This window comes from Somniosus microcephalus, chromosome 16 (assembly GCF_052327205.1).
Source record: "Somniosus microcephalus isolate GS21.2 chromosome 16, FLI_Smic_1.0, whole genome shotgun sequence".
NCBI lineage: Eukaryota > Metazoa > Chordata > Chondrichthyes > Squaliformes > Somniosidae > Somniosus > Somniosus microcephalus.
The window spans coordinates 3,280,773-3,344,627 of NC_141002.1; the positions used below are offsets into that span (position 1 = coordinate 3,280,773).

General features: G+C 48.0%; 1 protein-coding gene across 1 annotated transcript; it reads right to left on the reverse strand.

Annotated features, from left to right (window-relative positions):
* Positions 1-35,087: 35,087 nt before the first annotated feature.
* LOC147105945 (coiled-coil domain-containing protein 77-like) lies at positions 35,088-43,771 on the reverse strand. The gene is made up of 2 exons (XM_086008553.1): positions 43,517-43,771; positions 35,088-35,740 (listed from the first exon to the last, which is right to left on the reverse strand). Exons 1-2 carry the CDS (start codon positions 43,754-43,756, stop codon positions 35,594-35,596), a joined length of 387 nt encoding a protein of 128 aa, XP_085864679.1. The 5' UTR covers positions 43,757-43,771; the 3' UTR covers positions 35,088-35,593.
* Between the last annotated feature and the right edge of the window lie 20,084 nt (positions 43,772-63,855).

Here is a 63,855-nt window from a genome sequence, read left to right on the forward strand (position 1 = left end):
CATCACAAAATATACACTCCCCATCCCAAAATACTCAAAACCCATCCCAAAATATTCACTCCAATCCCAAATTACTCACTCGCCATCCCAAAATATTCACTCCCCATCCCAAAATAGTCACTCCCCATTCCAAAATATTCACTCCCCAATCCCCAAATACAAACTCTCCATCCCAAAATATTCACTCCCAATCCCAAAATATTCACTCTCCATCCCAAAATATTCACTCCCCATCCCAAAATCTTCACTGCTCCATCCCAAAATACTCACTCCCCATCCCAAAATACTCACTTCCATCCCAAAATACTCACTCCCCATCCCAAAATATTTACTCCCCATCCCAAGATTCTCACTCCCCATCCCCAAAATCTCACTCCCCATCCCAAAATACTCCCCATCCCAAAAAACTCACTCCCCATCCCAAAATATTCACTCCCCATCCCAAAATACTCAGTCCCCATCCCAAAATATTCACTCCCCATCCCAAAATATTCACTCCCTCAATCCCAAAATACTCACTCCCCTATCCCAAAATACTCACTCCCCATCCCAAAATATTCAACCACATCCCAAAATAATGACACCCCATCCCAAAATATTCACACCTTATCCCAAAATACACTCCCCATCCCAAAATACTAACTCCCCATCCCAAAATATTTAACCGCATCCCAAAATAATGACACCCCATCCCAAAATACTCACAACCTATCCCTAAATACACACTGCCCCATCCCAAAATACTCACTCCCCATCACCAAATACTCACTCCCCCATCCCAAAATTCTCACTCCCCCATCCCAAAATATTCACTCCCAATCCAAATATACTCTCCCCATCCCATAATATTCACTCCCCATCCCAAGATTCCCACTCCACATCCCAAAATGCTCACTCCCCATCCCAAAATCTTCACTGCTCCATCCCAAAATACTCACTCCCCATCCCAAAATATTCACTATCCACCCCAAAATACGAATTCTATCCCAAAATACTCACTCCCATCCCAAAATACTCATTCCCCACCCAAAATACTCACTCTCCATCCCAAAATACTCCCTCCCCATCCTAAAATACTCACTCCACCTTTCCCAAAATATACACTCCCCATCCCAAAATACTCACACCACATCTTGTGGTAAACCACTGTTTGTATTCCACTGTGTACATGCCTGTACATGTCTCGGCTGACTCCTCCCACGAGTCCAGGTATAAAGGTGACTGCTCCACAGTCCCTCTGTATTCTGGACCGGTCGACCACTCGAGGCACACCTTCATTCTCTTGTTAATAAAAGCCTGTTAGTTACTCGCTTAATCTCAGTCTTTTGAGTTATTGATAGCGCATCAATTTTATTAACAATATTTTATAATGGAGAAGATCCTCACACCAGCAGACCATCGGGAGGCGGACGCATCCACTAAGTTTACTCACTGGCTGAGGTGCTTTGAAAAATTCCTGATCGCCTCCGCTGCAACGGTCAAATCAGACGAGGACAAACTGGATGTCCTGACCTCCAAAGTGAACCACCGACTGATACCCGCAGCGACACACCGACCCCTATGCTGGCCTCCGTTACGCTGGACCAAGCGAGGCCGCACCAGCTGGCCCGGTCCACAATGGACATTAAGGTAAATGGTCATGAAACAATCTGCCTTTTTGACTCTGGGAGCACGGAGAGCTTCATCCACCCCGACACGGTGCGGCGTTGCTCTCTCCCAGTCTTGCCTGCGCACCTGCGCTCCGAGTCCCAGTCGGCGGACATTGGCGGCTACTGCGTGGTGAAACTCATAGTAGACGGGACTGTGTACGATAATTTTAAACTTCTGGTCCTGCCCCACCTCTGCGCTGCCGTTCTACTGGGGTTAGATTTTCAGTGCCACCTTAAAAGTGTTACGATGGCGTACGGTGGACCCCTCCCCCCACTCACAGTCCGCAGCCAGCAGCTTCCAAATTGCCCGCCGCGCACCAGGTGCAACCTCTCCATACTCAGAGTCACCTCCCCCCCCACTGTTTGCTAACCTCACCCCCGACTGTAAGCCCATCGCCACAAAGAGCAGGCGATACAGTGCCGGGGACAGGGTTTTCATTAAAACCGAAGTGGAGCGGCTCCTGAAGGAAGGGATTATTGAGGGCAGCACCAGCCCCTGGCGAGCCCAGGTTGTGGTCGTTAAGACCGGCGAGAAGCAGCGCCTGGTCATCGACTACGGCCAGACAATAAATCGCTACACCCTGCTGGACGCTTACCCACTCCCCCGCATAGCTGATATGGTCAACCAGATCGCGCAGTACCGCGTCTTCTCGACCATTGACCTGAAATCAGCGTACCACCAGCTCCCTATCCGCCCCGAGGACCGCCAGTATACTGCCTTTGAGGCAAACGGCCGCCTCTATCACTTCCTTAGGGTTCCCTTTGGCGTCACCAACGGGGTCTCCGTCTTCCAAAGGGAGATGGACCGGATGGTCAATCAAAATGCATTGCAGGCCACTTTCCCATATCTGGACAATGTGACCATCTGCGGCCATGACTTGCAGGACCATGACGCAAACCTCGAAAAATTCCTCTGCACCGCCAAACTCCTCAACCTGACGTATAACAAGGAGAAGTGCATATTCCGCACAACCTGCCTCGCCATCCTTGGCTGTGTTGTGGAACACGGAGTCATCGGTCCTGACCCCGACTGGATGTGTCCCCTTATGGAACTCCCACTGCCCCACTGCCTCAAGGCCCTGAAGAGGTGCCTAGGGTTTTTCTCTTATTACACCCAGTGGGTTCCCTACTATGCGGACAAGGCCCGTCCGCTGATCAAGTCCACCTCTTTTCCTGTGACGGCAGAGGCCCGCTTAGCCTTCCACCGTATCAAGGAAGACATTGCCAAAGCCACCATGCACGCAGTGGACGAATCCATCCCCTTCCAGGTGGAAAGCGACTTTGCCCTGGCCGCTACCCTCAATCAGGCGGGGAGACCCGTGGCCTTCTTTTCATGAACCCTCCAGGGCCCGGAGACCAGACACTCCGCTGTTGAGAAGGAGGCCCAGGCTATTGTGGAGGCTGTGCGTCATTGGAGGCACTACCTGGCCGGAAAACGATTTACCCTGCTCACTGACCAGCGTTCAGTTGCTTTCATGTTTAACAACAAGCAGAGGGGCAAAATCAAAAACGACAAGATCTTGAGGTGGAGAATCGAACTTTCCACCTACAATTACAAGATCTTGTACCGGCCCAGGAAGCTCAATGAACCCTCGGATGCTCTATCGCGTGGCACCTGCGCCAGCGCGCAGATCGATAGACTGCGGGCCCTCCACAATGACCTCTGCCACCCGGGGGTCACCAGGTTCTTCCACTTCATCAAGGCCCGCAACCTGCCTTACTCCATTGAGGAGGTCAGGACCATGACCAGGAACTGCCAAGTCTGCGCTGAGTGAAAACCGCACTTTTATAGACCAGACAGGGCTCACCTGATAAAAGCCACTCGCCCCTTCGAGCGCCTGAGCGTTGATTTTAAAGGGCCTCTCCCTTCCTCCGACCGCAATGTGTACTTCCTCAACATTATTGATGAGTACTCCCATTTCCCGTTCGCCATCCCCTGCCCGGACATGACCAGTGCCACGGTCATTAAATGTCTGAACGACCTCTTCACCCTGTTCGGTTTCCCCAGCTATATCCATAGCGACCGGGGCTCATCGTTTATGAGCGACGAACTCCGTCAGTACCTGCTCGCTAGGGGTATTGCCACAAGCAGGACCACCAGTTACAACCCCCGGGGGAACGGACAGGTGGAAAGAGAGAATGCGACAGTTTGGAAGGCTGCCCTGCTAGCCTTAAAGTCTAGGGCCTAGAAATTGGGTTTTGGCTTAGCCAGGGCTTTAGCGCCGGAAATTAGTGCCGGCGCTAAGTCCCCTGCGCGCGCCAAAAATTCAGTGGCGCCGCGCCCAAACGGCTGCCGGCGCTACTGAAGGGTCTTAGCGCCTGGAAAAGGGCGCTAACTGCCGTTTCGCGCCGCAATTCCGGCGCTGCGGCACCCGATGCGGTGCAGCAGGCTGGGGAAGTGCAGGCCTCCTCCTTCCATTAAGGAGGAGCTGCCTGCACCCGGCCGCGGCCCACGCAAATCTGCTTAAAAATGAGCCCGGCACCGCGGACAAGTGCCGGGCTTCCATCTGTTCCGGGGGGGTGGGGGGGGAGAAGTCCGGGGAGGGAGCTGCGGGCAGGTGGCCGGCGGGAAAGCGGCCGGCCGCCGCGGGGCCTTTAATGCGCCGGCGCTAACTGCAGTAAGGCACCTCTGACAAAACGCTGGTTGCGGCTGCCACGGGCGAGGCGGCCGCAACTCAATTTCGGAGTTCGGGCGGGTTACCACGGCAACCGGGATGCTGCGCACACCGATGACGTCATCGGTGCCGGCGCAGCGCTACCGGAGCAACGCCGATTTAGGGCCCCAGGGAATTTCACTACTGGCCATAACTCCGGCGCAAGGCCCTCTAGCGCCTCAAATGAGGCGCTAAGGCTACTGAATTTTCAGCCGTAGGGGCCTTCCGACCTCCCGCTGGCAGGATGTGCTCCCCGATGCGCTCCACTCTATTCGGTCACTGCTCTGCACTGCCACTAACGCCACCCCTCATGAGAAAATGTTTGTCTTCCCAAGGAAGTCCACATCGGGGACATCGCTACCGCCATGGCTGACGTCCCCAGGGCCGGTCCTACTGAGAAGACACGTGAGGACCCATAAAACAGACCCCCTGGTCGAGAGGGTCGACCTCCTCCACGCCAACCCCCAGTATGCTTACATTGCGTACCCGGACGGGCGGGAGGACACAGTCTCCATACGAGACCTCGCACCCTTGGGGGCCGCAGTAGCCCACTACCCACTACCACCTCCCCCCACGATCCGATATCCAGCCCCAGCAGACGGCAGGCCTGGGCCCCGCGACCCGCTTGACACCTACGAGGACTACACACCAGTGCCCCAGCCTACGCGGGACTCGACGCCGGAAGCTTCACTACCCCTGCCGTCGCCACGTCGATCACAGCGGCAGACAAGACCTCCGGAGAGACTCCAATACACTAACTTTTAATACACTTCACCCCGCCGGACTCAATTTTAAACAAGGGGTGAATGTGGTAAACCACTGTTTGTATTCCACTGTGTACATGCCTGTACATGTCTCGGCTGACTCCTCCCACGAGTCCAGGTATAAAGGTGACTGCTCCACAGTCCCTCTGTATTCTGGACCGGTCGACCACTCGAGGCACACCTTCATTCTCTTGTTAATAAAAGCCTGTTAGTTACTCGCTTAATCTCAGTCTTTTGAGTTATTGATAGCGCATCAATCCCAAAATATTCACTCCCCATCCCAAAAAACTCCCTCCCCATCCCAAAATACTCCCTCCCCATCCCAAAAAACTCACTCCCCATCCCAAAATATTCACTCTCCATCCCAAAATGTTTACTCCCCATCCCAAAATACTCAATCCCCATCGCAAAATATACACTCCCCATCCCAAAATATACACTAGCCCATCCCAAAATACTCACTCCCCATCCCAAAATATTCACAACCTATTCCAAAATAATCACTCTCTATCCCACAATTTTCACTCTACATCCCAAAATATTCACTCACCATCCCAAAATACTCACTCCCCATCCCAAAATATTCACTCTCCATCTCAAAATATTCACTCCCCATCCCGAAATACTGACTCCCCATCCCAAAATATTCACTCCTCCATCCCAAAATCTCCACTGCCCCATCCCAAAAGATTCACTCACCATCCCAAAATACTCAATCCCCATCGCAAAATATACACTGCCCATCCCAAAATACTCACTACCCCATCCCAAAATATTCACTCGCCATCACAAAATATTCACTAAGCATCCCAAAATACTCACTCCCCATCCCAAAATATTCACCCTCCATCCCAAAATATTCACTCCCCATCCTAAAATACTCACTCCCCCTTCCCAAGATACTCACTCCCCATCCCAAATTATTCACTCTCCATCTTAAAATACTCACTCCCCATCCCAAAATACTGACTCCCCATCCCAAATATTCACTCCTCCATCCCAAAATCTCCACTGCCCCATCCCAAAAGATTCACTCACCATCCCAAAATAATCACTCCCCATCCCAAAATCTTCACTGCTCCATCCCCACTCACTCCCCATCCCAAAATACTCACTCGCCATCCCAAAATACTCACTCCCCATCCCAAAATATTCACTACCCACCCCAAAATACTAATTATATCCCAAAATACTCACTCCCATCCCAAAATACTCCCTCCCCATCGCAAAATACTCACTCCACCTTTCCCAAAATATACACTCCCCATCCCAAAATACCCACACCACATCCCAAAATATTCACTCCCCATCCCAAGATTCTCACTCCCCAACACGAAAAACTCACTCCCCATCCCAAAAAACTCACTCCCCATCCCAAAATATTCACTCCCCATCCCAAAATGTTTACTCCCCCATCCCAAAATGCTCAATCCCCATCACAAAATAAACACTCCCCATCCCAAAATACTCACTAGCCCATCCCAAAATACTCACTCCCCATCCCAAAATATTCACAACCTATTCCAAAATAATCACTCTCTATCCCAAAATTTTCACACCCCATTCCAAAATATTCACACCCATCCCAAAATATTCACTACCCCATCCCAATATATTCACTCCCCATCCCAAAATATTCACTCACCATTCCAAAATACTATCCCCATTCTGAAATACTCGCTCCCCATCCCAAAATATACACCCTCCATCCCAAAATATTCACTCCCCCATCCCAGAATCCTCACTCCCCATCCCAAAATACACACTTCACATCCCAAAATGCTCACCTGATCCCAAAATACTCTCTCCCCTTCTGAAAATATTCACTCTCTATCCCGAAATAATCATTCCTATCCCAAAATACTCACTCCCCATCCCAAAATATTCACTCCCCATCCCAAAATATTCACTCCCCCATCCCAATATACTCATTCCCCATCCCAAGATTCTCACTCCCCATCCCAAATTCTCAGTCACCAGCCCAAAATATTTACTCCCCCATCCCAAAATACTCACTCCCCTGTCCCAAAATACTCACTCCCCATCCCAAAATATTCAACCACATCCCAAAATAATGACTCCACATCCCAAAATGCTCACACCCCATGCCAAAATATTCACTCCCCAATCCCCAAATACAAACTCTCCATCCCAAAATATTCACTCCCAATCCCAAAATATTCACTCTCCATCCCAAAATACTCACTCCCCATCCCAAAATCTTCACTGCTCCATCCCAAAATACTCACTCCCCATCCCAAAATACTCACTCCCCATCCCAAAATACTCACTCCCCATCCCAAAATACTCACTCCCCACCCCAAAATACTAATTCTATCCCACAATATTCACTCCCATCCCAAAATACTCACTCCCCACCCAAAATACTCACTCTCCATCCCAAAATACTCCCTCCCCATCTCAAAATACTCACTCCACCTTTCCCAAAATATACACTCCCCATCCCAAAATACTCACACCACATCCCAAAATATTCACTCCCCATCCCAAGATTCTCACTCCCCATCCCAAAAAACTCACTCCCCATCCCAAAAAACTCACTCCCCATCCCAAAATATTCACTCCCCTATCCCAAAATACTCACTCCCCCATCCCAAAATATTCAACCACATCCCAAAATAATGACACCCCATCCAAAAATATTCACACCCTAGCCCAAAATATTCACGCCCCATCCCAAAATACTCACTCCCCCATCCCAAAGTACTCACTCCCGCATCCCAAAATATTCACTCCCAATCCAAATATACTCTCCCCATCCCAAAATATTCACACCCCATCCCAAGATTCTCACTCCCCACCCCAAAAAACTAATTCTATCCCAAAATACTCACTCCCATCCCAAAATACTCACTCCCCACCCAAAATGCTCACTCTCCATCCCAAAATACTCCCGCCCCATCCCAAAATACTCACACCACATCCCAAGATATTCACTCCCCATCCCAAGATTCCCACTCCCCATCCCAAATAACGAATTCCCCATCCCAAAATACTCCCCATCCCAAAAATCTCACTCCCCATCCCAAAAAATTCACTCTCCATCCCAAAATGTTTACTCCCCCATCCCAAAATACTCAATCCCCATCCCAAAATACTCACTCCTCCATCCCAAAATCTCCACTGCCCCATCCCAAAAGATTCACTCCCCATCCCAAAATACTCAATCCCCATCGCAAAATATACACTGCCCACCCCAAAATACTCACTACCCCATCCCAAAATACTCACTCCCCATCCCAAAATATTCACTAACTATCCCAAAATACTCTCTCCATCCCAAAATATTCACTCCCCATCCCAAAATACTCACTCACCATCCCAAAATATTCTCTCCATCCCAAAATATTCACTCCCCATCCTAAAATACTCACTCCCCCTTCCCAAGATACTCACTCCCCATCCCAAATTATTCACTCTCCATTTTAAAATACTCACTCCCCATCCCAAAATAATGACTCCCCATCCCAAATATTCATTCCTCCATCCCAAAATCTCCAGTCCCATCCCAAAAGATTCACTCCCCACCCCAAAATCTTCACTCCCCATCACAAAATACACCCCATTCCAAAATATTCACTCCCATCCCAAAATATTCACTACCCCATCCCAATATATTAACTCCCCATCCCAAAATATTCACTCACCATTCCAAAATCCTGTCCCCATTCCGAAATACTCGCTCCCCATCACAAAATATTCACTCTCCATCCCAAAATTTTCACTCCCCCATCCCAGAATCCTCACTCCCTATCCCAAAATACACACTTCACATCCCAAAATACTCAACTGATCCCAAAATACTCACCTGATCCCAAAATACTCACTCCCCTTCCTAAAATATTCACTCTCCATCCCAAAAAACTCACTCCGCATCCCAAAATACTCACTCCCCATCCCAAAATACTCACTTCCCCATCCCAAAATACTCACTCCGCATCGCAAAATATTCACTTCCCATCCCAAAATACTCACTCCCCATCCCAAAATGCTCCCCCACCATCCCAAAATATTCACTCGCCATCCTAAACTAATCACTCCACATCCCAAAATATTCACTCCACATCCCAAAATACTTACATCCCAAAATATTCACTCGCCATCCCAAAATACTCACTACCCAATCCCAAAATATTCATTCCCCATCCCAAAATAGTTACTTCCCCATCCCAAAATACTCACTCCCCATCCCAAAATATACACTCCCCATCCCAAAATTTTCACTGCCTCATCCCAAAATACTCACTGCCCCATCCCAAAATACTCACTCTCCATCCCAAAATATTCACACCCCATCCCAAGATTCTCACTCCCCATCCCAAAATACTCACACCCCATCCCAAAATACTCACACCCCATCCCAAAATACTCACTCCCCATCCCAATATACTCCCTCCCCATAATAGTCACCCGATCCCAAAATACTCACTCCGCACCCGAAAATACTCACTACCCATCCCAAAATATTCACTCCCAAGCCCAAAATACTCACTCCTCATCCAAAATACTCACTCACCATCCCAAAACTGTCTGTGTGGAGTTTGCACATTCTCCCCGTGTTTGCGTGGGTTTTCTGCGGGTGCTCCGGTTTCCTCCCACAGTCCAAAGATGTGCGGGGTTAGGTTGATTGGCTATGATAAATTGACCCTTAGTGTTAGGGGGGATTAAATAGGTGGGGTTACAGGGGATAGGGTGGGATATGTGTTGGGGTTACGGGGATCGGGTGGGATATGTGTCGGTGCAGGCTCGATGGGCCGAAATGGCCTCTATCTGCATTGTGGGGGTTCTGTGATTCTGTGAAAATATACACTGCCCATCCCAAAATATTCACTCCCCATCACAAAATACTCACTCCCCATCCCAAAATACTCACTCACCATCCCAAAATATTCACTCTCCATTCCAAAATATTCACTCCCCATCCCAAAATACTCACTCACCATCCCAAAATATTCACTCCCCATCCTAAAATACTCACTCACCCTTCCCAAGATACTCACTCCCCATCCCAAATTATTCACTCTCCATCTCAAAATACTGACTCCCCATCCCAAAATATTCACTTCTCCATCCCAAAATCTCCACTGCCCCATCCCAAAAGATTCACTCACCATCCCAAAATATTCACACCCCATCCCAAAATATTCACTCCCCATCCCAAAATATTCACTCACCATCCCAAAATACTGTCCCCATTCCGAAATACTCGCTCCCCATCCCAAAATATTCACTCTCCATCCCAAAATATTCACTCCCCCATCCCAGAATACTAACTCCCCATCCCAAAATACTCACTGTCCAGCACAAAATAATTCACTCCCTCATCCCAGAATCCTTACTCCCCATCCCAAAATACACACTTCAGAGACCAGGTAAGGCTTACTTTACTGGTGGTATTGAACTAAGTTAATTTAAATTGATTAAAGGGGTAGGTCATGCCAGGAGAGCCCAGCCCCGTGATGTGCTCCTCTTGCTCTATGTGGGTATTCAGGGACGCTGCCAGTGTCCCTGACCAACACGTGTGCCAGAAATGCATCCAGCTGCAGCTACTAACGGGCCGTCTTGCGGCGCTGGAGCTGCGGGTGGATGGGTTGTGGAGCATTCACGATGCTGAGAGGGTTGCGAATTACTCGTACAGTGAGTTGGTCACACCGCAGCATAGGGCTGCACAGGCAGAAGGGAAATGGGTGACCACCAGGCGGAACAATAGAAGCAGGCAGGTAGTGCAGGAGACCCCTGTGGCCATCCCCCTTTCAACCAGGTATACCGCTTTGGATACTGTTGAGGGGGATGACTTACCAGAGGAAGGCAGCAGCAGCGAACTTCCTGGCACTGGGGGTGCTCCTGCTGCCCAGGAAGGGAGGAAAAAGAGTGGGAGAGCAATAGTGGTAGGGGATTCTATAGTAAGGGGAACAGATAGGCATTTCTGTGGCCGTAGACGTGAATCCAGGATGGTTTGTTGCCTCCCTGGTGCCAGGGTCAAGGATGTCACTGAGCGGCTGCAGGGCATTCTGGAGGGGGAGGGCGAACAGCCAGAGGTCGTGGTCCACATTGGTACCAACGACATAGGTAAAAAGAGGGATGAGGTCCTGCAGCAAGAATTTAGGGAGCTAGGTAGAAGATTAAAGAGCAGGACCTCAAAGGTTGTAATCTCTGGATTAGAGTCATAGAGTCATAGAGTAATACAGCACGGATAGAGGCCCTTCGGCCCATCGTGTCCATGCCGGCCATCAAGCCCTGTCTAATCTAATCCCATATTCCAGCATTTGGCCCGTAGCCTTGTATGCTATGGCATTTCAAATGCTCATCCAAATGCTTCTTAAATGTTGTGAGGGTTTCTGCCTCCACAACCCTTTCAGGCAGTGAGTTCCAGACTCCAACCACCCTCTGGGTGAAAAAGTTCTTTCTCAAATCCCCTCTAAACCTCCCGCCCTTTACCTTGAATCTATGCCCCCTAGTTATTGACCCCTCTACTAAGGGGAAAAGCTCCTCAGCATCCATCCTATCTATGCCCCTCACAATTTTGTACACCTCAATCATGTCCCCCCTCAGCCTCCTCTGCTCCAAGGAAAACAAACCCAATCTGCCCAGTCTCTCTTCATAGCTGAAGCGCTCCAGCCCTGGTAACATCCTGGTGAACCTCCTCTGCACCCTCTCTAACGCGATCACATCTTTCCTGTAGTGTGGCGACCAGAACTGCACACAGTATTCCAGCTGTGGCCTAACCAGTGTTTTATACAGCTCCATCATAACCTCCTTGCTCTTATATTCTATGCCTCGGCTAATGAAGGCAAGTATCCCATATGCCTTTTTTACCACCTTATCCACCTGTTCCGCCGCCTTCAGGGATCTGTGTACCTGCACACCCAGATCCCTCTGACCCTCCGTCTTGCCTAGGGTCTTTCCCTTCATTGTGTATTCCCTTGCCTTGTTAGACCCCCCAAAGTGCATCACCTCGCACTTTTCCGGGTTAAATTCCATTTGCCACTGTTCCGCCCATCTGACCAACCCATCTATATCGTTCTGCAGACTGAGGCTACCCTCCTCGCTATTTACCACCCTACCAATTTTAGTATCATCCGCGAATTTACTGATCATACCCTTTACATTCATATCCAAGTCATTAATGTAGACCACAAACAGCAAGGGACCCAGCACCGATCCCTGTGGTACCCCACTGGCCACAGGTTTCCAGTCACAAAAACAACCTTCGACCATCACCCTCTGCCTTCTGCCACTAAGCCAGTTTTGTATCCAATGTGCCAAGGCACCCTGGATTCCATGGGCTCTTACCTTCTTGACCAGTCTCCTGTGCGGGACTTTATCGAAGGCCTTACTGAAATCCATGTATACCACATCCACTGCGTTACCCTCATCCACACACCTAGTCACCCCCTCAAAAAATTCAATCAAATTAGTCAGACATGATCTTCCCTTGACAAAGCCATGTTGACTATCCCTGATTAATCCTTGCCTCTCCAAGTGGAGACAAATTTTGTCCCTCAGGATTTTTTCCAGTAATTTTCCTACCACTGATGTTAGGCTCACTGGCCTGTAGTTCCCCGGTTTTTCCCTACTACCCTTCTTGAATAATGGTACTACATTAGCGGTTCTCCAGTCCTCTGGCACATCCCCTGTGGCCAGAGAGGTCCTGAATATATGTGTTAGAGCCCCCGCAATCTCCTCCTTTGCCTCACACAGCAGCCTGGGGTACATTTCATCCGGGCCTGGGGATTTATCCATTTTTAGGCCAGCTAAAACCGCCAATACCTCCTCCCTCTCGATGTTAATATGTTCGAGCATATCACAGTCCCCCCGCCCTATTTCTATGTCTACATCGTCCTTCTCCATAGTGAAAACAGATGCAAAAAATTCATTTAGAACCCCTCCTACATCTTCCGGCTCCACACACAGATTGCCACTTTTGTCCCTAATGGGCCCTATTTTTTCCCTAGTTATCCTTTTACCCTTAATATACTTATAAAACATCTTCGGATTTTCCTTTATTTTGCTCGCCAGTGTTATTTCATGGCCCCTCCTTGATCTCCTAATTTCTTTTTTAAGTATCCCCCTGCACTTTTTGTACTCCTCTAGGGCTTCCTCCGTCTTTAGCCTTTTGTATCTACCAAAAGCCCTCCTTTTTTTCCTAATCCATTCCCGTATATCCCCTGACATCCACGGTTCCCTGTGGTTTTTGGAACCACTCTTGACCTTTATGGGAACATGTTGCCCTTGTATGATCTCAATCTCCCTTCTGAAAGCCTCCCATTGCTCCGATGCGGATTTTCCTACAAGTAGCTGATCCCAGTCCATTTTGGCCAGATCCTGCCTTATCCTATTAAAATCGGCCTTCCCCCAATTTAGAACCTTTATTTCCGGCCCATCCCTGTCCTTTTCCATGACCACCTTAAATCTTACCATATTATGGTCACTATCACCAAAGTGCTCACCTACTAGCACTTTTTCCACTTGGCCGGCCACATTCCCTAGAATTAGGTCCAGTACCGCCCCCTCTCTTGTAGGACTTTCTACATGCTGGCTCAAAAAGCTCTCCTGGATGCACTTTAAGAATTCTACACCCTCTGAGCCTTTCACACTTTGACTATCCCAGTTAATATTGGGGAAGTTGAAATCCCCCATTATTATTACCCTATTATTTGCACATTTCTCTGAGATTTGCCTACATATCTGTTCCTCTATCTCCCCCTGACTGTTTGGAGGCCTATAGTACACTCCCAGCAAAGTGCTTGCCCCCTTTTTGTTTTTAAGCTCCACCCATATGGCCTCATTAGAGGACCCTGCTAATATATCATCCCTCCTTAGTGCAGTAATTGACTCCTTAATTAATATTGCGACACCCCCTCCTCTTATACCTCCCCCTCTGTCTCGCCTGAAGATTCTGTACCCCGGAATATTGAGCTGCCAGTCTTGCCCCTCCCTCAACCATGTCTCCGTGATAGCAACAATATCATACTCCCATGTGTTTATCAACACCTTCAGTTCATCCACCTTATTTGCAAGACTCCTTGCATTAAAATAGATGCCATCCAGCCTTGCCCTTATATATTTGCCCTGTCTACCAAGCTGACTTGTTTTTTCCTCCATAATTGGCAGCACATCCCCCCCTATTTCAGCTCCCCTCTGTATCCCATCCCCCTGCCAAGTTAGTTTAAACCTCCCCCGACAGTGCTAGCAAACCTCCCCGCAAGGATATTTGTCCCGCTCTGGTTCAGGTGCAACCCGTCCGACTTGTACAAGTCCCACCTTTCCCAGAAGCAGGCCCAGTGATCCAGGAAAGTAAAACCCTCCCCCCTACACCAACTCTTTAGCCACGCATTCATCTGCTCTATCCTCCCATTCCTATACTTACTAGCACGTGGCACTGGGAGTAATCCAGAGATTACACCCTTTGAGGTCCTGCCCTTTAATCTGTTACCTAGCTCCCTAAATTCTTGATGCAGGACCTCATCCCTCTTTTTACCTATGTCGTTGGTACCAATGTGGACCACGACCACTGGCTGTTCACCCTCCCCCTCCAGAATGCCCTGCAGCCGCTCAGTGACATCCTTGACCCTGGCACCAGGGAGGCAACAAACCATCCTGGAGTCACGTTTGCGGCCACAGAAACGCCTATCTGTTCCCCTTACAATAGAATCCCCTACCACTATTGCTCTCCCACTCTTTTTCCCCCCCTCCTGGGCAGCAGGAGCACCCCCAGTGCCAGGAAGTTGGCTGCTGCTGCCTTCCCCTGGTGAGTCATCCCCCTCAACAGTATCCAAAGCGGTATACCTGTTTGAAAGGGGGATGTCCGCAGGGGTTCCCTGCACTACCTGCCTGCCTTTGTTGCTCCGCCTGATGGTCACTCCCTGTGCTGCCCTACCCTGAGGCGTGCACAACTCGCTAAACGTGGTATCCACGAGCCTCTCAGCATCGCGCATGCTCCACAACCCATCCACCCGCAGCTCGAGCGCCGCAATGCGGTCTACAAGTAGCTGCAGCTGGATGCATTTCCCGCACACATGGTCATCAGGGACACTGGCAGCGTCCCTGATTTCCCACATGGAGCAAGAGGAGCAGAACACGGGTCTGAGCTCTCCTGCCATGACTTACTCCTTTAATTAATTTAAAAATTAATTCAATACCCCAGTTACAGGTATACTCTAGGGCGCTTTATTTACCAACTGTCCCCACTACACCTTAATCCCGAGAAATTTAACACCACAGAATTCAAGCTTGTACTGAAAAGAGAGAAATACTCACCAACCAATTACTCCCGGTGCCACATGCCTGTGAGTATAGGAATAGGAAGATAGAACAGATGAATGCATGGCTAAAGAGTTGGTGCAGGAGGGAGGGCTTTAGTTTCCTGGATCACTGGGTCTGCTTCTGGGAAAGGTGGGACTTGTACAAATCGGACGGTTTACACCTGAACCAGAGGGGGACCAATATCCTTGTGGGGAGGTTTGCTAGCACTGTTGGGGGGGGGGGGGTTAAACTAACTTGGCAGGGGGATGGGATACAGAGTGGAGCTATAGTAGGGGGTGAATTACAGCCAAATACGGAGGAAAAAACAAGTCAGCTGGGAAGGCAGAGCAAATATGTGAAGGCAAAAGGGAATATGGCAAGGCTGGAAGGCATTTATTTTAATGCAAGGAGTATTGCAAATAAGGTGGATGAACTGAAGTTGTTGTTGAACACATGGGAGTACGATATTGTTGCTATCACGGAGACATGGTTGAGGGAGGGTCAGGACTGGCAGCTCAATATTCCGGGGTATAGAATCTTCAGGCGAGGGTGTAAAAGGGGAGGGGGTGTTGCAATATTAATTAAGGAGTCAATTACTGCTGTAAGGAGGGATGATATATGGGTAGAACTTAAAAACAAAAAGGGGGCAAGCACTTTGCTGGGAGTGTACTATAGGCCCCCAAACAGTCAGGGGGAGATAGAGGAACAGATATGTAGGCAAATCTCAGAGAAGTGCGAAAATAATAGGGTAATAATAGTGGGGGATTTCAACTTCCCCACTATTAATTGGGATAGTCAGAGTGTGAAAGGCTTAGAGGGTGCAGAATTCTTAAAGTGCATCCAGGAGAGTTTTTTGAGCCAGCGTGTAGAAAGTCCTACAAGAGAGGGGGCGGTACTGGACCTAATTCTAGGGAATGTAGCCGGGCAAGTGGTGGAAGTGTTTTGGCGACAGTGACCATAATTCGGTGAGATTTAAGGTGGTCATGGAAAAAGACAAAGACAGCCCGGAAATAAGGGTTCTAAATTGGGGGAAGGGCGATTTTAATATGATAAGGCAGGATCTGGCCAAAGTGGACTGGGAGCAGCTACTTATAGGAAAATCCACATCAAAGCAGTGGGAGACTTTCAGAAGGGAAATAGAGAGAGTGCAACGCCAACATGTTCCCGTAAAGGTCAAGGGTGGTACCAACAAGCAAAGGGAACCTTGGATGACAAGGGATATACAAAAATGCATTAGGAAAAAAAGGGGGGCTTTTGGCAGTTACAAAAGACTAAAGACGGAGGAAGCCCTAGAGGAGTATAAAAAGTGCAGGGGCATACTTAAAAAAAGAAATTAGGAGAGCGAGGAGGGGCCATGAAATAACACTGGCGAGCAAAATAAAGGAAAATCCAAAGATGTTTTATAAGTATATTAAGGGCAAGAGGATAACCAGGGAAAGGGTAGGGCCCATTAGGAACCAAAGTGGCAATCTGTGTGTAGAGCCAGATGATGTAGGCGGGGTTTTAAATGAATTTTTTGCATCTGTGTTCACTATGGAGGAAGACGATGTAGACATAGAAATCGGGCAGGGGGACTGTGATATACTTGAACATATTAGCATCGAGAGGGAGGAGGTACTAGCGGTTTTAGCAGGCCAAAAAGTGGATAAATCCCCAGGCCCAGACGAGATGTATCCCAGGCTGCTGTGTGAGGCAAAGGAGGAGATTGCAGGGGCTCTGACACAAATTTTCAGAACCTCTCTGGCCACAGGGGATGTACCAGAGGACTGGAGAACAGCTAACGTAGTACCATTATTCAAGAAGGGTAGCGGGGATAAACCAGGGAATTACAGGCCAGTGAGCCTAACATCTGTGGTAGGGAAATTATTGGAAAAAATTCTGAGGGACAAAATTAGTCTCCACTTGGAGAGGCAAGGATTAATCGGGGATAGTCAGCATGGCTTTGTCAAGGGTAAATCATGTCTGACCAATCTGATTGAATTTTTCAAGGGGGTGACAAGGTGTGTGGATGAGGGAAATGCTGTGGATGTGGTATACATGGACTTCAGTAAGGCTTTTGACAAAGTCCCGCATAGGAGACTGGTCAAGAAGGTAAGAGCCCATGGGATCCAGGGTGCCTTGGCACGTTGGATCCTAAACTGGCTGAGTGGCAGGAGGCAGAGTGTGATGGTCGAAGGTTGCTTTTGTGACTGGAAGCCTGTGTCCTCAGGGATCGGTGCTGGGTCCCTTGCTGTTTGTGATCTACATAAATGATTTGGATGAGAATGTAAAAGGTATGATCAGTAAGTTCGCAGATGACACGAAAATTGGTGGGGTGCTAAATTGCGAGGAGGAAAGCCTCAGGTTACAGGACGATATAAACGGGTTGGTCAGATGGGCGGAAAAGTGGCAAATGGAATTTAACCCTGAAAAGAGCGAGGTGATGCATTTTGGACGGACAAATAAGGCAAGGGAATACACAATGAGTGGTAGGGCCCTAGGAAGCACAGAGGGTCAGAGGGACCTTGGTGTACATGTACATAGATCCCTGAAGGCAGCGGATCAGGTAGATAAGGTGGTTAAAAAGGCATATGGGATACTTGCCTTCATTAGCCGAGGCATAGAATATAAGAGCAGGGAGGTACAAAACGCTGGTAAGGCCACAGCTGGAGTACTGTGTGCAGTTCTGGTCGCCTCACTATTGGAAGGATGTGATTGCGTTGGAGAGGGTGCAGAGAAGATTCACCAGGATGTTACCTGGGATGGAGCGCCTCAGCTATGAAGAAAGACTAAACAGGCTGGGGTTGTTTTCCTTGGAGCAAAGAAGGCTGAGGGGGGACCTGATTGAGGTGTACAAAATGATGAGGGCATAGATAGGGTAGATAAAGAGGAACTTTCCCCTTAGTAGGGGGGTCAATAACAAGGGGGCATAGATTCAAGGTAAGGGGCAGGAGGTTTAGAGGGGATTTGAGGAGGAACCTTTTCACCCAGAGGGTGGTTGGAGTCTGGAACTCACTGCCTGAAAGGGTGGTAGAGGCAGGAACCCTCACAACATTCAAGAAGCATTTGGATGAGCACTTGAAATGCCATTGCATACAAGGCTATGGACCAAATGCTGGAAAATGGGATTAGATTGGACAGGGCTTGAAGGACGGCGCAGACACGATGGGCCGAAGGGCCTCCTTCTGTGCTGTATAACTCTAGGACTCTATGACCACATCCCAAAATACTCACCTGATCCCAATATACTCACCTGATCCCAAAATACTCACTCCGCATCCTAAAATATTCACTCTCCATCCCAAAATAGTCACTCCCCATCCCAAAATACTCACTCTGTCACAAAATATTTAGTCCCCATCCCAAAATATTCACTCACCCATCCCAAAATACTCACTGCCCCATCCCAAAATACTCACACCCCATCGCAAAATATTCACTCCCCCGTCCCGAAATACTCTCCCCATCCCAAAATACTCACTTCCCCATCCCAAAATACTCACATCCCAAAATATTCACTACCCATCCCAAAATACTCACTCCCCATCTCAAAATAATCACTCCCCATCCCAAAATACTCACTCCCCATCCCAAAATATTCACTCCCCATCCCAAGATTCTCACTCCCCATCCAAAATACTCACTCCCCATCCCAAAATACTCACACCCCATCCCAAAATACTCACTCCCCATCCCAATATACTCACTCCCCATAATAGTCACCCGATCCCAAAATACTCACTCCCCATCCCAAAATATTCACACCCCATCCCAAAATTTTCACTCCTCATCCCAAAATATTCACTCCCCCATCCCAAAATACTCATTCCCCATTCCAAGATTCTCACTCCCCATCCCAAGATCTGTCACCAGCCCAAAATATTTACTCCCCATCCCAAAATACTCACTCCCCATCCCAAAATATTGAACCACATCACAAAATAATGACACCCCATTCCAAAATACTCACACCCTATCCCAAAATATTCACTCCCCATCCCAAAATATTCACACCGTATCCCAAAATACACTCCCCATCCCAAAATACTCACAACCTATCCCTAAATACACACTGCCCCATCCCAAAATACTCAATGCCCCATCCCAAAATACTCACTCCCCATCCCAAAATACTCACTCCCCATCCCAAAATACTCACTCCCCATCCCAAAATACTCACTCCCCATCCCAAAATACTCACTCCCCATCCCAAAATATTCACTCCCCATCCCAAGATTCTCACTGCACATCCCAAAATCTTCACTCCCCAATACCCAAATACACTCTCCATCCCAAAATATTCACTCCCAATCCCAAAATATTCACTCTCCATCCCAAAATACTCACTCCCCATCCCATTATTTTCACTGCTCCATCCCAAAATACTCACTCCCCATCCCAAAATACTCACTCCCCATCCCAAAATATTCACTACCCACCCCAAAATACTAATTCTATCCCAAAATACTCACTCCCATCCCAAAATACTCACTCCACACCCAAAATACTCACTCTCCATCCCAAAATACTCCCTCCCCATCCCAAAATACTCTCTCCATCTTTCCCAAAATATACACTCCCCATCACAAAATACTCACACCACATCCCAAAATATTCGCTCCCCATCCCAAGATTCTCACTCCCCATCCCAAAATACTCACACCCCATCCCAAAATATACACTCCCCATCCCAAAATACTCACAGCCCATCCCAAAATACTCACTCACCGTCCCAAAATACTCACTCCCCATCCCAAAATATTCACTTCAATCCCAAATTATTCACACCCCATCTCAAAATATTCACTCACCATCCCAAAATACTTACTCCCCCTCCCAAAATATTCACAACCCATTCCAAAATAATCAATATCCATCCCAAAATATTTACTCCCCCATCCCAATATATTCACTCCCATACCAAAATAGTCACTCCCCATCCCAAAATATTCACTCCCCATCCCAAAATACTCACACCCATTCCCAAAATTTTCACACCCATTCCCAAAATTCTCACTCCCTATCCCAAAATACTCACTCCCCATCCCAGAATACTCATTCCCCATCCCAAAATACTCTCTGCCCATCAGAAAATATTCACTCCCCAATCCAAAATACTCACTTCGCAGCCCAAAATACTCACCCGAACCCAAAATACTCACTCCCCTTCCAAAAATATTCACTCCCCCATCCCAAAATACTCAATCCCCATCCCAAAATACTCACTCCATCACAAAATATTTAAGTCGCCCATCCCAGATACTCAATCCCCTATCCCAAAATACTCACTCCCCATCCCAAAATATTCACTCCCCATCCCAAAATACTCACTCCCAGTCACAAAATATTTATGTTGCCCATCCCAAAAACCTCACTGCCCCATCACAAAAAACTCACTCATCCCAAAATACTCAATCCCCTATCCCAAAATACTCACTCCCCATCCCAAAATACTCACTCCCCATCCCAAAATACTCACTCCCCATCCCAAAATACTCACTCCCCCATCCCAAAATACTCACTCCCCATCCCAAAATACTCTCTCCCCATCCCAAAATACTCACTCCCCATCCCAAAATACTCACTCGCCCATCCAAAAATACTCACTCCCCATCCAAAATACTCCCCCGCCATCACAAAATATTCACTCCACATCCCAAAATACTCCCATCGCAAAATACTCACTCCAGTCACAAAATATTTAGTCCCCATCCCAAAATGTTCACTCCCCATCCCAAAATACTCACTGCCCCATCCCAAAAAACTCACTCCCCATCCCAAGATTTTCACTTCCCATCCCAAAATATTCACTCCCCATCCCAAAATGTTTACTCCTCCATCCCAAAATACTCACTCCCCATCGCAAAATACTCACTACCCCATCCCAAAATACTCACTCCCCATCCCAAAATACTCACTCCCCATCCCAAAATATTCGCAATCCATTCCAAAATAATCACTCTCCATCCCAAAATATTCACTCCCCATCCCAAAATATTCACTCCCCATCCTAAAATACTCACTCCCTCTTCCCAAGATACTCACTCCACATCCCAAATTATTCACTCTCCATGCCAAAATACTCCCTCCCCATCCCAAAATACTGACTCCCCATCCCAAAATATTCACTCCTCCATCCCAAAATCTCCACTGCCCCATCCCAAAATATTCACTCACCATCCCAAAATATTCACACCCCATCCCAAATATTCACTCCCCATCACAAAATACACCCCATTCCAAAATATTCACTCCCATCCCAAAATATTCACTACCCCATCCCAATATATTCACTCCCCATCCCAAAATTCTGTCCCCATTCCGAAATACTTGCTCCCCATCCCAAAATATTCACTCCCCATAGAGTCATAGAGTTATACAGCACAGAAAGAGGCCCTTTGGCCCATCGTGTCTGTGCCGTCCATCAAGCCCTGTCCAATCTAATCCCATTTGCCAGCATTTGGTCCATAGCCTTGTATGCAATGGCATTTCAAGTGCTCATCCAAATGCTTCTTGAATGTTGTGAGGGTTCCTGCCTCTACCACCCTTTCAGGCAGTGAGTTCCAGACTCCAACCACCCTCTGAGTGAAAAAGTTCCTCCTCAAATCCCCTCTAAACCTCCTGCCCCTTACCTTGAATCTATGCCCCCTTGTTATTGACCCCCCTACTAAGGGGAAAAGTTCCTCTTTATCTACCCTATCTATGCCCCTCATCATTTTGTACACCTCAATCAGGTCCCCCCTCAGCCTTCTTTGCTCCAAGGGAAACAACCCCAGCCTGTTTAGTCTTTCTTCATAGCTGAGGCGCTCCATCCCAGGTAACATCCTGGTGAATCTTCTCTGCACCCTCTCCAAAGCAATCACATCCTTCCTATAGTGAGGCGACCAGAACTGCACACAGTACTCCAGCTGTGGCCTTACCAGCGTTGTGTACAGCTCCATCATAACCTCCCTGCTCTTATATTCTATGCCTCGGCTAATGAAGGCAAGTATCCCATATGCCTTTTTAACCACCTTATCTACCTGTTCCGCTGCCTTCAGGGATCTATGTACATGTACACCAAGGTCCCTCTGACCCTCTGTACTTCCTAGGGTCCTACCACTCATTGTGTATTCCCTTGCCTTATTTGTCCGTCCAAAATGCATCACCTCGCACTTTTCAGGGTTAAATTCCATTTGCCACTTCTCCGCCCATCTGACCAACCCGTTTATATCATCCTGTAGACTGAGGCTTTCCTCCTCGCAATTTACCACCCCACCAATTTTCGTGTCATCTGCGAACTTACTGATCATACCTTTTCTCATCCAAATCATTTATGTAGATCACAAACAGCAAGGGACCCAGCACCGATCCCTGAGGTACCCCACTGGACACAAGCTTCCAGTCACAAAAGCAACCTTCGACCATCACACTCTGCCTCCTGCCACTCAGCCAGTTTAGGATCCAACGTGCCAAGGCACCCTGGATCCCATGGGCTCTTACCTTCTCGACCAGTCTCCTATGCGGGACTTTGTCAAAAGCCTTACTGAAGTCCATGCATCCCAGAATACTAACTCCCCATTCCAAAATACACACTTCACATCCCAAAATATTCACCTGATCCCAAAATACTCACTCCCCTTCCTAAAATATTCACTCCCCATCCCAAAATACTCACTGCCCATCCCAAAATACTCACTGCCCCACCCCAAAAAGTTCACTCCCCATCCCAAATTACTCACTCCCCCATCGCAAAATATTCACTCCCCCGTCCCGAAATACTCACTCCCCATCCCAAAATACTCACTTCCCCATCCCAAAATACTCACTCCCCATCGCAAAATATTCACTTCCCATCCCAAAATACTCACTTCCCCATCCCAAAATACTCACTCCCCATCGCAAAATATTCACTTCCCATCCCAAAATACTCACTCCCCATCCCAAACTGCTCCCCCACCATCCCAAAATATTCACTCGCCATCCCAAAATATTCACTCCTCATCCCAAAATAATCACTCCCCATCCCAAAATATTCACCCAATCCCAAAATACTCACTCCCAATCCCAAGTTTTTCACTGCCCATTGCAACATTTTCACTGCCCCATCCCAAAATACTCACTACCCAATCCCAAAATATTCATTCCCCATCCCAAAATATTTACTTCCCCATCCCAAAATACCCACTCGCCGTCCCAAAATATACACTCCCCATCCCAAAATCTTCACTGCCTCATCCCAAAATACTCACTCTCCATCCCAATATATTCACTCCCCATCCCAAAATATTCACTCACCATCTCAAAATACTCGCTCCCCATCCCAAAATATTCACAACCCATTCCAAAATACGCACTCCCCATCCCAAAATATACACTCCCCATCCCAAAATCTTCTCTGCCCCATCCAAAAATACTCACTCCCCATCCCATTATATTCACACCCCATCTCAAAATATTCACTCACCATCCCAAAATACTTACTCCCCCTCCCAAAATATTCACAACCCATTCCAAAATAATCAATATCAATCCCAAAATATTTACTCCCCCATCCCAATATATTCACTCCCATACCAAAATAGTCACTCCCCATCCCAAAATATTCACTCCCCATCCCAAAATACTCACTCCCATTCCCAAAATTTTCACACCCATTCCCAAAATTCTCACTCCCTATCCCAAAATACTCACTCCCCATCCCAGAATACTCATTCCCCATCCCAAAATACTCTCTGCCCATCACAAAATATTCACTCCCCAATCCAAAATAATCACCCGAACCCAAAATACTCACCCGAACCCAAAATACTCACTCCCCTTCCAAAAATATTCACTCCCCCATCCCAAAATACTCAATCCCCATCCCAAAATACTCACTCCCAGTCACAAAATATTTAAGTCGCCCATCCCAGATACTCAATCCCCTATCCCAAAATACTCAGTCCCCATCCCAAAATATTCACTCCCCATCCCAAAATACTCACTCCCAGTCACAAAATATTTAAGTTGCCCATCCCAAAAAACTCACTGCCCCATCACAAAAAACTCACTCATCCCAAAATACTCAATCCCCTATCCCAAAATACTCACTCCCCATCCCAAAATACTCACTCCCCATCCCAAAATACTCACTCCCCATCCCAAAATACTCACTCGCCCATCCAAAAATACTCACTCCCCATCCAAAATACTCCCCCGCTATCACAAAATATTCACTCGCCATCACAAAATACTCACTCCCCATCCCAAAATATTCACTCCACATCCCAAAATACTCCCGTCCCAAAATACTCACTGCCCCATCCCAAAAAACTCACTCCCCATCCCAAGATTTTCACTTTCCATCCCAAAATATTCACTCCCCATCCCAAAATGTTTACTCCTCCATCCCAAAATACTCACTCCCCATCGCAAAATGCTCACCACCCCATCCCAAAATACTCACTCCCCATCCCAAAATATTCACAATCCATTCCAAAATAATCACTCTCCATCCCAAAATATTCACTCCCCATCCCAAAATACTCACTCCCTCTTCCCAAGATACTCACTCCACATCCCAAATTATTCACTCTCCATGCCAAAATACTCCCTCCCCATCCCAAAATACTGACTCCCCATCCCAAAATATTCACTCCTCCATCCCAAAATCTCCACTGCCCCATCCCAAAATATTCACTCACCATCCCAAAATATTCACACCCCATTCCAAATATTCACTCCCCATCACAAAATCTTCACCCCATCACAAAATACACCCCATTCCAAAATATTCACTCCCATCCCAAAATCTTCACTCCCCATCACAATATATTCACCCCCATCCCAAAATATTCACTCACCATCCCAAAATTCTGTGCCCATTCCGAAATACTCGCTCCCCATCCCAAAATATTCACTCCGCATCCCAAAATATTGACTCCCCCATCCCAGAATGCTCACTCCCCATCCCAAAATACTCACTGCCCCATCCCAAAATACACACCCCATCGCAAAATATTCACTTCCAATCCCAAAATACTCACTCCCCATCCCAAACTGCTCCCCCACCATCCCAAAATATTCACTCGCCATCCCAAAAGACTCACTCCCCATCTCAAAATACTCACTCCCCATCCCAAAATACTCACTCCCCATCCCAAAATACTCACTCCCCATCCCAAAATATTCACTCCCCATCCCAAGATACTCACTCCCCATCCCAATATAGTCACTCCCATCCAAAAATATTCAGTCCCCATCCCAAAACTCACCCAATCCCAAAACACTCACTCCCCTCTGAAAATACCCACTCCCCATCCCAAAATACTCATTGCCCATCCTAAGATTCACACTCCCCATCCCAAGATCTCAGACCCAGCCCAAAATATTTATTCCCCATCCCAAAATACTCACTCCCTCTATCCCAAAATACTCAGTCCATCTCAAAATACTCACTCCCCTTCCCAAAATACTCACCCCATCCCAAAATATTCACTCCCCATCCCAAAATATTCACCCACATCCCAAAATAGTCACTCCCCATCCCAAAATATTCACACCCGATCTCAAAATATTCACGCCCCATCCCAAAATATTCACACCATCCCAAAATATTCACTCCCCCATCCCAAAATACTCACTCCCCATCACCAAATATTCACACCCTATCCCAAAATCTTCACTCCCCATCCCAAGATGCTCACTTCCCCATCCCAAAATATTCACTCTCCATCCCAAAATATTCACTACCATTCCGAAAATACTCTCTCCCCCTTTCCAAGATACTCACTCCCCATCCCAAAATATTCACTGTCCATCCCAAAATTTTCACTCCCCATCCCAAAATACTCACTCCCAGTCACAAAATATTTAATCCGCATCCCAAAATGTTCACTCCCCCATCCCAAAATACTAACTGCCCCATCCTAAAAAACTCACTCCCAATCCCAAGATTCTCACTCCCCATCCCAAAATATTCACTCCCCATCCCAAAATCTTCACTGCCCCATCCCAAAATGCTCACACCTCATCCCAAAATATTCACTCCCCATCCCAATATATTTACTCCCACATCCCAATACTCACTCCCCATCCCAAAATCCTCGCTGACCCGTCCCAAAATACTCATTACCCCATCCCAAAATATTCACTCCCCATCCCAAAATAATTCTCCGCCATCCCAAAATATTCACTCGCCATCCCAAAATACTCACTCCCCATCCCAAAATACACACTGCCCCATCCCAAAATACTCACTCCCCATCCCAAAATACTCGCTCCCCATCGCAAAATATTCACTCCCCATCCCAAAATACTCCCATCCCAAAATACTCACACCCAGTCCCAAAATATTTAGTCCCCCATCCCAAAATGTTCACTCCCGCATCCCAAAATACTCTCCCCATTCCAAAATATTCACTCCCTATTCCAAGATTCTCACTCCCCATCCCAAAAAACTCACGCCCCATCCCTAAATACTCACACCCCCATCCCAAAAAACTCACTCCCCATCGCAAAATATTCACTCATCCATCCCAAAATATTCACATCCCATCACAAAATACTCCCCTGCCATCCCAATAATTCACTTGCCATCCCAAAATACTTACTCCCCATCCCAAAATATTCACTCCACAGCCCAAAATATTCACTCTCCATCCCAAAATTCTCACTCCCCATCTCAAAATACTCACTCCCCATCGCAAAATATTCACTTTCCATCCCAAAATACTCACTCCCCATCCCAAACTGCTCCCCCACCATCCCAAAATATTCACTCGCCATCCCAAAATACTCACTCCCCATCCCAATACACTCCCTCCCCATAAGTCACCCGATCCCAAAACTCACTCCCCATCCGAAAATACTCACTACCCATCCCAAAATATTGACTCCCAAGCCCAAAATTCTCCCATCTCTCCCCCCCTCATTTCCCTCCCTCCCCCATCTCGCCCCTCATTTCCCTCCCTCCCCATCTCTCCCCCCTCATTTCCCTCCCTCCCCATCTCTCCCCCCCTTATTTCCCTCCCTCCCCATCTCTCCCCCCCTTATTTCCCTCCCTCCCCATCTCTCCCCCATTTTCCTCCCTCCCCATCTCTCCCCCCATTTCCCTCCCTCCCCATTTCTCCCCCCCTCATTTCCCTCCCTCTCCATTTCTCCCCCCCTCATTTCCCTCCCTCTCCATTTCTCCCATTTCCCTCCCTCCCCATTTCTCCCCCCTCATTTCCCTCCCTCCCCATTTCTCCCCCCGTCATTTCCCTCCCTCCCCATTACTCCCCCTCATTTCCCTCCCTCCCCATTTCTCCCGCCATTTCCCTCCCTCCCCATTTCTCCCATCTTTCCCCCCATTTCCCTCCCTCCCCATTTCTCCCGTCATTTCCCTCCCTCCCCATTTCTCCCCCCTCATTTCCCTCCCTCCCCCATCTCTCCCATTTCACTCCCTCCCCATTTCTCCCCCTCATTTCCCTCCCTCCCCATTTCCCCCCCTCATTTTGCTCCCTCCCCATTTCTCACCCCATTTCCCTCCCTCCCCATTTCTCCCCTTATTTCCCTCCCCCCCTCATTTCCCTCCCCATCTCTCCCCCCATTTCCCTCCCTCCCCTTTTCTCCCCTCATTTCCCTCCCTCCCCATCTCTCCCCTCATTTCTCCCCCTCCCTCCACCCTGATTTCCCTCCCTCCCCATCTCTCCCCCTCATTTCCCTCCCTCCCCATCTCTCCCCCCCTCATTTCCCTCCCTCCCCATCTCTCCCCCCCTCATTTCCCTCCCTCCCCATCTCTTCCCCCCCTCCCTTCCCAAATATGTAATTGTTTCCCTGATTATTGGTGGTCTGGTTCTTCGCCAGTTCTTGAATTGAGGTCACCACAGATCAACACGTTCCCCTGGGCCTGGAATTGGATAATCTCCCTCTCAATGTTGGAGGTGTCCTCTTTAAAGTACGGGGATTCCATTGGGGGGATATAGAGTGTGCAAATGAAAACATCTTGAGTGTTAAGAGATAATCCCCTCTCAATTTTGAGCCACATGTGGTTTTCGCCCTTTTTTATAAATTTGATGCAATTCTTAAGCTCTGTTTTAAACCAAATCAGTATGCCTCCAGAGTCTCTGCCCTGGGTTACTCCTGGCAATTTATTGGAGGGGACCACCAGCTCTGTGTACCCTTGGGGACGGCCAGTGTGTCCTTCTCCTCTATACCAAGTTTCCTGTAAAATGATAATATCCAGGTCTTTAGTTTCATCTATGAACTCTGGGGTCCTACTCTTCACGTCGAGCACCGAAGAGCGTAGACCTTGGATATTCCAGGTCGAAATATATAAGGATTTCATGTTGTGGTAAACCACTGTTGTTGTTGTTGATACACACTGTTGTACCTATGCATGCCTCAACATGTCTCGGCTGGCTCCACCCACACAGGCCCAGGTATAAAGGTGATTGACCTGCAGCCCCCTGCCTTCTTGGAACCCAGTCAACCACGAGAGGCATGCTCTGTTCTTTGCTAATAAAAGCCTTTAGTTACTCTCTTAACTCTGTCTTTTATGAGTAATTGATAGCGCATCAATTTTATTAGCAAAAACAAAATGTCGACATTTGCTGAACAGCAGGCTGCTGCACCAAACGCTGAACAGCAGACTGCTGCACCAAACGCTGAGCAACAGGAGCTGCTGCGAGCCCTCAGACCAACATGCCTGGACCTAGATACCCAAGAGGCGGGTTCGGCTACCAAATTCGCGCATTGGCTGCGTTGCTTCGAGGCCTACCTGCAAGCCTCAACTGTGACCCTGGACGAAAACAAGTTGGAAATCCTGGCCTCAAAGGTGAGCCACCAAGTTTATACAATAATCCAGGACGCGACGACCTATGCGGCGGCTATCGGTCTGCTAAAAGGGCAATACGCACGCCCGGTAAATACGGTCTATGCCCGGCACCTCTTAAGATCCCGCAGACAGCAGCCCGGGGAATCGGTGGAGGCCTTCCTACGGGCACTACGGATACTTGGCCGAGACTGCGACTGCAAAGAAGCATCAGCCGCAGCACACACGGAGGGACTGATCCGAGATGCTTTCGTTGCGGGTCTAAGGTCCGACTACTCCTGGCAGAGACTGTTGGAAAAGGGAGAAATGGACCTGAGAAAGGCAGTGTCCCTCGCGCTCTCGCTCGACGCGGCCCACAGGAATATGGATGCCTTCTCCCCTAACCGCTCTGCAACGTGGACACCACAACCTTGGGTCATGGGACCACCACCTTCAACTGCTGCTGCGATGTCCAAGGCACAGAAATGTTATTTTTGTGGCCAGGCAAAACACCCCAGAGCACGCTGCCCGGCGAGAAACGCTACCTGCTCCGGCTGCGGGAAGAAAGGACAATATGTCAGCGCCTGCAAAGGTAAAACCGCTAACGCCAGCAGCGCCACGTGCGAACCGTGGGGGCAGCCATCTTGGGCTCCCCCAGCCGCGTGGGGATCGGGACCATGGGCGCCGCCATTTTGTCCGCCATCTCGGACGTCTCCAACTTCAACCACGGGGGACCCGGACTCAACCACCGCCTCACCTGACGACCACATCGACTCGCTCGACCATACGCTGGCCTCCGTGACGCTGGACCAATCTCTCCCTCATCAACTGTCCAGGTCCATGATGGACATTAAGGTAAACGGCCGCGCCACTACCTGCCTTTTTGACAGCGGGAGCACGGAAAGCTTTATCCACCCCGACACGGTGCGGAGTTACTCTCTCCTGGTCCTGCCGACGCGACATCGGATCTCTTTGGCTTCCAAAGCCCAGTCAGCGGACGTCGGTGGCTACTGTGTAGTGACCCTTTCAGTAAGGGGCACAGAATACAAAAATTTTAAACTCCTGGTCCTGCCCCATCTTTGCGCTGCCGTTCTACTGGGGTTGGATTTTCAGTGCAACCTTAAGAGTGTCACATTAGCGTACGACGGACCCCTCCCCCCACTCACAGTCTGCAGCCAGCAGCTTTTAAATCGCCCGCCGCGCACCATTTGCAGCCTCTCCACCCTTAAAGTCCCCCCCCCTCCTTGTTCGCTAACCTCACCCGCGACTGTAAGCCCATCGCTACCAAAAGCAGGCGTTACAGTGCCGGGGATAGAAGCTTCATTAAATCCGAGGTAGCAAGACTCCTGAAGGAAGGGATTATTGAAAGTAGCACCAGCCCATGGCGAGCACAAGTGGTGGTAGTGAAGACTGGCGAAAAACAGCGCCTAGTTATTGACTACAGCCAGACAATCAATCGCTACACCCAGCTAGATGCATACCCACTCCCCCGCATATCTGACATGGTCAATCAGATAGCACAATACCGGGTGTTCTCGACGATTGATCTGAAGTCGGCATACCACCAGCTCCCCATCAGGGCTGAGAACCGCCAGTACACAGCTTTTGAAGCTGACGGTCGTCTCTACCACTTCCTCAGAGTTCCCTTCGGCGTCACCAACGGGGTTTCAGTCTTCCAACGGGAGATGGACCGGATGGTCGACCAGAACTGGAAGGCAGTCCTTTTAAACTTGAAATCTAAGGGCCTCCCGACCTCTCGCTGGCAGGAAGTCCTCCCTGCGGTGCCCCATTCCATTCGGTCACTGCTCTGTACAGCCACCAATGCTACCCCTCACGAGAGAATGTTCTCCTTCCCCAGGAAGTCCACATCGGGGACCTCGTTACCGACATGGCTGACTTCTCCAGGACCCGTCCTACTGCGGAAGCACGTGAGGTCCCATAAGACGGACCCCCTGGTCGAGAGGGTGAGCCTCCTCCATGCCAACCCTCAGTATGCTTACGTGGTGTACCCGGACGGGCGGGAGGACACAGTCTCCATACGAGACCTCGCACCTTCGGGTGCTCCCGAAACAGCCCCCTCGCCATCCACCACTACCCACGCCTACCCCCAGTAAGCTTACGTAGCGTACCCGGACGGGCGGGAGGACACAGCCCCCACACGAGATCTCGCACCTTTGGGTGCCCCTGAAACACTACCATTGCCATCCACCACTACCCACAACCCAACCCCGCTAGACGGCATGCCGCAGCCAGACTCAACGTTGGATGCTGCACCATCACCGCCGCCACCACAACGATCAGGACGGCATACAAGGCCACCTGATAGATTTACTTACACAAACCTTTAGTACACTTCACCCCGCCGGACTCAATTTTAAACAAGGGGTGAATGTGGTAAACCACTGTTGTTGTTGTTGTTGTTGTTGATACACACTGCTGTACCTATGCATGCCTCAACATGTCTCGGCTGGCTCCACCCACACAGGCCCAGGTATAAAGGTGATTGACCTGCAGCCCTCTGCCTTCTTGGAACCCAGTCAACCACGAGAGGCATGCTCTGTTCTTTGCTAATAAAAGCCTTAACTCTGTCTTTTATGAGTAATTGATAGCGCATCACGTTAAATTTGATCTTTTACTATGATAGGTTAAAGAATGATATGTGTTTGTTGTGTCTAAATGGGGGGAAAAAAGATCATCTCAATTGTCCATAAATGCTAATACTACTTGGTTACAACTCTTTCTAGCAACTAGTCCTTAATTTTTTTTTCATTTTCTGATCCATAAGGCAGAGGTAGATGCTACTGCATGTCTGCCTAGTGTCTCTTAATGGATTGTCTCTGCCTGAGGTATTGCGTACGCCCTGTGCATCTCTCCCTCTGTCTGGCTGGGGGCGGTCCTGTTCCCCTGTAGGACAGGAGTGGTGCAGGTCTGATATTGTTGTTGTGCATGCGGATCCTCTCTGGTCCCGGTTGGTGTGGTGGTGGTCTCTGTAGTAGTCCTGGTATGTACCCCGCTGATCTCTGGTGGTCGGGGGGGGGTCCTCCTGGCGTCAGGGTATGGACCCGGTTAAAAGCGACGTCCTTCAGGGCTTTAGCAAAGATCGATATTCGTTTCCTGTGGATATGGACGCGGTCGTGAAGACATTCCACATCGAGGGTGGGGTGTTGGGCCAGGTGCACGTTGTGTTTTAATTCACAGTCTCTTGCTATGCTGACATTTATCTCACGAATTGTTTTGTTGTTAAAGTCTGTTCTCGGCAATATTGTGGAAACAGTGATTCTAGTGTTTGGGAATGTATTGCTTGCCTTCTCAATCACTGCTCTGAGCGATGTTGCTACCCCTTTCTGTTGGGCCTTTAGGTCATTTGTGCCAGTGTGTATTATTATGTGTTGAGGGTGCCTAATCGGGTTTTGGTCAGCCATTCCAGGGCTCTGCCTGTTGTTAGGCACCGGATCTTTTTTACTATATGTCTAGGGAAGAGCTTTTTCTCCCATAGAAATTTCCCATTTGAGTCTATGAGTATTACGACGTCAGCCTTGTTGGTGTTCACTGTCTGGTGGCTTGCGCCTGGATTCATAGGTTGGGTGTTGGACTGGGGTGGTCGTGTCTGGTGTGTGCGCTCCTCTTGTGAGCGGCTCGCTTGTGGTTCCACAGTGGTGGGGGAAGACTGAGCTTCAGTATGCTGGTCGGTCTGTGTGGCACCCCCTGTATTGTGTGTCTGCTGCTGTTGTTCAGTGTGGGAGTACAACTGTTCAATTGGGCTCTGTATTGTCTTATCTCTAGCCTCTGGCTGCTGGTGTAATGGTGCTATCTCTCCCCTATAGCTCTCTAAGTTTTGCTGCAGCTCTTTCACCTGATTCCCAAGTAGATTCAGCGCTCTCCTGTATCCCTCCCTCTCTTGCTTTTGTTCATGTTTCAGTTTAAAGACCTCCTCTCTAAGTTTAACCAGCTCTGTCTCCAACTGGTTAAATTTATCCTTTAATTGTATCTGGTTGTGTGATCCCTCCCTCCCCATCTCTCCCCCCACCCCCCCATTTCCCTCCCTCTCCATCTCTCTCCCCCTCATTTCCCTCCCTCCCCATCTCTCCCCCCCTCATTTCCCTTCCTCCCTATTTCTCCCCCCCCTCCCTCCCCATTTCCCTCCCTCCCCATTTCTCGCCCCCTCATTTCCCTCCCTCCCCATTTCTCACCCCCTTATTTCCCTCCCCCCATTTCCCTCTCCCCCCCATTTCCCTCTCCCCCCCCTCATTTCCCTCTCCCCCCCATCTCTTCCCCCTCATTTTCCTCCCTCCCCATTTCTCCACCACCCCTCACTTCCCTCCCTCCCCATCTCTCCCCCCATTTCCCTCCCTCCCCATTTCATAAGAACATAAGTAGGAGTAGGCCAATCGGCCCCTCGAGCCTGCTCCTCCATTCAATAAGATCATGGCTGATCTGATCCTAACCGCCAATCTACTATCACAGAACCATCTCCTGAATCTAACAGAATTAGACACACGAAATAGGAGCAGGATCAGGCTACACGGCCTCTGGGCCCGCTCCGCTACCCACAGGGCCATGTCCGATCCGAACCTAGACTCATGCCCAAATTCCTACCCGCTCCCCATAACCCTTTACTTCTAGGAAACTGTCTATTTCTGTTTTAAATTTATGTAATGATGCAGCTTCTACAGCTTTTTGGGGCAGCATATTCCATGGACCTACCACCCTCTGAGTGAAGTAGTTCCTCCTCATCTCAGTTTTGAAAGAGCAGCCCCTTATTCTAAGACTATGCCCCCTAGTTCTAGTTTCACCCATCATCGGGAACATCCTCCCCGCATCCACCCGATCCAACCCCTTCACAATCTTATATGTTTCAATAAGATCGCCTCTCATTCTTCTGAACTCCAATGAGTAGAGTCCCAATCTACTCAACCTCTCCTCATATGTCCATCCCCGGGATTAACCGAGTGAAGCTTCTTTGTACTGACTCGAGAGCAAGTATGTCTTTTCTTAAGTATGGACACCAAAGCTGTATGCAGTATTCCAGGTGCAGTCTCACCAATACCTTGTACAACTGAAGCAATACCTCCCTATTTTTATATTCTATCCCCCTAGCAATGAAAGCCAACATTCCATTGGCCTTCTTAATCACTTGCTGCACCTGCATACCAACCTTTTGAGTTTCGTGCACCAGGACCCCCAGATCCCTTTGTACTTCAGTACTTTCCAGTTTCTTGCCATTAAGATAATAACTTGCTCTACGATTTTTCCTGCCAAAGTGCATAGCCTCACACTTTCCAGTATTGTATTCCATCTGCCAAATCTCTGCCCACTTACTTAGCCTGTCTATGTCCCCTTGCAGGTTTTTTATGTCCTCCTCACTCACTACTTTCCCTCCCATCTTAGTATCAACTGCAAACTTTGATATGTTACACTCGGTCCCCTCCTCCAAATCATTAATATATCTCCCCCCCCTCATTTCCCTCCCTGCTCATTTCTCCCCCCCATTTCCCTCCCTCCCCCTTTCTCCCCCCTCATTTCCCTCCTCCCCATTTCTCCCCCCTCATTTCCCTCCTCCCCATTTCTCTCCCCCTCATTTCCCTCCCTCCCCATTTCTCCCCCCCTCATTTCCCTCCCTCCCCATTTCCCTCCCTCCCCATTTCTCCCCCCCTCATTTCCCTCCCTCCCCGTTTCTCCCCCCTTCCTCCCCCGGGTCACAACAGGAACCCTCTCTCCCTCCCGGGTCACAACAGGAACCCTCTCTCCGCCCCGGGTCACAACAGGAACCCTCTCTCCCTCCCGGGTCACAACAGGAACCCTCTCTCCGCCCCGGGTCACAACAGGAACCCTCTCTCCCGCCCCCCAGGTCACAATAGGAACCCTCTTTAATCACACATCACTGAAGGCAGCTGCAGTGACCATACCACAGCTTGTGTGGAGGCCAGCTGACTCAATACTATCCTGGCGTTTCTGGCCGGTTTGGCTCAGTAATGTCATGGGGGAAAGCTTTACCTAAGGCATCATTAAGGGAATCAAGAAATTCTCAAATTATACAGAAAGAATTTAAATTGTCAGCACACCAAACACCAGTTAGTGGTACAAAACCATTTCAACCGTGCAACATGTCCAGGGAAAACCAAAATATCCTCATGGAATCTGTCTGCATGGAGCATCCTGGAAAATTCCTCCCTTCCCCCAATACTACCACTGGATTTTTAAAAAAGAGGAAGCAAAAAGAACCAATTCCTGGGTAAATGAAATTGAAGAATTTTGACTGAACATTCGATGAATTGCGAGCCATTCTTGCCTTCAGTCTGAAGAAACGCCAGGGGGCAAAAAGCACTGCATGAAGACAGGTTTCATTGATTTGGTCTGTCTCTCTTTGTAAAGTTGGCACAAACCCATCACATTACTTGGTTTTAAATAGTGCCTGTCCGATGAGCGGAATGCAATGTCCAAATATTGTCACTTTGCTGGTGCATTTGTGCCACTGACACAGCCACACCCGAAACTGAAACAGTGCAGTGACTACTCCACGAGACAATGTCAGCCAAATCGCAATTGATTTTCTAAGCCATAAATCTTCGCCTTTAGATTCTTGAGCTCTCCTTGGATCTTCCTTGACTGGCTGTTTGTTTGACGCACCTCATGAAGGATAGCGAGATCCTGGTCAGGCCCGATTCCAAGTGTTACCTGCAGAGAGAAGGGAAAAACCTACAACTGAAGGTATGGCATTGAAACGGTAAGCCGAGGAGGGAGTGGATCAAGCTGCTGAATAAGGAATGCACACTGAAATGGAGGGGAGGAGTCAGGCCATCCGAACTGCAGAAGGCTGGAAATAGGTAGTAAGAAAACAGCCAGCATATGTATACCTCTACTGAGTTTCGTGATTGGCACAGACAAACCCAACTAGCAGGACCCACATCACCGCTGAGATACCAGCAAGTTCAATTCATTATTGGACTGCAGGAAAGGGTTAATCAGACGGTCAAGTCTACGAACGTTATGCTGCTATTGGTTTCTCTTTATACTGTAACAATTTTAATCTTCAGCCTTTGCCTGTAAGCAGGGCAGTCTCAGGATGAAGCAGTGACAGGCTTATTTAAAGACTTCCATTGAATCATTTGAGAACCCTGTGGAAAAACAGGTAGTTCAGAAAAGTTAAGCATCTGTATAGATCATCTTTTAATGGGTTTTCTGTAGAACCAGGAAAATGACACTGAATCAAAGACAGACTTATAATTGCTATTCCACCAAGTGAAAGCTTTATTTATTTGTAAAACTATCAATAAAAGGGAGCTGTCTTTGGGAAACATTTGCCTTCTTAACCGCCTGCGGCACCTGCATGCTTACCTTCAGCGACTAGCGCACAAGGACACCCAGGTCGCGTTGCACTTCCCCTTTTCCCAATCTATTGCCGTTCAGATAATCTGTCTTCCTGTTTTTGCCACCGAAGTGGATAACCTCGCATTTATCCACATTATACTGCATTTGCCATGCATCTGCCCAATCACCCAACCTGTCCAAATCATACTGGAGTTTCTCTGCATCCTCCTCACACCCACGCCCACCCAGCTTTGTGTCGTCTGCAAACTTGGAGATATTACATCTAGTTCCCTAGTCTAGATCATTTATATATATTGTAAATAGCTGGGGTCCTAGGACCGATCCTTGCGGTACCCCAGTAGTCACTGCCTGCCACTCGGAAAAAGAGCCGCTAATTCCAACTCTTTGCTTTCTGTCTGCCAACCAGTTCTCTATCCAAGACAGTACCTTACCCCCAATCCCATGTGCTTTAATTTTACATGCTAATCTCTTATGCGGGACCTTATCGAAAGCCTTCTGAAAGTCCAAATACACCACATCCACTGGTTCTCCCTGATCTATTCTACCAGTTACATTCTCAAAAAATTCTAGTTGATTAGTGTGGTGATTATTCCTTGATTAGTAAAAGTTGGTATTGTACATTTAAAAACTTTTTGGGCGTGTTGGATCAAGAGGCTCTAAATAAGCTGAATATGCTGATCAACTACATTGACCCGGATGTATATAAATATATTTTGCACTGTAAAACTTATGAAGAGGCTACTTCTACATTGGAAAAGATTTTTGTTAAACCAAAGAATGAGGTATTTGCACGTCATCTTCTATCTGCCCGTAGGCAGCAGGTGGGAGAATCTTTGGATACTTATTTACAAGCACTTCGGTGCCTTAGTGTTGACTGTAATTATAAGGCTGTGACAGCTGAAAAATATAAGGACGAATCGGTACGGGATGCTTTTATTAATGGATTACTGTCTAGATCAATTCGTCAGCGGTTGTTAGAAAATAAGACTCTGGATCTTAAAAGTGCTTTTGAGCAAGCTTCTACATTGGATATGGCTCAGAGAAGTTCGGATTCTTATGCTCTTTTTAATCGGCCTGCGACTATGGTTTCGGCAGTTTCGGATGAAAAGGAATTATGTGGACTTAATGGGAGTGGTTTACTAGATTTTGAAAGTTTCTACTTCGGCGGCCGTTGCCTCTAGGATTCAGAAGTGTTATTTTTGTGGGAATATCCGGCACCCTCGTCTGAAGTGTCCTGCTCGGGAGGCTGTGTGTAGTAAATGCGGCAAGAGAGGTCATTATGCACGTGTGTGCAAATCATCAGGTTCAATTACCTTCCCTTCTCCTGGTGTGGGAGGGTCTTCCTCCACTACCTCTTCTGTGACTATTCAGCCTTTATTGCATCAATTTCTGCTGCATTTGCTCATGGCCTAAACAAAGCTATAGTTACGGCTCAAGTTAATGGGTTAGAAGTGAAGGCCCTTATAGATACGGGCAGTACTGAGAGTTTTATAAGTCTTCAGTTTGCGAAGGAGAAGCATTTGAAAATTTCGCCTGTTACGTATCAGGTGTGTATGGCTCAGACGACCCTTACTTCACAAATAGCTGGTTGTTGCTTTGTGAAAATGGTTCTTCTAGGTAATACATATACTGATATACGCCTATCTGTTTTGCCTAATCTCTGTGCGGATATTTTGATTGGACATGATGTGCTTCAGTTACACGAGTCTCTTAGTCTTTCATTTGGAGGGACTAAGCCACCTTTATCTATTTGTGGATTAACCTCTTTACCTATTCCTCCATTATCACTTTTTTCCAATTTGATGTCGGATTGTAAGCCAATTGCTACCAAGTCAAGAAGATATAGTAGTCAGGATAGAGAATTTATTAATTCTGAAGTTCAACGTCTCTTATTGGAAGGAATCATTGAACCTAGTTGTTCGCCTTGGCGAGCACAGGTAGTTGTCACGACTAACGAGAGACACAAGAAACGAATGGTGATAGACTATTCCCAAACTATTAATAGGTATACTCAATTAGATGCGTACCCTTTGCCTAAGATTGATGAGCTTATCAATAAAGTATCTCAGTATAAAGTTTTTAGCTCTTTATTGATTTAAAGAGTGCTTATCATCAGATTCCTATTGTTAAAAAGGATCAACCATATACGGCCTTTGAGGCTGGTGGAAAGCTGTATCAGTTTTGCCGAATACCATTTGGTGTTACTAATGGTGTTGCTTGTTTTCAACGGGCAATGGATGCTTTTATAAGTGATAACTCCCTCTCTGACACCTTTTCATACTTAGATGACATCACAGTGTGTGGCAAATCAAGGGTGGAGCATGATTCTAATTTAAAAAGATTCCTTCAAGCTGCGGAAAAAGTTGGTTTAACTTTTAACAAAGAGAAATGTGTCTTTTCGACTTCTGAGGTAAATCTATTGGGGTATATTATTTCGGGAAATAAGATTAAACCAGATCCAGAACGTCTGCGACCATTGATCGATTTACCTTGTCCTACTAATTCTAAGGCTTTGCAACGAGTTGTTGGACTATTTTCTTATTATTCTAATTGGATTGCAAATTTTTCACGGAAGATCCAGCCTCTTATTCGGGTTACGACATATCCTCTATCATGGGAGGCCAGGACATGTTTTGAGAATTTTAAAAAGGATATTTTAGCAGTTGTGCATTCCATTGCTGAGCAGGTTCCCTTTGTGATTGAGACGGATGCTTCGGATTTTGCAATTGGGGCTACTTTGAACCAAAATGGAAGACCTGTGGCCTTTTTCTCACGTACTTTGAATAATAGTGAAAAAAGACACTCCTCAATAGAAAAAGAGGCATACACAATAGTAGAAGCATTGCGTAAATGGAGACATTATTTATCGGGGCGACATTTCACGTTGGTAACTGACCAAAAATCTGTGTCTTTTATGTTTGATGTTAAACATTTTGGAAAGATTAAAAATGATAAAATAATGAGATGGAGGATTGAGTTGGCATGTTACCATTTTGACATAGTTTATCGTCCGGGGAAGGATAATGTTGCTGCTGATGCACTGTCGAGGGCTTATTGTTCGGCGATTCACGGAGATACGCTTATTAATCTTCACAATGCCTTATGTCATCCTGGGGTTACGAGGATGATACACTTTGTACGCAGTAAGAACTTGCCTTTTTCAGTTGAAGACGTCAAGCGGATGACTTCATCATGTTCTATCTGTGCTTGGTGTAAACCGAATTTCTTTAAGCCTCAACGAGCTCATCTTATAAAAGCTACTTCTCCTTTTGAACGTTTGAGTGTTGATTTTAAGGGACCTCTTCCTTCAACTACTCAAAACCGATATATATTTACTGTTGTGGATGAGTTTTCAAGGTTCCCTTTTGCTTTTCCTTGTGCAGATGTATCAGCTGCTACAGTTATTAAATGTTTGACTCAACTTTTTGTCATCTTTGGGATGCCTGCGTATATCCATTCGGATCAGGGAAGTTCTTTTATGTCTTCCCAGTTGAAGGAATACCTTCAGAGTCGGGGAATTTCTACTAGTCGAACTACCCCGTATAATCCCCAGGGTAATGGACAGTGCGAACGATACAATGGGGTGATCTGGAAGGCAATTATGTTGGCGTTGACATCCCGGAACCTTAAGAATACACAGTGGGAAATGGTACTGCCTGATGCCCTGCATTCCATTAGATCATTGCTTTCAACGGCTACTGTGACCCCCCATGAAAGGCTCTTTAATTATCCGCGGAGATCTACTATGGGATATTCGGTACCTTCATGGCTTACTATGCAGGGACCTGTGTTGCTTCGACGCCATGTTAGATTGTCAAAATATGACCCCTTGGTGGAGGAGGTGGAGCTGTTGGAGGCAAATTCCCAATATGCTCATATTCGATTCCAAGATGGGAAAGAAAGTGCTGTTTCAATTAAAGACTTGGCTCCTTGTGGGGGCCAGCCCTCTTCTGAGGATAATAATAATGGTCATGATTCGGATAATGTGGATGCTGTTACAGATACTACGAATATTTCCAATCCGATTGCAGATAATCATACTTCTATTAGTCAGCCTTTGATAGATGTTTATGACCGTCCCAGTGCATCTTCTGATGGGATTTCTAATCCGGAAACCGTTGAGAATCAGGACATGGATAGCCTTCCTGTTGAAGATACTTCTGTGCCTTCTGGCGTGGGAGGGCAAGGAATTTCACCAAGGTTAAGAAGGTCGACACGAACAAGATATCCGGTCGACCGATTGAAAATGGACTTTTAAATTGATAGTAATGTTTTAAAAATTGTTGAAATATTATAGTATATTGTTTTAGTTGAGAGATACTTAATACTTATGCGTAATGTTATTATTTGTTGTTGTTCATTTAGTATTGTGTTATGTAAATAGTTTTATTCTCGTGCATAGTTTAGTTGTAAATAATTAATTGTAAATTGTAAAAGTTATTAGGTTAGAGTATATTTTAAAGGAGGGGTGAATGTGGTGATTATTCCTTGATTATTAAAAGTATTGTGATTCGTTTGTTAACTGCCTTGGGATATGTGTTGCAATCTCATTGGTAGTTGATGATCACATGATGTGTTGTGGCTACCTTAAATTCAGTCCTTTTCTAGCTTTAGTTGGGACTGGATGTAGAAAGATATGCTGCCGATTTTAAAGTTAATAAAGCCTAACTTTGGAAGGCAAATCTATTCTTTATTTCAATTAGTCAAGCATTATTTACCTTTTGTAAATCCATGTTGACCTTGTCACTGTTTTCCAAGTACGCTGCTATTACATCTTTTATAATGGATTCTAGCATTTCCCCACTACCGATGTCAGGCTTAATTCCCCGTTTACTCTCTACCACCTTTTTTGAATAGTGGGGTAACATTAGCTATCCTCCAATCCATGGGAACTGTTCCAGAGTCTATCGAGTTCTGGAAGATGACCCGCAATGCATCTGCTATTTCTAGGGCCACTTCCTCAAGTACCCTAGGATGTAGATTATCAGGCCCTGGGGATTTATCGGCCTTCAATCCCGTCAATTTCCCTACAAATACTGATTTCTTTCAGTTCCTCCCTCTCATTAGACCCTAGATGCCACAACATCTCTGGGAGGTTTTGTGTCCTCCTTTGTGAAGACAGAACCAAAATATGTTTTTAATTGGTCAGCCATTTTTTTGTTCCCCATTAGAAATTCCCCTGATTCTGACTGCAAGGGACCTACGCTTGACTTCAACAATCTTTTTCTCTTCACATATCTATAGAAGCTTTTATAGTCAGTTTTTATGTTCCTTGCAAGCTTACCCTCATATTCTATTTTCCCCCTCTTAATTAATCCCTTTGTGCTCCTTTGCTGAATCCTAAACTGCTCCCAATCCTCATGTTTGCTGCTTTTTCTGGCCAAATTACAGGAAACTTTGTTATCCAGAGGCTAAATGTCAGGCAAGCTCGCGCCACCAGCAAAAATCAGGAGCCGTTTCTTTAGGTTTTTTTTCTTTTCGTTGCTTTTTTCTCAACAGTCAAGCTCTGCAAGGTCTCGCTGAAGCTGTTGCTAAGCTACAGAGACGCTTGCAAGGTACGGCCGACTGTTTAGAAGCTGTTGAGGGTTTGTTGCCAGATACGGAGCTGAAAATCTCCGTATGTTTCAACATTAGCGCTGGTTTGTCTGGCAGTTTTGATTGAACGGCAACAGCTTGGTCCCATTGGTGCTGGATAGCACAAAGTTTCCTGTAAATGTCTTCTCCTTGGATCTTATGCTATCCCTAATTTCCCTCGTTAGTCACGGTTAAGTCACCTTTTTTGTTTTATTTTTATGCCAAACAGGGATGAACAAATTCTGTAGTTCATCCATGTGATCTTTAAATGTTTGCCATAGCCTATCCACCATCAACCCTTTAAGTAACGTTCCCCAATCCATCCTAGCCAACTCGCGCATACCATCATAGTTTCCATTATTTAAATTCAGGACCCTAGTCTCAGAGTCAACTACTTGACTCTCCATTTTAATGAAGAATTCTATCAAATTATGATCGCTCCTCCCCAAAGGGCCTCGCACAACAAGATTGCTGATTAATCCTTTCTCATTACATAATACCCAGTCTAAGATGGCCTGATCTCCAATTGGTTCCTCGACATATTGGTCCAGGAAACCATCCCGTATACACTCTAGGAATTCCTCCGCCACAGTATTGTTACTAATTTTTTGGTTACCCAATCTATATGTAGATTAAAGTCACCCATGATAACTGCTGTGCCCTTATTGCACGCGTCTCTAATTTCCCATTTAAGGTCATCCCCAACCACAGCATTACTGTTTGGGGGTCTGCATACAACTCCCACTAATGTTTTCTGCCCCATGGTATTTCTCAGCTCTGCCCATACACATTCCACATCATCACAGCTAATATCCTTCCTTACTATCCTGTTAATTTCCTCTTTAACCAGCAATGCTACCCCACCTCCTATTCCTTTTTTCCTCTCCTTCCTGAATATTGAATACCACTGGATGTTGAATTCCCAGTCTTGGTCACCCTGGAGCCATGTCTCCGTAATCCCAATTATATCATATCCGTTTACATTTATTGGCGCAGCTAATTCATCCACCTTATTACGAATGCTCTATACACTACTCTCACCCTTGTTGTTCCCCGCCTAAACACTGCTCTGACCCCCTTGTTGTACCCCATCTATACACTGCTCTGACCCTTGTTGTTCCTCGCCTGTACACTGCTCTGAGCCTCGTTGTTCCTCGCCTATACACTGCTCTGACCCTTGTTGTTCCTCGCCTGTACACTGCTCTGACCCTTGTTGTTCCTCGCCTATACACTGCTCTGACCCTTGTTGTTCCTCGCCTATACACTGCTCTGACCCTTGTTGTTCCTCGCTTATACACTGCTCTGACCCTTTGCTGCCTGTGCCTCACAATTTATAACATGAATAGGTGAGTGACTCCTCGGGTCGCTGAGTGACTGTGTTTTGTTTTTGGTGGCTGAATGGGTAAATACACTGAGTAATGTTCTTTTGCACTAGAATTGGCAGTGACCAGAGAGTCAGGTCAGGTGCTGAGGCAAAAATATTAAAGCTTCTCAGAAAAGTTGAGAAACAGAGTGCAATCCTGGTGAATATTAAATGCCTGGGCCTACCTTGAACAGCTGCTTCTCCACGTCCTTCAGCCGCTGCCGCAGCAGCTTCATATCATTTTTAAAGCCTTCCACTTCCATCCCTCGTCGTTTCTCCAGCGCCTCGTACCGCTGAGTCATGAGTTGAAGCCGCTTCACTGTTTTATCAGAACGTTCCTGAATCAAAGCAGTACACACAGGCTCAGAATCCTCACAGAATGAGTCAACACACATGGATTTCGTTGCAGTTGAGCTATTCAACATGCGATGCCCTGCTCCTGTCTTCTAGTAGGTTGAACTGGAGTTGAACAAACTGGTTAGATATCCCATGGTGTTGTCATAGCAATTCAGAAGGTAAACTTTAATAGGACATGAGTATTATAATACCTCATGTATAATGTGGGCTGCCAGGGTGTGAAAATGAGAGATGGTTGTACATTTACAGAGAAAAAATTTGGAAAAAAGTTTGCAAGAGTTCGCCCGAAACAAGGAACTCCCACTCTGACCTCTGTCCTCGGCCTTACACTGTTCCAACAAAACTCAACGTAAGCTCGAGGAACAGCACCTCATCTTTTGATTGGGCACTTTGCAGCCTTCTGGACTTAACATAGAGTTCAACAATTTCAGACTATAACCTCGGCCCTTATTTTTTTCTCACATGGAAGCTGTTGATCATTCTGCCATCGCCATTTACACCTCATCTAGAGCCATCTTTTGTTTCTTAACTTGTCCCATTACCACCTCCTTTTGCTCTGCACCATCATCCCTTTTGTCTCTTAATCTTGCCTGCCTTCCATCCTATCACAGACTTTCCCTTTTGTTCTTTCCTCTCCTCCCCTCCCCCCTTTCCCTGCCCCAACACTTCCTTAAAAATCTGTTGCATCTGTAACTTCTTCCAGTTCTGACGAAGGGTCATCGACCTGAAACGTTAACTCTGTTTCTCTCTCTACAGTTGTTGCCTGACCTGCTGAGTATTTCCAGCATTTTCTGTTTTGATTTAAGCAAGTCTTTTCGATTGATTGCAGGAAAATAAATAGGCCTGGAGTTTCCATTCAATTGCACTGGTTTTTTCAGTGCAATTCGTGGCAAAAAAAGTTTTCAAATTGAAACTCACCTCAAAAATTTTCTACTGCTGATGCTTCAGCTTATTTGGAAATGATGTGGGGTGGGGGAACTGTTGCCGCCCATGGGAAGATATAGCTGAGGAAATCAATAATGTATCCTGGGAGATTTCTTCGTGGTGTGTACTTGGACTGTGATACACTGAGAATTGTGCGCGTGTATTCCCTCCATCCTGTTGATCACAGCACTGACACACAGCGTATCCTAACCAACAGCAGTTCCACCAATTTGAAGTCCGAACTTCATGTACTGCCTTCCAGCAGCTGTCGGCCCAAGTATTTCAGATTAATCATCAGTTATACAACAGGCAGCTGCCTTCAGCATGGGGGAAAGGCCTCTCTGGAGGAGCTTGTGTTGTGCCATACACAGACATTCCTGCGTCCACATCTACCGCTGTGTACTCAGCACCAATGGATAAATCCAAACCTTCATTTGTTGGGCAAAAAGATACGCTCACCTTGAAAATGACTCCCGCTTCAGGTACCCAGGGACAGGCTAGTGTAGGCTAAAGCTTAGCTCCTTGCAGACTTTTGCCCCTTTTTTCCCACAAATCCACCTCACAGGTTGGTGTTGGGTCTTGCACATGGGTTGAAGGAAGCCCTTCCGTTGTACGCTGAGGCGTTCTAAACAACGATGAGTCGATACACGACAAGCTTAATGTGTAGTTACTTTGTTCTCAGTGAAGACAAATGAAAAAGGCGAATGTGGTCTTGGTCCCTGGAACTGTATCCAAATTGAAGCTGGCATCCAGCAAGCCTCCCAGAATTGACAGTTGGAGGAGATGCCCCTCGTGCTCTCCAGTGAACACCTTAGGCTGTGCAAAGCAAAAATATCAGACTGAAGGCAGCCATCACATCCCAATTGTTAAAGGTGGTCATTAGTTCACTGGATTCCGAGACGAGTCCAACAACAGAACAGCCAATGAATTGTTCATGGGGATTTGGGGCCATGGTTGTGATGTTTAGCTGCAAAACTTATCTGTCCCTTCACAGACACTACTTAAATACTCTCGTGGGAAACTGGCCTCAATATGTAGATGCAGCTTACCGTAGTTGCTCGTCGACTGCATACATCAGAGAGCAATTATTATCTGCTTGAATTTCCTTTAAGTCAAATCAACCAAGTGTGACAGGGATCGTGCGATGAGCAGTAAATGCAACACTAAGAGGACGTGCATGCTATATGGAAGACATTTAATATACCAGCAGATATACCGTAGCGTTGCTCACTGCAAGTCAGAGGATTCACTCTTGTATCACAGGGGTTTTGTCCCTTATGGCAAGAGGGCCATAGAGCAGCTGTTGCAGTCAAATTCCAAGAGTGTCCACTATTCTGTGAAAACTGAAGTAAATGGTCGTAAACTGTATCTATTATATTTTAAATTTGGTATGTGGGCTGCACCTTCCACAGATATTCCTGCAGCTCCTGTAGGTGACGCTGTGATCGGCCCTTTCTCTGTTAAAGGTGTCACACTGTGTGACACACAATAGCTGCTATTTCATATAGGTGAGTATATCAGAGGCTGCACAATCTGACCACCTGGTTCCGACAAATCATTCAAACTGCTTGCTGAAAACTTTCCATTTGCCATATTTTATGACTGAAAATTCTGTCTAAAATAAGGGTTTAAATAAAATAAAGACTTCAAAGAACTTATAAATGTCACATTTACATGGTAAAATGTATTCATTAAATTGTGTTGTCTCTTTAATATCGTCATAACAGTTTGTACTTATTACCCGAGCATCCACCAACAGCCTGGGCCTAGTATTTGGGCAGGGGGGGCGGCGGGGAAGAGGACGCAGGCGGGGGAAGTTATTTAAATAAATCTGGAATAAAAAGCCAGTATCAGTAATGGTGGCCATGAAACTATCTGATAGTCGTAAAAACCCATCTGGTTCACAAATGTCCTTGAGGGAAGGAAATCTGCCGTCCTTACCTGGTCTGACTCCAGACCCACAGCAATGTGGTTGACTCTTAACTGCCCTCTGAAATGGTCTAGCAAGCCACTCAGTTCTACACAACCACTGCAAAAAACAAGAACAAGAATGGACCACCTGGCATCGACCTCGGCACCAGCTTCGGACACAACAACGGCACACCCAGCAAAGGCGATCCTGCAAAGTCCTCCTCACCAACATCTGGGGACTTGTGCCAAAATTGGGAGAGCTGTCCCACAGACGAGTCAAGCAACAGCCTCATATAGTCATAATCACAGAATCATACCTCTCAGCCAATGTCCCTGATTCGTCCATCACTATCCCTGGATATGCCGTCCCACTGGCAGGACAGACCCACCAGAGCTGGCGGCAACGGAATACATTTGGGAGGGAGTGGCCCTGGGAGTCCTCAACATTGACTCCGGACCCCATGAAGTCTCATGGCTTCAGGTCAAGCATGGGCAAGGAAACCCCCTGCTGATTACCACCTATCGCCATCCCTCAGCTGATGAATCAGTACTCCTCTATGTTGAACACCACTTGGAAGAAGCACTGAGGGTAGCAAGGGCACAGAATATACTCTGGGTGGGGGACTTCAATGTCCATCGCCAAGAGTGGCTAGGTAGCACCACTACTAAGAGAGCTGGCCGAGGACATAGCTGCCAGACTAGGGCTACGACAGATGGTAAGAAAACCAAGAGGGAAAAACCTACTTAACCTCGTCCTCACCAATGCACCTGTCGCAGATGCATCTGTCCATGACAGCATTGGTAGCAGTGACCACCGCACAGTCCTTGTGAAGACGAAATCTCATATAAAGGAGCAGCGAGGCGAGGCCCGACCACAGCGGCTGGGCCTGGGAGTGGAGCAGCGAGCGCGGCGACTATAAAAGGAGCAGCGAGGCCCGGCCACAGCGGCTGGACCTGGGAGTGGAGCAGCGAGGCGAGGCCCGACCACAGCGGCTGGACCTGGGAATGGAGCAGCGAGCGCGGCGACTATAAAAGGAGCAGCGAGGCGAGGCCCGACCACAGCGGCTGGACCTGGGAGTGGAGCAGCGAGCGCGGCGACTATAAAAGGAGCAGCGAGGCGAGGCCCGACCACAGCGGCTGGGCCTGGAGCAGCGAGTCGAGGCCCGACCCGACCACAGCGGCTGGACCTGGGAGTGGAGCAGCGAGGCGAGGCCCGACGACAGCGGCTGGACCTGGGAGTGGAGCAGCGAGGCGAGGCCCGACCACAGCGGCTGGACCTGGGAGTGGAGCAGCGAGGCGAGGCCCGACCACAGCGGCTGGACCTGGGAGTGGAGCAGCGAGGCGAGGCCCGGCCACAGCGGCTGGACCTGGGAGTGGAGCAGCGAGGCGAGGCCCGGCCACAGCGGCTGGACCTGGGAGTGGAGCAGCGAGGCGAGGCCCGACCACAGCGGCTGGACCTGGGAGTGGAGCAGTGAGGCGAGGCCCGACCACAGCGGCTGGACCTGGGAGTGGAGCAGCGAGGCGAGGCCCGACCACAGCGGCTGGACCTGGGAGTGGAGCAGCGAGGCGAGGCCCGACCACAGCGGCTGGACCTGGGAGTGGAGCAGCGAGGCGAGGCCCGACCACAGCGGCTGGACCTGGGAGTGGAGCAGCGAGGCGAGGCCCGACCACAGCGGCTGGACCTGGGAGTGGAGCAGCGAGGCGAGGCCCGACCACAGCGGCTGGACCTGGGAGTGGAGCAGCGAGGCGAGGCCCGACCACAGCGGCTGGACCTGGGAGTGGAGCAGCGAGGCGAGGCCCGACCACAGCGGCTGGACCTGGGAGTGGAGCAGCGAGGCGAGGCCCGACCACAGCGGCTGGACCTGGGAGTGGAGCGGCGAGGCCCGACCACAGCGGCTGGACCTGGGAGTGGAGCACAGAGGCGAGGCTTACCAATTCAGCAGCGGGGGAGAGGTAAAAAGTAATCGAAGTGTGACGTCACCAGGAAGCAGACAAGTGATTGGTTGGTGAGTATTTCTTTTTAAACTTTAACTCCGTGGTATATAGTTACTAAGGTCTCTCTGGTGTAGCGGGGTCTGTTGGTAAACCATTTAACTGTAGTGTAATTAGTGGGATTGATTGATTTAATTTAAACTCAATTAATTAAAGGGTAAGTCATGGCAGGACAGCCCGGCCACGTGATATGCTCCTCCTGCGCTATGTGGGAACTCAGAGACACTTCCTGTGTCCCCGAGGACTACATGTGCAGAAGTGCATCCAGCTGCAGCTACTGACAGACCGCATTGCGGCACTGGAGCTGCAATTGGATGCATACTGGAGCGTTCGCGATGCTCAGGACATCGTTAATAGCACGTTTACAGAGTTGGACACACCGCAGGTGCAGGTTGGACAGGAAGAAAGGGAATGGGTGACCAACAGGCAGAGTACTAGGCGCAGGCAGGTAGTGCAGGGGTCCCCTGCGGACATCCCCCTCTCAACCAGATACACCACTTTGAGTGCTGTTGGGGGGGGATGGCTCATCAGAGGAAAGCAGCAGCAGCCAACTTCCTGGCACCTGGGGTGGCTCTGCTGCACAGCACGGGAGGAAAAAGAGTGGGAGAGCTGCAGGAATAGGGGATTCTATTGTAAGGGGAATAGATAGGCGTTTCTGCAGCCGCAAACGAGACTCCAGGATGGTGTGTTGCCTCCCTGGTGCAAGGGTCAAGGATGTCTCAGAGTGGCTGCAGAACTTCTTGGAAGGGGAGGGTGAACAGCCAGCTGTCGTGGTGCATGTAGGCACCAACGATATAGGTAAAAAACAGGATGAGGTCCTAAAAGCGGAATATAGGGAGTTAGGAGGTAAATTAAAAAATAGGACCTCAAAGGTAGTAATCTCAGGATTGCTACCAGTGCCACGTGCTAGTCAGAGTAGAAATAGAAAGATATTTCAGATGAATACGTGGCTAGAGGAATGGTGCAAGGGGGAGGGATTCAAGTTCCTGGGACATTGGAACTGGTTCTGGGGGAGGTGGGACCAGTTCAAACCAGACGGTCTGCACCTGGGCAGGGCTGGAACCGATGTCCTAGGGGGAGTGTTTGCTAGTGCTGTGGGGGAGGGTTTAAACTAAAATGGCAGGGGGTTGGGAACCTGAGCAGAGAGACAAAGGAAAGGGAAACAAGGATAAAAGCAAAAGATAGGAAGGAGAAAAACAGAAGTGGCAGTCAGAGAAATCAACGGTTTAAATCAAAAGTGGCCACAGTAAATAATAATTCTAATAGGTCTAAGAGCGTTAAAAAAACAAGCCTGAAGGCTTTGTGTCTTAATGCGAGGAGCATTCGTAATAAGGTGGATGAATTGGCTGCGCAAATAGAGGTAAACGAATATGATTTGGTTGGGATTACGGAAACGTGGCTCAAGGATGGCCAAGGCTGGGAACTCAACATCCAGGGGTATTCGATATTCAGGAAAGACAGGCAAAAAGGAAAGGGAGGTGTGGTAGCATTACTGGTTAAAGAACGGATTAACACAATTGTAATGAAGGATATTAGCTCTGATGAGGTGGAATCTGTATGGGTAGAATTGAGAAATACTAAGGGGAAGAAAACGTTAGTGGGAGCAGTATATAGACCTCCAAACAGTAAGGCGGAGGTTGGGGATGGCATTAAAAGGGAAATTAAAGAAGCGTGCAATAAGGGCACAGCAGTCATCATGGGTGACTTTAATCTACATATAGATTGGGCCAACCAAATTAGTAACAATACTGTGGAGGAGGAATTCCTGGAGTGTTTACGGGATGGTTTCCTGGACCAATATGTCGAGGAACCAACCAGAGATCAGGCCATCTTAGACTGGGTATTATGTAACGAGAAAGGATTAATTAGCAATCTTGTTGTACGAGGCCCCTTGGGTCAGAGCGATCATATGATCGAATTCTTCGTTAAGATGGAGAATGAAGTAGTTGACTCAGAGACTAGGGTCCTCAATTTAAAGAAAGGAAACTACGATGGTCTGAGGAGCGAGTTGGGTAGGATTGATTGGGGAATGGCACTCAAAGGGTTGACGGTGGATAGGCAATGGCAAACATTCAAAGACCGAATGGATGAACTACAGAATTTGTTCATCCCAGTTTGGCATAAAAATAAAACAAAAAAGGTGACGCAACCGTGGCTAACAAGGGAAATTAGGGATAGCATAAGATCCAAGGAGAGGACATATAAATTGGCCAGAAAAAGCAATAATCCTAAGGATTGGGAGCAATTTAGGATTCAACAAAGGAGGACAAAGGGATTAATTAAGAAAGGGAAAATAGAATGAGAGTAAGCTTGCAGGGAACATAAAAACTGACTGTAAAAGCTTTTATAGATATGTGAAGAGAAAAAGATTGGTGAAGTCAAGCGTAGGTCCCTTGCAGTCAGAATCAGGAGAATTTATAAATGGGGAACAAAGAAATGGCAGACCAACTAAATACATATTCTGGTTCTGTCTTCACAAAGGAGGACACAAATAACCTCCCAGAGATGCTGGGGAACATAGGGTCTGATGAAAGGGTGGAACTGAAAGAAATCAGTATTTGTAGGGAAATGGTGTTAGGAAAATTGATGGGACTGAAGGCCGATAAATCCCCAGGGCCTGATAATCTACATCCTAGGGTACTTAAGGAAGTGGCCCTAGAGACAGTAGATGCATTGCTGGTCATCTTCCAGAACTCGATAGACTCTGGAACAGTACCCATGGATTGGAGGGTAGCTAATGTTACCCCACTATTCAAAAAAGGTGGTAGAGAAAAAGCGGGGAATTATAGACTGGTAAGCCTGACATCGGTCGTGGGGAAAATGCTAGAGTGATGTGATAGCAGAGCACTTGGAAAGCAGCGACAGGATCGGACAAAGTCAACATGGATTTACAAAAGGTAAATCGTGCTTGACTAATCTACTGGAATTTTTTGAGGATGTAACTGGTAAAATAGATAAGGGAGAACCAGTGGATGTGGTGTATTTGGACTTTCAGGCTTTCGATAAGGTCCCACATAAGAGATTAGCGTGCAAAATTAAGGCACATGGGATTGGGGGCAAGGTATTGACTTGGATAGAGAACTGGTTGGCGGACAGAAAGCAAAGAGTTGGAATAAACGGGTCGTTTTTCGAGTGGCAGGCAGTGACTAGTGGGGTACCGCAAGGATCGGTCCTAGGAACCCAGCTGTTCACAATATATATTAATGATCTGGACGAGGGAATTGGATGTAATATCTCCAAATTTGCAGACGACACAAAGCTGGGTGGGAGGGTATGCTGTGAGGAGGTCGTCGTGAAACTCCAGTACGATTTGAACAGGTTAGGTGATTGGGCAGAAACATGGCAAATGCACCATAATGTGGATAAATGTGAGGTTATCCACTTTGGTGGCAAAAACAGGAAGGCAGATTATTATTTGAATGGCAATAGATTGGGAGAAGGGGAAGTGCAAAGAGACCTGGGTGTTCTTGTGCACCAGTCGCTGAAGGTAAGCATGCAGGTGCAGCAGGTGGTTAAGGCGGCAAATGGTATGTTGACCTTCGTAGCAAGGCGGTTCGAGTACAGGAACAAGGATGTCTTGCTACAGAGCCTTGGTGAGACCGCACCTCGAGTATTGTGTGCAGTTTTGGTCGCTTTATCTGAGGAAGGACGTTCTTGCCATGGAAGGAGTGCAGCGAAGATTCACCAGGCTGACACCTGGGATGGCAGGCATGACGTATGAGGAGAGATTGTGTCGATTGGGCTTATACTCACTGGAGTTTAGAAGACTGAGAGGGGATCTCATCGAAACCTATAAAATTCTGTCAGGCCTGGACAGACTAGATGCAGGAAGGATGTTTCTGATGGCCAGGGAGTCCAGAACCAGGAGTCATAGTCTAAGGATAAGGGGTAAGCCATTTAGGACTGAAATGAGGAGGAATTTCTTCACCCAGAGTGGTGAACCTGTGGAATCTCTGCCACAGAAGGCAGTAGAGGCCACTTCATTAAATATATTCAAGAAGGAGTGAGATATATTTCTTAAGGCTTAAAGGGATCAAGGGATATAGGGAGAAGGCAGGGACAGGTACTGAATTTGAATGATCAGCCATGATCTCATTGAATGGCGGAGCAGTCTCGAAGGGCCGAATGGCCTACTCCTGCTCCTATCTTCTATGTTTCTATGTTTCATCTTTCTCACTGAGACACCCTCCAACATGTTGTGTGGCATTACACCAGTGCTAAATGGGACAGATTCAGAACAGATCTAGGCAGCTCAAAACTGGAATCATGAGGCGCTGTGGGCCATCAGCAGCAGCAGAATTGCATTCCACCACAATCTGTAACCTCATGGCCAGCATATCCCTAACTCTACCATTACATCAAGCCAAGGGACCGACCCTGGTTCAATGAGAGTGCGGAAGAGCATGCCAGGAGCACCACCAGCGTACCTAAAAATGCGGCGCTAACCTGGGGAAACTGCAACATAGGACTACATGCATGCTAAACAGCGGAAGCAGCATGTTACAGACAGAGCTAAGCGATCCCACAATCAACCGATCAGATCAAAGCTCTGCAGTCTTGCCATATCCACTCGTGAATTGGTGGTGGACAAGTAAACAACTATCGGGAGGAGGAAAGCTCCATGAATATCCCCATCCTCAATGATGGCGGAGCCCAGCACGTGAGTGCAAAAGACAAGGCTGACAGCGTTTGCAACCATCTTCAGCCAGAAGTGCAGAGTAGATGATATCGGCCTTCTCCGGAGGTCCCCACCATCACAGAAACCAGTCTCAGCAATTCGATTCGCTTCACGTGATATCAAGAAATGGCTGAGCGCACTGGATAAAGCAGAAGGCTATGGTCCCTGACAACATCCCAGCAGTGTCATGCCTCTAGCCAAGCTGCTCCAGTACAGCTACAACACTGTCATCTATTCGACAATGTGGAAAAGCGCCCAGGTATGTCCTATCCACAAAAAGCAAGACAAATCCAATCCGGCCAATTACTGCCCCATAAGTCTACTCTCAATCATCAGCAAAGTGATGGAAGGTGTCGTCACAGTGCTATCAAGCGGCACTTACTCACCAATAACCCGCTCACCGATGCTCAGTTTGGGTTCCACCAGAACACTCGCTCCAGACCTCATTACAGCCTTGGTCCAAACATGGACAAAAGAGCTGAACTCGAGGTGAGGCGTGAGTGACTGCCCTTGTTATCAAGGCAGCATTTGACCGAGTGTAGCATGAAGGAGCCCTAGTAAAATTGAAGTCAATGGGAATCAAGGGGTAAACTCTCCACTGGCTGGAGTCATACTACCACAAAGGAAGATGGTTGTGGTTGTTGGAGGTCAAGCATCAAAACCCCAGAACATCGCTGCAGGAGTTCCTCAGGGCCGTGTCCTGGGCCCAATCATCTTCACAGCTGCTATCAATGACCTTCCTCCATCATAAGGTCAGAAGTGGGATGTTCGCTGATGATTGCAGTGTACAGTTCCATTTGCAACACCTCAGATAATGAAGCAGTCCATGCTCACATGCAGCAAGACCTGGACAACATTCAGGCTTGGGCTGATAAGTGGCAAGTAAGCATTCGCGCCACACAAGTGCCAGACAATGACTATCTCCAACAAGCGAGAGTCTAACTGCCGCCCCTTGATATTCAACGTCATTACCATCGCCGAATCTCCCACCATCAACATCCTAGGGGGTCACCATTGACCAGAAACTTAACTGGACCTGCCACATAAATATTATGGCTACAAGAGTAGGTCAGAGGCTGGGTATTCTGCGGCTAGTGTCTCACCTCCTGACTCCCCAAAGCCTTTCCACCATCTACAAGGCACAAGTCAGGTGTGTGATAGAATACTCTCCACTTGCCTGGATGAGTGCAGCTCCAACAACACTCAAGAAGCTCGACACCATCCAGGACAAAGCAGCCCGCTTGATTGGCACCCCATCCACCACCTTAAACATTCACTCCCTCCACCATCGGTGCATCTTGTCTGCAGTGTGTACCATCTACAAGATGCACTGCAGTAACTCACCGAGGCTTCTTCGGCAGCACCTCCCAAACCCGCGACCTCTACCACCTAGAAGGACAAGGGCAGCAGGCTCATGGAACACCATCACCTGCAAGTTCCCCTCCAAGTTACACACCACCCTGACTTGGAAATATATTGCCGTTCCTTCATCGTCGCTAGGTAAAAATACAGGAACTCCCTCCCGAGCAGCACTGTGGGAGTACCTACACAAGGACTGCAACGGTTCAAGGTGGCAGCTCACTGCCACCTTCTCGAGGACAATTAGAATGGGCAATAAATACTGGCCATGCCAGTTATGCCCACATCCCAGGAACAAATAATGGCGCGCGCGGGGGGGGGGGGGGGGGGGGGGGGGGAAACGGAGATAGAAAGAGAGAGAGAGAGAGAGAGAGAGAGAGAAGAGAGGAGAGAGAGAGAGAGAGAGAGAGAGAGAGAGCTCTCTCCCGTAAGATGTGATTGCACTAGAGAGGGTACAGAGGAGATTTACAAGGATGTTGCTAGGAGTAGAGAATCTTAGCAATGAGGAAAGACTGGATAGGCTGGTTCTGTTTTCCTTGGAACAGAGGAGGCTGAGGGGGAGACCTTATTGAGGTGTATAAAATTATGAGGGGCCTAGATAAAGTGGATAGAAAGGACCTGTTTCCCTTAGCAGAGGGGTCAAAAACCAGGGGGCACAGATTAAAGTAATTGGTGGAAGGTTTAGAGGGGATTTGAGGGGAAATTTCTTCACCCAGAGGGTTGTGGGGGTCTGGAACTCACTCCCTGAAAGGGTGGTGGAGGCAGGAACCCTAATCACATTTAAAAGTACTTGGATGTGCACTTGGGATGCTGTAACCTGCAGGGCTACGGACCAAGAGCTGGGAAGTGGGATTAGGCTGGATAGCTCTTTGTTGGTCGGCGCGAACACGATGGGCCGAATGGCCTCCTTCCGTGCTGTAACTTTCTATGAATATATTACCACTAATACTAGAGGCTTCGATCTTATAGAGAAGCCTCTTATGCGGTACCTTATCAAAAGCTTTTTGATAATGTCTACTGGACTTCCCTCATCCACCAACTTTGTAACTTCTTCAAAAATTACAATTAGATTTGTAAGATATGACCTACTTTTTATGAATGTAAGAAGTCACACAACACCAGGTTATAGTCCAACAGCTTTATTTGAAATCACAAGCATTCGGAGCGCTGCTCCTTCGTCAGGTGAAGTGGAGAAATGCATAAAGACACAGCTTATATAGTCAGAGAATCATGTCAGATGTTTACAGGTAATGTTTCCAACTGCCCTTTATCACACCTCGGCAGAGAGATAATGACAGCAATCAAAGGTGTGAATGGTGTCCAAACAGGTCAGTCAGGAATACATTACATCAAAGAACAATGAGGTGGGGTCACAAGGGGTCAAATATTGCAGATGCTGGGGTCTGTATGAAAACAAAAACAGACATTGGCTTGTTCTCTCTACACAGATGCGGCCGGACCTGCTGTGATTTCCAGCAAAAAAAAAAGTTTTGTGTCTGTTTTTTTGTTTTTCATACAGACCCCAGCATCTGCAATATTTGACCCCTTGTGACCCCACCTCATTGTTCTTTGATGTAATATTTTTCTGACTGACCTGTTTGGACACCATTCACACCTTTGATTGCTGTGATTATCTCTCTGCCGAGGTGTGATAAAGGGCAGTTGGAAACATTACCTGTAAACATCTGACATGATTCTCTGACTATATAAGCTGTGTCTTTATGCATTTCTCCACTTCACCTGACGAAGGAGCAGCGCTCCGAATGCTTGTGATTTCAAATAAAGCTGTTGGACTATAACCTGGTGTTGTGTGACTTCTTACATTTGTCCACCCCAGTCCAACTCCGGCATCTCCACACCATGCATACTTTTTATGAAGCCATGTTGGCAATGTTCCGTCTAATTTTTTTGGTACTGAACGGGCTACAAACTCCTTTGAGCGCGACATTTTTGTCAGTGGGCAAATTTTACAACAACAACTTATACAACCACTTAAAAGCATATATACAGTAATGCCATCTTGCCACCCCATCGTCTCAAATCACGAAACAATCAGACAAGCTTCTATACAAGTTTAATATAACTTCTCTGCTTTTGAATTCTATTCCTCTAGAAATGAACCCGTGCTTTATTTGCACTTCTATGGCTTTTCTAACCTGCGTTGCTCCTTCTAATGATTTGTGACTCGACACCCCTGGATCCCATTGCACCTCCACCCCATTTACACTCCTATTTTCCAAAGCGTAGGTAGCCTCCTTATTCCTCCTGCCAAAATGCACCACCTCACACTTATCTATATTGAAATGTATTTGTCATTTACATGCCCATTCTGCAAGTTTGTTTATGGTAGAATTAATTAAAAGCTTTGTTTGTCATGTACAAACTCTAAAAAAAAAATTACTTGTAAAAATGACTGGGATATAAAAGAACTGCATAATAATGCATTAACACTTCAGGTCCTTCTGTCCCTGCACACTCCAGAAACGTCACTCAGTTACATGGTTATGCATTGACAAACAATCCGAAAGCCAAGGCGAGCTGAAAGAGGCATTTCTATTCGTGCATTTAGAGAGGTTTAAGCTAATTAAGGAGAGCCAACACGGATTTGTAAAAGGCAGATCGTGTTTGACGAATCTAATTGAATTTTTTGATGAAGATACAGGGAGGACTGATGAAGGGAATGCAATGGATGTTGTCTCCATGGATTTTCGGAAGGCGTTTGACAAAGTACCACATAGAAGGCTGGTTAACAAAATTGAGGCTCATGGAATAGGTGGGTCAGTAACAGCTTGGATAAGGAATTGGCTTAAGGACAGAAAACAGCGAGTTGTGGTAAATGGCTGTTTTCAGACTGGAGGGTGGTAGACAGTGGTGTTCCACAAGGGTCAGTGCTGGGGCCACTGCTTTTTTTGATAGATAGATATAAATGACCTGGATATTGGAATACATAGAATTTCTAAATTTGCCAATGACACCAAACTTGGGGTGTGGCAAACAATGATGATGATACCAATCGACTGCAACAGGACACAGAAAGGCTAGCAGAATGGGCAGACAAGTGGCAGATGGAATTAATACAGAGAAGTGTGAGGTGATACATTTTGGCCGAAGGAACAGGGAGAGGCAATATACACTTAATGGCACAGTTTTAAAAAGTGTGCCGGGACAGAGGGACCTGGGAGTTAATGTGCAGAGGTCCCTGAAGGTGGCAGGACATATTGAGAGTGGTTAACAAAGCATATGGGACCTTGGGCTTCATAAATAGATGTATTGAGTATAAAAGTAGAGAAGTTATGCTGAACCTTTATAAAGCGCTAGTTAGGCCACAACTGGAGTATTGCGTCCAGTTCTGGTCACCACACTTTAGGAAGGATGTGAAGGCCCTTGAGAGGGTGCAGAGGAGATTTAACAGAATGGTTCCGGGGATGGGGAATCTCAGCTACAAGGACAGGTTGGAGAAGCTGGATTTGTTTTCATTAGAGCAAAGGATGTTGAGGGGTGATTTGATAGAGGTGTACAAGATTATGACGGGTTTGGATAGGCTAGACGGGGGAAGGCTGTTCCCACTAGTTGATGGTACAAGGACTAGGGGACACAGATTAAGGTTTTGGGTGAGAGATATGGGGGGGCTGCGAGGAAAAACTTTTTTACACAGCGAGTGGTGATGACCTGGAACTCACTGCCGACGGAAGTGGTGGAAGCGGAGACACTCAATGTTTTCAAGGGAAGACTGGATAGGCACTTGAGGGAAATAAACTTGCAGGGCTGACTAGATTGCTCTAGAGAGCCGGCATGGACTCGATTGGCTGAATGGCCTCCTTCTGTGCTGTTATGACTCTCATGACTCTACTGATTTTAAAGTTTTCAACGTATGAGCCCATCCCTCATGTCACTGTAGTAATGGCTGCACAAACAGCAGGAGCAGCAGCTTTCCTATGGCACTGGTGTACTGCAAGTCCACGTAAGCGATTGGAATATTAATCGCAATGCAACCAGACAACAAACAAATAGAGTGCTGTACTTCTTTAGTTCACAGTATTAAAAAGAATTGAACAAAACCGGGTGTCCGTATTTTCAACTTCAATCACTTCCATTAATAAAGGTTGTCTTCTTGAGCCAGCGCACATCCTCCACGGTAACCGGTCAGAAATGCAGCACTTATTCACAAGTGCAGAAAAACACAGACACAATTTGCGTCACCGAATTAAAAACAAAAAGCAGGAAAAGCTATGATTTAACAGAAATAAACATTCATCTTTCTTCCTGGACAGGATAACCAATCGGACTGACTTGGAAATATTTGCTAATATGGTGACAAAGATGTTAATTTAAGAATTTCCCAAATGTTCTCCACAATATTAATCCCTGCTCTTATCATGAAAAGTGTTGAATTATTTTAGGTACTTAGCAATTAAATAGCGGGAAACAAACTTCATTGTACTCTCAATTTTTAATCTCCTATTTCAAACATTTCTACCAAAACGAAATCATACATTATCAGTTTAATCAAAGTATTTTCTGTGTCTTTCTCAATAAACAATTAGTGTTTATTTCAAAAGTAGCTTTTTCCAATTTTTATACATAATTTCATAACTCTTGTTTCTATTAACACTCCACTAAACACTGAAGAGGAAATCTAGATTTACATTATTCCTGGAACTTGTTAGGACTACAGACAAAATAAGAGTTTGTGTTTTTCCCCTTTTTGATTCTCTTCATAAACATCTTAATGATTTTTTTTTAAAAAGTAGCATAGAACTCTTACAAATCCTCCCCTGCCCTACCCTCCTCAACAGCATTGTTGCAGGTTTGTGTATAGCTACTCACTTCAGTCGATCGTTCAAAATCAAATATTGAGAAATTTCCATTTTAAGCAATTCAGAGTCTCTTGAAAAGCATTTAGACTTCAAGACCAGGTTGAAACTAGTTTAGATGAGGGGAAAGTTTATTTTTGCTCGTTTTTTCCAAAATCATATTAAAAACACTTCACCTTCTAACGCCACCCCCCCCACCCCCGACCAAGTTTCAAACACATTTTTGTGAAAAGTTCAATAAAAATTCTTTCAAGTCTCATTGCGGCTTTGACAGACGAAGTTGCTCCCAAGTTTTTCTACCCCTCTTCAATGCTGTCGTTAAACATACAATGAAAAAAATAAACTCCAACTCCAAACTGATCCCAAATAAGAAGAGTGGTTAAACTTCCTAAAGTCAGTGAGGTGATCCATACCCAGCCTTGGTGAGTTGGCGAGTCCCTCTCCCCCTGACCCCAGCCAGTCTCTCTCTCTCTCCCGTCTCTCTCTCTCTCTCTCAATTCAATTCAATTCAAATCGCTTTATTGGCATGACAAGTTACATCTTATGTTGCCAAAGCATCGAAAAACATTCATGTTTGTTCACAAAAATACAGATCTATCCATACAGTGTATAAACAGATATATCCCTGAGTGTATAAATATACTTTCATATAATATATATATACTCTTTTCTTATATTTAGTGGTTGTCCCTCTGTTTATGGCAAGCTGTAACATAGTGTGCCGCTAGTGTTACACAATTTCTCTCTTCCCCTAGTAGGTATGGGAGTTTTTGGTCATCATTCAAATTTCTGAATTCCGGGCATATTTTTGTGAATTTTGGGTATAAATTCTCCCTTATGCCCTGATATTTTCTACAAGCTGTGAGGAAGTGCATCTCTGTCTCCACCACTCCCTGACTGCAGTGAGAGCATATCCTGTCCTCTCTTGGTAGCCGGGTCTGCCTGTGTCTACCTTTTTCGATCGCCAGGCTATGTTCACTAAGTCTGTACATTGTCAAGGTTTTTCTCAGTTTGCTATCCTTTACCATGGTCAGGTAATCAGCCATGTTGTATTGTCTGTGTAGGGCCAAGTAGCAATTGAGTTTGCTTTGGGTTTTTGTTGTTTCTGCCCAATATGACAGATATTTTTCCTTTTGCTTAGTGACGATTGTGTTGGGTCAAATTCTTTGTGTTACCCTGTCACTGTCCTGGGGCTGGTTATTGTTAGTAGTTACTTCTCTGAGTCCCAGGACTAGTTGACTGACGGTATTCTTCTTTATGGTCCTCTCTTGGCATTTCAGGGCTTCGTAATGATAGCATTGGGGGTTCACTCGTCTCTCTCTCCCCCCAGTCTCTCTCCCCCCAGTCTCTCTCTCTCTCCCCCCCCCGTCTCTCTCTCTCTCTCTCCCCCAGTCTCTCTCTCTCCCCCCCAGTCTCTCTGTCTCTCCCTCCCCCCACAGTCTCTCTCGCTCTCTCCCCCCACAGTGTCTCTCGCTCTCTCCCCCCACAGTCTCTCTCGCTCTCTCCCCCAGTCTCTCTCGCTCTCTCCCCCCAGTCTCTCTCGCTCTCTCCCCCCAGTCTCTCTCGCTCTCTCCCCCCAGTCTCTCTCGCTCTCTCCCCCCAGTCTCTCTCGCTCTCTCCCCCCAGTCTCTCTCGCTCTCTTCCCCCCAGTCTCTCTCGCTCTCTCCCCCCGTCTCTCTCCCTCTCCCCCCAGTCTCTCTCGCCCTCTCCCCCCAGTCTCTCTCTCCCTCTCCCCCCAGTCTCTCTCTCCCTCTCCCCCCAGTCTCTCTCTCCCTCTCCCCCCAGTCTCTCTCTCCCTCTCCCCCCAGTCTCTCTCTCCCTCTCCCCCCAGTCTCTCTCTCCCTCTCCCCCCAGTCTCTCTCTCCCTCTCCCCCCAGTCTCTCTCTCCCTCTCCCCCCAGTCTCTCTCTCCCTCTCCCCCCAGTCTCTCTCTCCCTCTCCCCCCAGTCTCTCTCTCCCTCTCCCCTCAGTCTCTCTCTCCCTCTCCCCCCAGTCTCTCTCTCCCTCTCCCCCCAGTCTCTCTCTCCCTCTCCCCCCAGTCTCTCTCTCCCTCTCCCCCCAGTCTCTCTCTCCCTCTCCCCCAGTCTCTCTCTCCCTCTCCCCCCAGTCTCTCTCTCCCTCCAGTCTCTCTCTCCCTCTCCCCCCAGTCTCTCTCTCCCTCTCCCCCCAGTCTCTCTCTCCCTCTCCCCCCAGTCTCTCTCTCCCTCTCCCCCCAGTCTCTCTCTCCCTCTCCCCCCAGTCTCTCTCTCCCTCTCCCCCCAGTCTCTCTCTCCCTCTCCCCCCAGTCTCTCTCTCCCTCTCCCCCCAGTCTCTCTCGCCCTCTCCCCCCAGTCTCTCTCTCCCTCCAGTCTCTCTCTCCCTCTCCCCCAGTCTCTCTCTCCCTCTCCCCCCAGTCTCTCTCTCCCTCTCCCCCCAGTCTCTCTCTCCCTCTCCCCCCAGTCTCTCTCTCCCTCTCCCCCCAGTCTCTCTCTCCCTCTCCCCCCAGTCTCTCTCTCCCTCTCCCCCCAGTCTCTCTCTCCCTCTCCCCCAGTCTCTCTCTCCCTCTCCCCCCAGTCTCTCTCTCCCTCTCCCCCCAGTCTCTCTCTCCCTCTCCCCCCAGTCTCCCTCGCCCTCTCCCCCCAGTCTCCCTCGCCCTCTCCCCCCAGTCTCTCTCGCCCTCTCCCCCCAGTCTCTCTCGCCCTCTCCCCGTCTCTCTCGCCCTCTCCCCCAGTCTCTCGCCCTCTCCCCCCAGTCTCTCTCGCCCTCTCCCCCCAGTCTCTCTCTCCCTCTCCCCCCAGTCTCTCTCTCCCTCTCCCCCCAGTCTCTCTCGCCCTCTCCCCCCAGTCTCTCTCTCCCTCTCCCCCCAGTCTCTCTCTCCCTCTCCCCCCAGTCTCTCTCTCCCTCTCCCCCCAGTCTCTCTCTCCCTCTCCCCCCAGTCTCTCTCTCCCTCTCCCCCCAGTCTCTCTCTCCCTCTCCCCCCAGTCTCTCTCTCCCTCTCCCCCCAGTCTCTCTCTCCCTCCAGTCTCTCTCTCCCTCTCCCCCCAGTCTCTCTCTCCCTCTCCCCCCAGTCTCTCTCTCCCTCTCCCCCCAGTCTCTCTCTCCCTCTCCCCCCAGTCTCTCTCTCCCTCTCCCCCCAGTCTCTCTCTACCTCTCCCCTCAGTCTCTCTCTCCCTCTCCCCCCAGTCTCTCTCTCCCTCTCCCCCCAGTCTCTCTCTCCCTCTCCCCCAGTCTCTCTCTCCCTCTCCCCCAGTCTCTCTCTCCCTCTCCCCCCAGTCTCTCTCTCCCTCCAGTCTCTCTCTCCCTCTCCCCCAGTCTCTCTCCCTCTCCCCCAGTCTCTCTCCCTCTCCCCCCAGTCTCTCTCTCCCTCTCCCCCAGTCCCTCTCTCCCTCTCCCCCCAGTCCCTCTCTCCCTCTCCCCCCAGTCTCTCTCTCTCTCTCTCTTCCCCGTCTCTCTCCCCCAGTCTCTCTCTCTCTCCCCGTCTCTCTCTCTCTCCCCCCCCCCCGTCTCTCTCTCCCGTCTCTCTCTCCCCAGTCTCTCTCTCTCCCCCCAGTCTCTCTCTCTCCCTCTCTCCCCCCAGTCAGTCTCCCAGTCTCTCTCTCTCCCTCTCTCCCCCCAGTCAGTCTCTCTCTCTCTCCCCCCAGTCTCTCTCCCTCCCCGAGTCTCTCTCTCTCTCTCTCCCTCCCCTCAGTCTCTCTCTCTCTCTCTCTCTCTCTCTCTCTCTTCACCGTAGTCTCTTTCTCTCTTCCCCGTCTCTCTCTCCCTCTCCCCCGTCTCTCTCCCCAGTCTCTCTCTTTCTCTCTCTATCTCTCTCCCTCCCCCAGTCTCTCTCTCCCCCCAGTCTCTCTCTCCCCCCAGTCTCTCTCTCTCTGTCTCTCTCTCTCCCCCCCGTCTCTCTCTCTCTCTCCCCCCCAGTCTCTGTCTCCCTCTCCCCCAGTCTCTCTCTCTCTCTCTTCCCCGTCTCTCTCCCCCCAGTCTCTCTCTCCCCGTCTCTCTCTCTCTCTCTCCCTCTCTCCCCCCAGTCTCTCTCTCTCCCCCCCCAGCCAGTCTCTCTCTTTCTCCCCCCAGTCTCTCTCTCTCTCTCTCTCCTCCCCCCAGTCTCTCTCTCTCTCTCCCCCCAGTCTCTCTCTCTCTCCCCCCCGTCTCTCTCCTCGTCTCTCTCTCTCTCCCCCCAGTCTCTCTCTCTCCCCAGTCTCTCTCTCTCTCCCCCAGTCTCTCTCTCTCTCCCCCAGTCTCTCTCTCTCTCCCCCCAGTCTCTCTCTCTCTCTCTCCCCCCAGTCTCTCTCTCTCCTCTCCCCCCAGTCTCTCTCTCCTCTCTCCCCCCAGTCTCTCTCTCCCCCGTCTCTCTCTCCCCCCAGTCTCTCTCTCTCCTCTCCCCCCAGTCTCTCTCTCCCCTCCTCCCCCCAGTCTCTCTCTCCCCTCCCCGTCTCTCTCTCCCCCCGTCAGTCTCTCTCTCCCTCTCCCCCAGTCTCTCTCTCTCTCTTCTCTCCCCAGTCTCTCTCCCCCAGTCTCTC

Bases quoted from the DNA above. Each gene is read 5' to 3' on its own strand.
- LOC147105945 (XM_086008553.1), bottom strand. From the start codon at position 43,756: ATGTTGAATAGCTCAACTGCAACGAAATCCATGTGTGTTGACTCATTC. The intron at 35,741-43,516 runs GTAGGCCCAGGC...TTCTCTCTGCAG, and splicing joins TGGAGAAGCAGCTGTTCAAG to GTAACACTTGGAATCGGGCC.